Source organism: Scomber japonicus, chromosome 3, assembly GCF_027409825.1.
Source record: "Scomber japonicus isolate fScoJap1 chromosome 3, fScoJap1.pri, whole genome shotgun sequence".
Lineage (NCBI taxonomy): Eukaryota > Metazoa > Chordata > Actinopteri > Scombriformes > Scombridae > Scomber > Scomber japonicus.
In genome coordinates, this window is record NC_070580.1 from 30,702,116 (window position 1) to 30,774,204 (window position 72,089).

Sequence of the window (72,089 nt, forward strand, 5' to 3'; positions counted from 1 at the left end):
GACTGACTAAACACTGATGTGGTCTCCGTTTGAACAGGGAAACACAGAAGTTCTTTGAAAACGGTGCATGGATTTCAAAGTTGACATTGACAGACTCCACAGCATGAAATGGATGTTTAGGAATCCAGTTTTATTTATTTTTTATTTTTAAATAGTTTTTTTCATTTTCTCACCTTGTGGTATTTTAGCTCTGTTAAACCTGTATCTTAAGATCTGGCAGTATCTAAGTCAATGGCTCTGATATTTGGGTTATTTTGGGAGGGGGGACTCAATAAAAAGGAGTAGATATGTACTTTCCAAAATGAATCTTAAATCAAGATCTGCTTACTGGCTTTTTCCAGAGCTTTCATTGTTTTTTGATGCAGTAAACACTAAAAAAAAGCTAGTAAGTTGTCTATGAGTTAGGATTTTTTTTTTCTCAATAACTACGTAGTTATGTCATGGAATGTGGTTTTGTCCAAATGTCTTAACAAACTTTTATTTTATTCTTTTTAGGAGGAGGGGAATACACAGGTGTTTCTCACAGATGAAAACATGACAATGGATTCAGGTTGTTCCTTCACCACAGTAAAACCCTTTGGAAAGCACACAAAGCGATTTAGCATGCTCAACCCAACCTGCAGGGGGCAGCATCACTTTCAGTCCCCAAAGAGTAACGCACAGGAAGTCACTGCTTTTAAATACTCAAAAATCTCCCATCTGAAATAGAAGAGACCACATTCTTGTGCCAGTCATTTAATTCAGCACCAACATTGCAAAGTTAGCACCTGTATCAAAAAACCAATGTGGGGTTCACAGAGATTCAAACCAAATTTTAGAGATTATTTGAAATATTTTCTACAGGAAATAATATTAATGACTTTCATGTTCAGGATCAGGCAGCAATGAAGCACTGTAAAACTCTCAAAGTGCATTTTGTTTTAGTTTTAAGTTTGAACCACAAGTTTGATCACAGCTGAAGAATTCAAAAAACTAGTAAGTGGATTTTTTGGGGTGTTGCTCGCCATTAAATCAACAGAGCAGACCACAAATGAGTTCTGATGAGAGATAAAACTTTTTCTAATGCTGCAGTTTTTTCAAATGTAACAGGGGCAGGATACAGACAAGCTTGCAGCTCAAGTTCACACATTTCACCACAAACGTTTTTCTAAAATCAGCCAAACAAATGTCTTACATCAGGACTCCGACTGACGGATGGTTGCCTGTGAGAAAGAAATTGACTGAGCAAAAGTCAATCTTGAGCAGCAGCTGGTGGCCATTTCACAACTATAAATGCACATCCTGATGTTTCATATCTGATGTAAAACATTTCCAAACTTATGAAGGTTTGACGAGGGCTACTTCAATGGAAGAATTTGTTTAGAAAAAGCTGTAATTCTGAGAACAAACCCAAATATTAAATACCATTTGTAAAAACCAGAACTCTGAGATAAAGTTTAATTTTGAGAAAACCTTAAAGATTGATTTCAGAGTTCTTAAATCTTTGTAACAATTAAAATTTAGAGATTAATCTCAGAGGTCAAACTGTTTAAATGAGGCCAGATTTTCTCTTCTATGTCAGCAGTTTTCTGGTTCACTCAATGTAAGACATAAAATATTTCAAACAGTCAAAAATACTCTATGATCAGTCTGTCATCTCCATGTCTGGATAAACTAAACCAAAGGAACACTTTGTGAAGGACTGTAGTTCAGACACATCAGCCAGGTATCAATCTCTTTCTGTGTGGGCCGCGGGTTCGATTTCCCTGCTTTACTCGCTCCCAAAGCCTTGCTGATTTCCAGTGGAAACAACAAAAATACAAAAAAGGAAGACAAACTAAACTTTTTTTTTCCTATTTTTCCTCAGTTTGTTTAGTTTATTTGTTTTGCTGGAAACAACCAACCACCATATCTGCTCTTCTGAAGACTTTGAAAACCCACACTGCTCATTCGCCAGTTCATGTAGGCATCCAAAGAAACTATCTTGTCCCACCACTGACTTCATTTTCCTTTTCTTTCCAGTGGAAAACAGGGCATCGGAAGTGACAGCGCTGATTTGAAGCGCTACAAATAAGAAATACTTAAATTCTAACACAATTGTGCTACACTTGAACGAATTTTGACTGAGTTTGAATAAGTTACTCTCCCCAGCATCTCCCAAAGACAGCAGACAGAGCTGCGAGCTACGATACGGTGGAACTTTAACATGTTGAGCAAGAAAATTCAATTTTAACTTAAGAGTGGAAGCTGTGCTCCAAAATTCATCAGCAACACCAGCTAGCAGCCAGTCAACTCAAAGCAGAATGATGGTTGGTTGACATGTTTTGTGGTGTAAACTAATATACACAGGCCGACAGTCATTTCCCAGCCTGCTAGGAAAAGCATCACCTTACTTCAAATGCCTTTCAATTCAGACTGCCCCCATCAGGAACCAGAACTTCCAGAGGCAGACTCTACCTACTCGACCTCCAACACAGCAGGGAACACAAAAACCCATGTAAAAAGTCTGCTATGAACACTGGTAGCCAGGTAGAGCGAAATACTAACATCTGCTCAAGGAAAGGGTGTGTGTGTGTCTGTGTGTCTCTGTGTATGTGTGAACTGTCATTTATTCTGGTATCTGAAGTCTCTCAGCACATGGTTGAGAGGTTGGATCTGGATCACTGGAGACAGGTTGACCTGTAAGATCTTCTGCGCTTTTCTGCAGGCCTCATCCACTGAGCGAGAGTCATCAACCTTTATCACTTTACATCTAAAACTGTTCTTGTCCTTCCAGCCGTTTCTCTGCCAGGTTGGATTGTTCAGGTCCTTGGGGCCCCGACCATCCCGGTGGAGGCCGTTGCTCCTCCAGCCGTTGCTGGTCAGCTCTGTGTGAGTCTGGGGGAATGCCCGGCCATAGGCATAGAAAACCGGCGCAGAATCGCCGATGAGCGCGCCATCCAATCGGACGGGACATGACAGGCTCTTCTGGCTGAACAAGGCCACAGCTTTGGTGGGTGCCCCGCCACCATTCTGGGAAGGCTGCGAAGGTATTCCTGAAAGTGTTGGAGGCTGCTGCTGCTGTTGCTGCTGTGAAATGACAGCCAAGGGTGCCTCATGAGACAAGTCCAAGGTAGTTTGGATCTTGAGTTTTGCCGTGTGGCAGCCAGACAGGCCTTCAATGTTGGTAAGTCTGAGGCACGGCTGCACCTGCAGCTCTTGTGGCATCTCTACATTCCTGCTGGGTGTCCTGCTGCAGACGATTGCGTGATGGTCCATCAGCAGCTCTGGAGGGCGAACCCCTTGAATCCTGGGGCTGCTCTTTTCAGAGGTGTTCCAGGACGGGTGTACTTCTCTCTTCTTCATGGTCCTCCTTCCCCTCCTCTTGGCGGTGGGTCTGGTGGTCCTGTTGGGTGGCTTCAGCATGTCTTGAGTGAGGGGTTGGTTTGTGGAGGAGCGGTAGCGGTACACGTCCTTGCTACGCAGCACAGTGGGCTGGTGGCCCTCCTCGCTCAGCTCCTGCAGGAAGGTGACCAGCTCCTCAGTGCTTGAGAGGTCGCGGGACATTGGGCTGAGGATCTTTACAGCATCCAGAAGGACGTTGTGCCCCGCTGAGGAGATCCTCGACCAGGAGTGAACCGCCCTCCGCTCCTCATTGGCGAATACCAATGGCCGGCCGACCATGGGACCTCGCAGCCTGTCAGCCATGTTTCTAATCCTGCCGAGAAAAAACAGAAAACTTTTGGTTAAACAGAATCACAGAAAGAAACAACTCAGTAACTAATACCAATAAAACAGTGACAACTGCAGTCTAATAAATAAAGTTTGCAATCCTTTTTAATCCAAATGTGCAACCTTACATTGTTAGAACTACTTTTTTTGTCCCTTTTTGTTATATTTCTAGAGTGGTAGGATGAAGGTATTGATGGTAGTATTTGGAAGTCTGAACTAATTGTGGTATATTTTCCTGAGAATCAGAAAACAGTAAGATTACTACCTTAAAAACAAGAGACAAAAACTGTTGTACCTACATTCAAATTACATAATTATTAATTAATAATTAATAATTATTTCTTTTCAGTAATGAGCAACTAACAAGTAATGCCATTATCGGTTAATAGATTTGTTCTGTTTATAAATGTCAGAAAATAGTGAAAAATTCCTGTTATTTAATTCTTAGAGCCCATGGTGACATCTTCAGAGGGACTTGTTTAGTCATTATGAAGATCATTTCTGCTTATTCTGGGTACAGCAACCTTCTCACCCCTGCCCTCCATAACTGCTTGTTCAATGTATCAGTGATCCAGAAATGATCTCAGACGCCCAAATATAAAATGTTAACATGAAGGTGAACTGCTGTAGACACACAGGCTGGAGGTTTTTAATAGGTGGATCAATGCTCAGGGGAGAAACTGGTTTACTGTCAGTGGCAGTGTAACCAGACACCTCGCCACACCAGCATACAGTACCACAGCGAATACAGAGAAGCCGTAAAGCTCCACATCTGCCGAGAACGACCCCAGCTGGCTCGTTATGCCAAGCTGATGAGCAGGAGCCACAGTGACCTTCTGTCAGCGCTGCACCGACTCCACACCTTCATACAATTCATCTAATCGAGCCTTGTTAGCTGTCATGGCAACCAGGACCAGTGGAACAGGTTAAACGACATACTGAGATCCTTTTCCACCAAAAAAAAAGAAAAAGGCAGAGGATAAGTTAACCTGGTGGACACTTGCAGTAGGGAAAATACCAACATTATCTTTATGATTTTTATCATGGTAAGTTCAGAAAATTACATAATTTTACAGAAATGCAGCCTTTAAAAACCAGGAAAAGAAACACTAAAGGCTGATTTATGTTTCTGTGTCGGGCCGACGAGGTAGCTACGTGTAGCCCTCTGCGTCGACGCGGACCCCTACGCCGTAACCTGACATGCACTTCCAAAAAATCCTAACTACGTGTCACGGCAACGCGGACCGCAAGGGCTGTGATTGGTCCGGTCAAAGCGTCAGTTCCTCCAGCAGTTGCTTCATTTATTAATAATGAACAGAAGGTATGTGTTTTCTGTTATTAGTGCACATAGCACAATGCTACATGCTACTGTGACCGGAAGATAAACAAGGATACAGATAGAGTCCTCTGAAACCACACACACACACACACACACACACACACCCTAGCAACACGTTCCCTCGACGCAGAACCTCGAAAGGACAACGACGGCGCCGTCGCTCCAACACAGAAGCATAAGTCCACCTTTATTCTGTAACACGATATTACGATATTGAAATTCTGGGACGATATGTAATCTCATATCTATATAACGATATAATATGGATATATTGCTTAGCCCTAACCCAACAGTTAATTGGTTGATTGAGAGAACTGAAATTAAGACGTGTTTGTTTTCAGATATTTACAGAGGATTAACAGAAGTCAAGGAGACAATTTACTTGTGATGTGATAAAAACTAGAAAACTGTGAAGTAGGAAAACAAGGAAAACCTGGAATCTGGATGAAATGTCCCTTTAGAATACCAGTAAACCCTGAGATGCTAATTAACTGCCTGGTAGAAAAAGCGAAAGTCCTCAGCTTCATGACTGCAGGGTCTGGTGGCTGTTGGTAATTTTCCACCCCAGATGTGATCTAGTATTACAAGCCATGTTCTGTTTACCTTTCATCAAAACTGCAGACAAGGAATGAGATGGTTTCTCTATCAGGTAACCACTGCTCTATTTAACCCCCTACCAGAGTATATGAGTCATTCATAATTTATTAATGTTACTGTCTAAATGGTGCAGGAAACAGAGCAGTGCAAGAAAATCTGTGGCTACTCTGCAGTCGAACATGCACACTATCAGGCCCGCTGATCAGACGCAGCACAGACTGAGAGTTTAACTGCTGCCAGACAGACAGACAGCAGGTTCACATCAGTTCATCTGTAAACAGCAGCGGCCTCTCGTTCAGATCCCGTCTGCACCAGGAATCAACATGTGATCCGTATCTGGTGGCATCTGACCATGAGTCTTTTTCATTTACATCAGATATTAATAAGTAAATCTTGTTATCTCCATTCTGCCAACATGGTGAACAGATCTCATAATGTAAATTAGGTAGGCCGACCAGGTGGACTTTGTCAACTGTGTTAATTTAATCAACCAGAAAGAATAACAGAAAATAGTAGCTGACCTCTTTTCTACAATGGAAACCTGAAAAACACTGAATAAAAATAACTGCCAAAATTAGAGCTGGACAGTATATTATTATAATGACATTCTGCCTGTCGCAATAATTAAGTTTTTGACTAATCCTACAATAACGTAATTATCAGCATCATCATGTCTATATATCGACTTATCGTATGATATATGGACATGATCTTGATCATTTTTTAACCTCAGCATTGCCACACTTCACATTAGCAGCTAAGAATCAATTCATGTCACATTGGCTAAGTGAGTAGTTGCCTCCATTCCTCACTGTGTACGTCCTGAGTGGAGACTGCAGAAAGGAGCAGCGCCGCTTATATGGAATTAAAAGTAAATAACTCTATCCCGGCCCATAATGGCAGTCTGTGTTTTACACAGGCGGGGAGTTCTGGTCCTCTGAAATGAGGCCAACGCAGAAGTAACTTAGAACTGCATTCTATCAAAAGGCCACCAGGGGGCGACCGTTTTGGTGTCAAAAGGACTTCCGTCTCTATACAAGTCAATGGAGAATTCACCAACTTCTCACTTGATTTCTAACCTCAGTAAACGTTTTCAAAATGTGTTTATGGTCTCAATCGCTAGTTTAAAGCCTTCTTCAATGCAGTATGATGTTCATTTGTGACATTTTGGCCTCCCTGATTTTATATTTGACGATAAAGCAGGGTATGCATTAGGGCGTGACTACGTCCTGATTGACAGGTTGATTGCCCAATGTCATCGAGATCCAGCCCTCGCAACCTATCGCAACCTCCCCGCTCCACCCATGGCCCTACCTCATGCCCATATAAGTAGAATCCGTGTTTTCATTTTTCCCAGCATGCACCTGAAATTTTCAAGATGGCGGTGCCTAGATTCGGAACTATTGATTTCCGAGCAGCAGTCCACAAACCAATGGGTGACGTCACGGATGTTGCGTCCATTTCTTTTATACAGTCTGGTTTTACAGAGGTGTAGCACCGACTCTCCAATCCAAACCCCCTGAAATATTATCATTATATCAGTGGTATAAAATGATTTTCAAATGACAATATCGTTTATCGGAATTATTTCTTATGTCAATATGTCGTCCAACAATGAGACAGGCCTATTGATATTATGATATGAGACTAGAAATTGTCTTAGATATTGGATATCAAATATGAAGATATGGCATTAAGTGTTGTATTTTCCTGGTTTTAAAGGCTGCATTAAAGCAAAGTGATAAAACAGTCAGATAAATTCAGAAAATTAAGGTCATGGAAAAAATCCTTCAGCCGGACTAATAAAACTTGAGGTTTTTCCACAACAGAGAAAAGCACTCCAACAATCATGGAAACACTGAATCAGGCAGAGTTCAATGCAATCAGTTTTATTTTGTATCAAGTATAACCCAAGTAAACCGAAGCTGAAAGACTGAAAGCACAGTCAGTATACCCAATTCAGCTCCTCCCGTTGTGGAGCGTTTTTTTTAGTTCCTCCAACTTTACATTCTCCCATAATGATCTACTGCTAAAATAAAAATAAATGGCACATTAATGATTATTAGTCATGATTATCAACAACATGATCATCATACCATTACTGATTTAACCACGAGTATCATCTTTATTAGTTTATAACAGTCATAAGTGTTAACCTTTACACATTCATATTGATTGATTGTCACAGGATAGCTAAAAGAAAAAATATCCCACACTAGTTGTTCTATTATTTGATCTATTACTTTATCAAAAATTTGATGTAAATATTTCAAAAAAGCACCAATAGTCACCACCATATTATCACAAAATCACATTATCGATATTGAGGTATTTGGTAAAAAAATATAACAGATTTTGTCTATATCATCAAGCCCCAGCCAAAATGTATTTCATTTTTTCATCAATTAAATAAAAACTAAACAACAAAGTAGATGAATGAATACATACATTTCTTATTAGAAGAAGAAAGTAATGACTTATTGACTTAACTCATCTACAATCCCACTGAAAATTAGACAAGGAGAAACAACAAAACAGCTGGAACAAGACGGGCATTTATAAATAGATAAGTTACCGTCTAAAGTCATATTATCAAGGGCTGTGGATGTTACACTGTTACTTTCAGTCAACTGTCTTAAGTGTTGCCACCAGTATAGGATAGCATCAGCAGTCAATGCTTCCTTTAAATATTATTAGCTAAAATAATGACTGTTTATTTTATTGAATAATTATTTGGCAGGGACTGTACACATCAATCAACACAATAGTTTACACCGCAATGTAAATGTGACAGAGGTAGCCAAGAGGCTAGTTTTCATCCCTGTGTGGTGTTATCATTTTTGCAACTCTTTTCAATCTAAACCAGACAGATCAGTGAACAAATGAGTGAATCAGCTCCTAAATAAACAGGTAGTAGTTGAAATAATGCCAAGTGAGTGAGTAAGAAGGACAGAGGGAGCGGCTCAGTTTAGACAGCAGAGTGTGAACAATCACAGTCTGGATCAAGTAAACATCGCCTTATCCACTAATGCTGCAATGGGCCGTATTACCATGGTAACTGTAAACAATAAAGAAGACAACAGCTACAGTCTCAGCATATTTTGAAAGATATCAAAAAAGTTTAAAAATGCACCAATGATATTAAAATTCAACAATAGAACAAAGAGTTCCTGCGTCCAGGAAAGTGTCCATGGTGCCAATTTGTTTTATCCTAGGATGGTAAAGTCATGACTCTATTCTGCCTCAGACTGGCTAGTACTTGTTGGCTTCGTTGGTTGGCTTGGTTACGTTTACGCATGAAAAGTGAGATTGGTTAGAGTAAGAATATCAGGGTAAGCTGATCAGAGGCAGAGCAGGACAGGTTCATGGCATGTATACTTCTTCTGGCTAACAATCCCACAATGCATTGCACCACATTTTATACGCCTCTATGGTTGTTAATGATGAATAGGAATGAAAATGTTTAGCACTGTGTAGTTTCCTTAATTGGTAGTCGGCCACATTAACAATCAATAGTATGTTAATCATTGGGGATTTCTGAAATACATAATAAAACCCTTTATCTACTGACGTGATCTATGTTCACTCATGACTGAATTTAAATGTGCAGAGCTCTGACTCCTGTTATTCAACAAAATCCAACAAAGCAAAACAAAGCAAACAGCTACACAACTTACGACTTCACTAGAGGACATAAACAAGATCAGACTAAACATGTAGTGTGGCAGCAAAGTGATGTACCACATAACACAAAGTACATTTACTGATGTTACACTGCATGTCTCTCGTCTTCTGCACTTTTGGTTAATACAGTTTGAATTGATTTAATTATTAATTCATGAATTGATTTAATGTGTTTGGCTCATGTCCCATCCGCTAACATTGAGGGGGCCGGACTTGTGATGACTTATGACCTGTACTGCAGCCAGCCACCAGGGGACGGTAAAGGTATTTTGGCTTCAGTTTTGGGGAGCCATTATGTCATCCGTCTTCAATCATCTATTGAGTTTTTATTAAATAGGAGTAGTGTATGAATGGACAAAGGAAAGATTTCAGACAGAGCTCCATTTTTTTTGAGATGCAGTTTGAGATAGACAGAGTGACTGATTCCCCAAATTTCTGGCATACCTGGAACCTGATCTGCAACAATGTTGAAAACATAAATTAAGAGACTTATTTGAAAAGGTACATTTTCTATTGCTAGTCGAAGGTTGAAAAAAAAGAATAATGTGCAGAGAAAAGAAGAGTGGAAGAAGAAGGAGAGAGATTAAAAAGCAGAGAATGGAGGACAGGAAGAGAAGGAAGAGAAAAACAAGGATAGAGGAAGACAGAGAGGGCAAGCCAAACAGAGAGCCGCAGTCGGCTTCCCATGATTCACCATGACTGTACGATGCTCACAGGGAGTCTCTACATTAGCAGTTTCTTCGCTTTGAAGAACGGAGGGGGGAATGGGTGAAGGGTGAAGGCTGGTGGGTGTTCCTGATTGACAGCTCAATGACAGCCTGCCTGGATTAATTTCCGAGGCTATGGAGGTCATTATTGGTGCTGAACATTTTACGTGCACAGTGTCTTCTGTATTTACACACAGCAGGTAATCAGGCACAGTATTAAGCGTAGGTCACATGCTTTTTGGCAGCACTCAAAGCCAAAGTGCCACGTCACTGTAGCTACATGTGTAAAACGGAAGAGAACACACTTGAAACATAAAAATACATTTTGAGTCAAGCAGAGTAAAGCGCAAGTAGATATATGGACCGCTTTGTTGGCTGTAAAAAGGCAAAGCTAGGTCAGTTTTGTTTAATTTTACTTTGGATAGATCAACACCCATCAGCTCTTTCAATCCCTCACCCTCCTATGATTGGCAGCATATTGTTCTCAATCATTCAGCACACCAACTGGGTGATGGCCTAATAACAAGGTAACACCTATGTTGTTATTACAGATAAGACCTTAGGCTTAGCATGCAAGGCTAACAGTTAGCTGTGTGATTTTATCTTTCAGAAAGACAAACACTGTCACCTGCCCACCACAGTGCTGTTAATCCAGAGACCCTGCTGCTACATCTTATTTTATACAGTCTTTGGGTTACACACAATACAGCATGGCCATGCTAACAATGCTAGCCATGATAACTAGCTACCACCTATATTTTCTGTCAAAGTTGTACTTGATCAGAAGTACAATAGATTATTTAAAGTTTGATTAGATCAAAAGGCAGCTCTTGGTGTGTTTAAGCCTAACACATTTTGTAAATATACGAAAACTTAAATCAGCGACACAATTTCCATCCTGAATACGTCACCAAACCACAACAAAGAACATACTTCACACCACAAACAGCACTGACAAAACCCCCCACAAAACAACTCATTCTTCTCATTAAATGTAGGCATGTTTTACAGCACAATATTACTACAACTAGACCACAAATGAAACCAAATTATCAGCAACTCTTACTTCCCATTTCATTTCTCTACCAGGTTGCATTCAGAGTGAAAATGTATCTGCAGGCTGCAGCTGTGTGGTTACAGTGCAATTAATCAGAGCGAGCAGACACAAACGCTTGTGATTGGTTGCTTAACTGGTGAATAGGGAGCGCTTGATTTGATGCGCCAGAGCAGGCACTTAAGTTTACAAAAGCATGACATGTGACCAGCCAAATTCAGTCTTTGGAAATCAAAACTGTAAAAGTGACGTAATATCCAAGACTCCGTGGTTTATTTCGTATTCTTTCGTTGCCTCCAAGCTATGACAGCAGTTACCCTTCCAAGTGTAAAAAGCATAACAAGCTAATCATGGCCCCAGTTTGTGCCTCTGGTATGTAGCTGCTGGTGACATTAGCAAGTCTTCGGAAATGCCTGCGGAGAGTTTCCGGTTCCCATCAACAATGGTGTGTCTCTTCTGTGGCAGTACAGACAACACATGCTGTATTCTGGGTTTAACAAGATATTCAGGGCTGATGAAGAATAATGTAAACTTAAAAGGCTGGAAGCAGTGTCCAAAATGGACAATTTGGACTCACCTGCAAAAAAAATTCCACCAGTCAAAGCATATTTTTTACTGGCCGAAATAATACATTACCTTTTAGCGTCATATATCGTATTCATTTCGGTATATAATGTACTTCACTATATCAACCTTAATATCAAAGAAGTTGGCAGGAGAGTAAATAAAATTAGTTCGCCTCGCCATGTCTCAAGCTAGCAACAATTTTGCAGCACTGTTTAGACACGTGATAAAAACACATATGGTCTGCATGTTCACTGTATAGAGACAAACATGAGTAATTTCCACTGAGCTGTCATGCCAGATATTTTATTACATGACTATTCAGTTTAAAGCACCAAAGAGACAATGAAATATGATCCAGTGAGTCTGATTGGAGCGACAGATTGTTGTGTTTTAATTTTATCTGAAAAATACTGCACAGCAAATTGTAATATTCACAAAGTTATCACTGCAACCTCATTCACTAGTGTGCACACTAGTCTGCAGACCCTCTATTGGAGTGTATGTGGAACTGCATGCAAGTCCACAGCTGTATGCAAATGAAAGCAAATGAGCTCGCCTTTAGGGGGGACTGTGCACCATCTGTTCAGGGACTGCAGAAGAAAAATAGTCATTCTGGATAATTTTGGTGCATATGCCACAATGTATTAATAAGAATCATTACAGTGACAAATTAAACAAAAAATATGGCTACATACATAATCTCATGCTAAAAGACTGAGGCTAACACTAACTGGAAATCCATCTAGAAAATGTATATCCATTTAAACCACACCAACTCCGACCTGACAGGACCACATCCGGCTAAACTGCCTTCACCTGATAGCAGAAGTTTACCGGACAACAATAGTTGACAATAATCAACAATAGCTCCACGGAAGAGTGGAGCAACAGTGTTTGCATTTGTCAACTCTGTTTCATACCTGCCCCACCATAGCAGGGGAGGGGAATCTGCATGTACTGAAACAGGCAAGCTTACTTGAGACTGGGAGCCTTGATCGATCAATATTGATATGGTTGATAAGTTCAAAACATACAGTATAAAACAAAACTGAGTACACCCCTATGCAGTATCATTAAAATACTTAGGATTCAAAATTGTATTAAAATTACAAAGAAACAGGTTAGATTGACTAAATTGAAAATACAGACCTAAAAAAAAGTGAGTAAACCTGTGACCACTCATGATTACACTTGTGACTTCCAATTAAGACTAAGATGTTTTTACACCTGTAGTTCATTTGCTCTGGTACAAAACAGTTGGTGACTTGGTAAATTTAATAAATTTTCCCCTTTGGTTCAGTTTCTTTTGGCACAGAAAAATCCAGGAGAGTCCAAATGCAGAAACACAAACCACATGAAGCCACGTTCACTCATTGGTCAGATGTGTCTAGGGCAGGAGCAAGAACATAAACACAGGAAGGAGGTTCTGAAGGAGGTCCACTGCTCAAATACAAGGTAGTAAGTTCAGGTCTGACCTTGTTTCATTATCTAGTTAGTTGTTAGCAACTCTTAAATGTATTCGTCCACATCCAAGCATGCACAGCACACCTGACTACAGGAGCCATTTTGCTCAAACTTGCGGTGTACACCTAGCAGTTGGGTCAGATCGAGGTAGGATCATGTTCCCACCAATGATACAAAACTGCAAAAAATCAACTTTGCCAAAGTATGTGAAAAGAGGCCTGATGACTAGTGGCAGCACAATCTTTAATTAGGTGAAAGCAAAATAAACTTGTTTGGATCAGATGGGGTCCACCATGTTTGACATGGATTTGACCAGGACTACCACAGTGACTGCACAGTGCTGACCATGAAACATGGAGGTGGGACTGTGCTGATACGGGACAGCACGAATGCAAAAGGTGTAGGGAGATGACATTTATAGACAGCACTATGAATGCAAGTTTGTATACCCAAATAATGAATGAAAGGATGACTCCCACTCTGAGGGAGCTTGGCAGGAGGGGAATTTTCCAACATGACGATGACCCCAAACACACTGCGGAAGCCACACAAGAGTTGTTCAAGAAGAAAAAAGTGACAGCTATGACCTGGACAAGTTGGGTTTTTTTTAAAAAAGGTTTATTTTGGGGATTTTCTTTTCCTTTATTCAGTCAGTAGCTGGCATAGAGGCAGACAGGAAACAGGGAGAGAGAGGGTGAATGACCATGAGCATGGGTCCTTGGCTGAATTCGCACCAAGGACACTGCGAATATGTGGCATTCGTAGTAACCACCAGGGCGCTCCTGGACAATGATTTTTATTGCATTTTATGCTTATAGTGTAGTAGTTAATTGCATTATAGCAGGAGAATATTTCACAAGTGGAAAGAAGTACCAAAATTGGCACAAGTTCTCCTTTGGGATTGTTCTTTTGATTAAGCCCATTAGCCATGCAAAAATTAAGATGGCTGCCACTTTCTCAAGATGGCTACCATTTCACGCCCAGAAATACTATTCTGGGAACAATGTTATGTAGAATTGTCCAATATGAAATTATCTTTCTATCAAACCTTACATGTTTGACCACATCAAGGCCAGATTTATAACCCTGGTGAGACCAACAAGCTTCCTCCTACCATATTTAAGCCATTTTTAAAAAAAGCTCAGAGCTTTGGGGCAATTCATCTGCAGGATGTTTCTAAACCTTGAGCATATTCTAATTGTCTGCTATAGCATACTGTTCAACAAGATAGCCAATGCAGTTACAGTACCATCTACATGGTAAACAAACTGGAGCAAATGTTGCCACAAGGGGACACAGGAAGCTTTCAAATCACCACCAATAAATTATCCAAATACATAATGGCTATACCATGATTACCACGAATGTTCCTCTCTTTCAAGCCATCAATGAACCCCCAATAGTGCTTGACCCATATTACCCATTACTTGGGCACATTACTCACACTAGCGCAGCCAAACTGTCTTTCACACATAATGAGAAAGATAGAGCAAGATCCCCAAAATTCTTGAAGTCAATGGGCGGGAAAGACGTATCCACCTTGTCAGATCGATCAAGAAAAAACAAATTGACTATTTTCTGCCAGGAACAAGTCTCTGCTGGCTCTTTGAAGGAGAAGGTCATGAAGAAAGACTGTCAATTCGTCGACTCATCTCAACAGAACAGTACAGAGAACGTGATCTAAATTAATTTTTTGCCACTAGAACCATCTATTCCCTGCTGCCTTGGGTGGGTGATGGTGGAAAGCTCCATACCTGTCAGAAATCTTAAGACTCTTGTTAAGAGTCCTGATATATAATCAGAGGCTGACTGCATCATTATTGATTGTTCAGCATTGGACAACAGTGATTCTCACAGTATTTTGTGCAACTGTGGTGGATGGACCTCATAACTTACAGGTATATACCCTTTAATTTGTTTATTAAATAGCTGAGACCAAGACATTAATTTCTGGTGTGACTTTTTGTTTTTTCAGCTCAATTGCAATTCCCTTACAACGACAAGAATAACCTAGAAAGTAGTACAGCAAAATTCATCCTTTTGTCTTTGGGAAATGGGCTGTGTTAGAAGCTTGGTGATCTAACACTACTCGCATGCCTGGAACTACTATACCTGGGGCACTAACTGCTTACATGCTAGCCAGTCAGAAACATACTCGCACTGGTCAGTCAAAATGGCTCTTCAAGCTTCTTTCGGCTTTTTCTGTACTGTACGACATTTTGTTCTCAGGATCCTACATCATTTCAATCAATAAATTATTATTGAAGAGGGGAAAAGCATGCTTACTGAGTTAACTAGCTCACAAACCCTAATCCTCAGTTTTAGACTATCTGGCAGTTTGCTAACATTTCTCATAAACAGCGCAAATGTTCCAAGGATGGGACAACAACAACAAAAAGGATACACTGGCGCCAAATTTCAATACTTTTTTTTTTAAACAAAGGACTGCTTAGAACTTTAGCTTTGACTTGCCACTACACTCCACCTCCTCATATACCCCTTTTCCACCGAGCTGGAGCTGGTGCTGGTTTGGAGCCAGAGCCAGAGCCTGACTAAGTACCGGTTCTTTGCTTTTCCACCGCCAAAGCTCCAGCCCGGAGCCTCAGAACGGGTGCCAGACCAAGCACCAACTCTTTGCTGGTCTAAAGCAAGAACCGATTACGTCAGCGGACTGGGGGTGGGGTTAACATTTATTAGCCGACTAGTGGGGTTAACGTTTATTAGCTGGCTAGCGGGGCTAACGTTTATTAGCAGACTAGCAGGGTTAACGTTCATTAGCTGACCAGCGTGGCATTTACAGAGGGTTAAAGATTTGTTGATTAAAAGTACTATTTTTATTATTTTTTTGCCAGAGCTGTCGTCTTCTCGTTTCCGGCAGGCTAGATGCCTTGCGCCATTTTGCTGCCTCTCACTGATGAATCATGGAAGTGCTTCAAAGGCGCACGCTGGCTATGTTACACAGTGACGTAATCCCGTGGCTCCTTGCTGGTGGAAAAACAACAGGTTCGTAAGAGGTGCATGGATTAGGACCAACTGAGCACTGGCTCTAGCACTAGCTCCGAACCAGCACTGGCTCCAGCTCGGTGGAAAAGGGGTAATGGAAGTGCTGAACAGACTGTCAGATGAACAGTAATTGTAGATGACAACAAAGAAATGTAGCTATTCATTTATAAACACATGCGTTTATACAAGTTACAAAACTTTATCAATTTATTGCAGACACAGCTGGATTGCGCAGTGTTTGCCTGACTGCTGTTTACAGGATGTTATAGTTCATAAGTGTGGATGCTCACATTGTTATCTTTATAGTTATTATTGACCTTTAACCAGATCCAACCTCTCTCTGCATTTTACTGGTGCATATGACACAACAGTCTTTAAATGAAAAAAAATTGTATCAAAAAATGTGTCTTACATAACCGTTTTTACAGTACTTCTCTAAAAAGAAGCTTTCATTCTGGAACTAATGATGTCACACACACCCTCCGTCCAGTCATAGTCAGATCTGAACTTTTGACACCCTTATAACTGGGGAATTCCAGACTACACGTTAAAAAAAAGTTTTACTTCCTTTAGTTAATAAGTAATTATATATGTATTTAATTAAAGGCAGATCATAAGACAACAGAAAATTATCATTAAAACATTACGTAAGACTTTTAATTGATATTTGAGTTTTTAGGTTAATAAAGAGCATATTTAATACGGAGTACGTATACATCCAATGCAACACCTGCTGGAAACACAGAGAGTCTGCTGGAGCTTTGTCTCTAGAAGCACATTCATGGGCCTTTGTAAAAGTTTCTGTGTGGTACCTGTGTTGTAGCTGAGCAAGCACCTCTACTAGGTGAGGCTCACCAGTGTTTGTGTCTGTATACACTGTACACTATTTGACTATATCCTGCTCTTCAAAATAAAAAATGTTTTTTTCTTTTTTACTTACAGGTATCATTATACATTATGGATTATTTCTTTACAATATACTCTGTATGTAAAAAAATTGGGGTAGAAGTTAAGAATTCTCACTGTGTTTTTAAGCAAGAAACAGCTGGGCACTGAGAAACATGATTTAACAATTTACAGGGTGAGTCAATGAACTTTTAATTTAAATTTGAGTGAAATCAGCAACTACGGCATAATGTTTTGTTTACGAGTTCAGCAACAAAGCATGATGATTCGTACCCTGAGCCTCTTCTCCATAGCAACAACATTCACCATGCCAAAACATTATTTCTCAGAAACATAATAGAAACCGGTGGTTATACTATAAACCATTAGGATCGTTACATTATCAAGGAATGTCCCAAGTTTTTACATTTGGTAACACTGAGGAGATTGTTTAAAGATATGTTTGAAATGGGGAAAAATACTTCACATGGGAATCGGTGGGTCCCTCACACTTTGTAACACTATAATCATAGCAATTCAATTGAAGAATTATTTTCACAAATAAACCTTATAACTGTTCTCATACACCTTTCAATTATACTTTCAAATTACAGATAAAGACAAAACAAATATGTTTACGGAATTGATAGAATAATGAAACCTACCATGGGATTGCTACATTACAGTTTTGAGGTACTTGTACATGAGAATTTCTAATTTATGCTACTTTATTCTTGGGATGTGCATGAGCCCATTGTATATTATGGTCAGTTAACTGGTGGGTGTAGCCGACAATTAACCAAATTACCATTAAGTCCATTTCCTTCAGTAACCATCACAGCAGACAGCAGCTTTTTCAGATTTGTCTTTATGAAACCACGATAGCTCAACTCTGTCCCACATATTTCACACCTGACAAGATTATCTTTTACCTTACTGAAGTTTTTCCATGCTTGACTTTTGTGTGGCTTTGTCCCTCCAGTCAGCTGGCTAGCAGGCTAACTTACTACAGAACCAAAGTAGGCAAGGGCAGGAATAACAATTCACTTGCGTGTCAGGTTCTACTTCAACACAAGATCGACGTGATTCACAAAAACTTAGAGCTCCCCCTATGGGCTGAAATTGAAAATTGTTCACTAGTAGCTGTTAATCTCTTCATTCCTAGGAATCTGCTTTTTCCTACTCCCATAGTTAGTATCTTGGTGTCTATGTTAAGTTCAGCTAGAAATTGTTATTCTAACTTACTAGCCAAGCTTCTTCTAAACAAAAAAGTATGTCATGTGACCATTTTCTTCAGTGTCTAAATACTCTGTGATGCGTTTACTTTTGGAGTGACAGGCATGCACCTGCAGGCGAGGCAGGCTCTAGTGATGAACAAGTTAATGAACCCTTCATACTAAACTACACAGCTCAACTCTTGATTAAAGTTTTTCAATTAAAAAAAAAAAGATCACAGCAAAAAGGTTGAAGTTAGTCCATGCAAATAATTATTCAGTTTTAATGATCAGTCCCTACTTTATATTCAAACCCTACTACATTTCAGAGGGAAATATTGTACTTACTGCTCCGCAAACAGTTCCTGAACAGCTTTGGTTAGGCCCTCTGCACAAACGTACCAGGCTCAACAGCTCTTCGCACTTTTATTTTTCTTTGATATTATCATTATTCTAGTATACCATTTCATTTTAGAGGGCTCAGGATACTCAGAAACTCAACAAAATTGACACATGCATCAGAACTGGTGAAAACTGCCAAGTTCTGTAATTAACTCCATAGTGCCCCCAAATGCAGGTCCAACAGAAAGCCAGCCATTTTTTCACAAAGCCATTGAGGGGCATTGTGCTCTAACAAACTCCTCCTAGAAAATGTATCCAAATGACGTAACATTTGGTAAGTGACAACTAAAGATCTTTATGATGCTAGATTGCAAAACTTTTGAGTTTTCATGAAATGCCATAACGTGCTAGTCAATTTTGTCCTAAACATGAAACAGGAAGTTGTCGTAATTCCACTTAACATGGTCCAATCTGCCCTAAATTTCTCATTCATGATAAGAATCCAGGCCTGAACCATTTAAATGTCAATATTGGGTCATAGTCAAAGTGCCACTTGCTGACAAGAGAAAATCATCCAAATTACATGAAATTTACATGGCGGTGTTGTGTAATATACAGCAACATGATGTACAATTAATGAGTGTTCTCTAGCTCCACATAGTGGACACAAGAAGTGACAATTACCTCCAAATGCAACATTTGATATTCATGAAAATGCGTATGCATGTCAGGAGACCTCCACAAAATACATTGCTCCATTACTGACCCACTTGTAAAGCACCACCTACTGGCAACAGCCTCATCAGGAAATCGTCACCTGATTTACATGTAATTTAACATGGTGTGGTCAACACATACAGTAACATGACATAATTATTGAATGTTTTCTAGCACTACATAGTGTACAGAGGAAATGATAGTTATCACCCTACAAGCAATGTCCAATATGCATGAAATGATATGTCCATGTCAGTTCCCCTCCTCTAAGCATATTACTGTTACTTCACTTATTAAGTATTACCTATGAGTGACAGGAAGTGAAGCCTAAATGACACACAATTCTTCCAACATATACACAATTTCTAATGTCATCTCCAGTGGCACGTACTGAACACAAGAAATAATATATAACCTATCTACACAGTGTACGATAATCCTAAAAATTCAGCTGATCTCCAGTAGAGATACCATGGCTGCCGCTACCTCCAACATGCACAAGATGTGATGGCCTGTTCACCACTGCCTGCAGCTTTAATTATTATTTACTTTTCAGATTAACATTTTACTCAATGAATAATATACGATATATACATAATTTCCAATATGTCATCTCCAGCGCCACGTACTGCACACAGGAAATCATATATTGCCCAGAGTTGTGTCAGCCAACCTCCACAATGCGAGGGATTGTTCATCACTTCCTGCAGCTTTCAATGCTAGTTACCTTTCAGATTTAGATTTTACACATGAAACCTACTGTTGAGTAAAATGAAGATAAGTAGGTACTGATAATGGTTGTTGTATTTGCTAAATGTTAATCAAATGTCAAGGGATCATGATAAGTGATTGGAAATGTATGTTATTCCACACCAGCTGATTGAAGGTGCACTTATCAATTTAATTTACTGTACTGTAAACCCTATGGACGTAAAAAGAGAAATCAAATATAACGGGATGTATCAAGAAGGAAACGGTTTTAAAACAGAAAGCTAATTTTCTGAGGAAAATACCTTGTTGTAAAAAATAGTGCTGAGGAGATATGGAGATATTGGTGTTGGGATCAGCCTAATTCCAGAGAAAGGAGGAGGAAACCAAGGGAAAAATTACCTGTGTCTACAAACTTGAGGTATAGCCATTGGAAGAGTAAAGATGAGACCATGAGGCCATGGGAGGAGTTGGGTATTTCCACTCCCAGTTTTTGGGTATAAAAAAAAACACCTAATGCTTAATGTTATCTCATAGACTTACTCTATGTATTTGGTCTCAGGGTTTGCTGCCGGCCATAAAAGTCTACTGCACTCAGCTTTGAAGACTCCTGGTGAACAACCAAAGAACCAGACGTTGTTACATGACACTACAATGCAGTCGCTACGTTTCAATTTTGATACCAATATAGTCTACCATATAACCATTCAACTACGCTTTGAAATAACAGATACCAACAAAACAGGTCAATTGGTGTATTTACTAAATTGATATAACAATGGCATCTACAATGGGATCACTACATTTAAAAAAAAAAAATCAAAAATCAAAAAAGCTCAGAAACAGACTAGCCAGTAAGGGTTGACCTACAAAACGTGAGTAAACCTATGTCACGTTTTAAGCTCTCCAGCACCCCCTGCCTGAACGCACCGGTAAGACTCCTCTAAACCTTCAGATCGCAGCTATTAAAACAGCAGCCAAACACACAAATTCACGTAGTCACCGCTTAGAAGTTCATTTACAACTTTCAGTGGTTCGGTCAAACAATTTGAATATACTTGTACTTCACTCAAGCATTTCTATTTTAAATGTCTCTGAGTTGTTAATAGTACTACCAAATTGTGTTTTTATTTCAATGTGTTTTTAAAAAAAACGTTGGGATCCAGGATCCTTCAACTTCGCAACTCTATACACGTCGCCCTTCAGCTACGCTTCAAAATTACAGGTACAAACAAAACTAACAAAGAAAGTCAATTGGTGTGTACAAACTGATAAAAGAATGACACCAACAATGGGATCACTACATTAAAAAAAAAAAAATGAATCAGAAAAGCTCAGAAACAGACTAGCCAGTAAGAGTTGACCTACAAAACGTGCGTAAAGCTACGACGCGTAATAGCTCTCCAGCGCCCCCTGCCTGAACACGCCGGTAAGACTCCTCTAAACCTTCAGATCACAGCTTTTAAACTGCAGCCAAACACACACACACACACACATTCATATAGTCACCGCTTAGAAGCTCATCTACAACTTTTAGTGGTTTGGTGAAACAATTTGAATGTACTTGTACTTCACTCAAGCATTTCTATTTTAAATGTCTCCGAGTTGTTAATAGTACGACCAGATAGTGATTTTATTTAAGTAATGTGTTTTTAAAAAACTTCGGGATCCAGGATCCTTCAACTTCGCAACTAACAAAGAGAGTCGATTGGTGTGTACAAATTGATAGAAGAATGACACCAACAATGGGATCAGTACATTTAAAAAAAAACATAAATCAGAAAAATTCAGCCCACCGAGCTGGAGCCAGTGCTGGTTCGGAGCTAGTGCTAGAGCCAGTGCTCAGTTGGTGCTAATCCAAGCACCTCTTACGAACCTGTTGCTTATCCACCAGCAAGCAGCTACGCGATTACGTCACTGTATAACGTAGCCAGCGCACGCCTCTGAAGCACTTCCATGATTCACCAGTGAGAGGCAGCAACACGTCGCAAGGCATCTAGCCTGCCGGAAACGAAGAAGAAAAAGAAGACGACGACAGCTCTGGCAAAAAAAAAAAAGATAAAAATAGTACTTTTAATTAAGAAATCTTTAACCCTCTGTAAATGCAATGCTAGTCAGCTAATGAACGTTAGCCCCGTTAGCCGGCTAATAAATGTTAACCCTGCTAGCCGGCTAATAACCGATAGCCCCGCCCCCGTCCGCTGACGTAATCGGTTCTTGCTTTAGACCAGCAAAGAATTGGTGCTTGCTCTGGCACCTGTTCTGAGGCTCGGGGCTGGAGCCTTGGCGGTGGAAAAGCAAAGAACCGGTGCTTAGTCAGGCTCTGGCTCCGAACCAGCACCAGCTCCAAGGGTTGACCAACAAAACGTGCTTTAACCTACGACGCGTAATAGCTCTCTAGCGCCCCCTGCCTGAACATGCCAGTAAGACTCCGAAAACCTTCAGATCACAGATATTAAAACTGCGGTCAAACACACACACACACACACAAATTCACATAGTCACCGCTTAGAAGCTAATTTACAACCTTCAGTGGTTTGGTCAAACAATTTGAAGGTACTTGTACTTCACTCAAGCATTTCTATTTTAAATGTCTCCAAGTTGTTAATAGTACTACCAAATAGTGATTTTATTTCAATGTGTTTAAAAGAAACTTCAGGATCCAGGATCCTTCAACTTCGCAACTCTATACACGTAGCCCTTCAGCTACGCTTCAAAATTACAGATACAAACAAAACTAACAAAGAAAGTCAACTGGTGTGTACAAATTGATACACAGGGATCACTACATTTCCAAAAAACATTAATCAGAAAAGCTCAGAAACAGACTAGCCAGTAAGGGTTGACCAACAAAACGTGCGTTAACCTACGACGCGTAATAGCTCTCTAGCGCCCCCTACCTGAACGTGCCGGTAAGACTCCGAAAACCTTCAGATCACAGCGCCACCTGCCTGAATGCGGCGGTAAGACTACGAAAACCTTCAGATCACAGATATTAAAACTGCAGTCAAACACACACACACACACACACACACACACATTCACATAGTCACCGCTTAGAAGCTCATCAACAACTTTCAGTGGTTTGGTCAAACAATTTGAATGCAGTCTATTTTAAAGGTCTCTGAGTTGTTAATAGTACCACCAAATAGTGATTTTATTTCAGTAATGTGTCTTTAAAAACTTGGGGATCCAGGACGTCGCCCTTCAGCTACGCTTCAAAATTACAGATACAAACAAAACTAACAAAGAAAGTCAAATGGTGTGTACAAATTGATAGAAGAATGACACAAACAATGGGATCACTACATTTCCAAAAAACATTAATCAGAAAAGCTCAGAAACAGACTAGCCAGTAACGGTTGACCAACAAAACGTGCGTTAACCTACGACGCGTAATAACTTTCTAGCGCCCCCTGCCTGAACGTGCCGGTAAGACTCCTAAACTTTCAGATTACAGCGCCACCTGTCTGAAGGCGGCGGTAAGACTACGAAAACCTTCAGATCACAGATATTTAAACTGCAGTCAAACACACACACACACAAATTCACACAGTCACCGCTTAGAAGCTCATCAACAACTTTCAGTGGTTTGGTCAAACAATTTGAATGCAGTTGTACTTCACTCAAGCATTTCTATTTTAAAGGTCTCTGAGTTGTTAATAGTACCACCAAATAGTGATTTTATTTCAGTAATGTGTCTTTAAAAACTTGGGGATCCAGGACGTCGCCCTTCAGCTACGCTTCAAAATTACAGATACAAACAAAACTAACAAAGAAAGTCAAATGGTGTGTACAAATTGATAGAAGAATGACACAGGGACCACTACATTTTCAAAAAACATTAACCAGAAAAGCTCAGAAACAGACTAGCTAGTAAGGGTTGACCAACAAAACGTGCGTTAACCTACGACGCGTAATAGCTCTCGAGCGCCCCCTGCCTGAACGCGCCGGTAAGACTCCTCTAAACCTTCAGATCTCAGCTTTTAAACTGCAGCCAAACACACACACACACATTCACGTAGTCACCGCTTAGAAGCTCATTTACAACTTTCAGTGGTTTAGTGAAACACGACGCCATTTTTCACATGGACTTGTGAAGTGCCAGCGACCAGCTTCTGCTCGCCAAACACTCTCCCAGCAGTCTTTCCTCTGTCTGGAGCAGCTCACAGTTGTTCAGGCACCCTGAGCAGCTCCGGCCAGCCTCAGCCCCGGCCCTCAGCTCACCGGACATTACCCCCGACGTGTTTACGGAGTCGGAAACATGACGGGTCATACTGACGGGAACTGAGCTGCTCAACAACAACAGTAGAGGGAAAAAAGCGGGATTACCTTTCAGCGGTGCTCTCTCGGCATCCTCCGGTCGTCGCTGTACCGACGCTCTACGGTAAAATGGCTGCAACAACAGCGGTGTGGATGGCAGAGCAGAGAAGAGAGGCGGAGGCTGCCGGGGAGAGAGGCGAGGGGGCGGGCCCAGCCGAGCAGTGGGGGTGGGGGAGCAGGCATAAGCAGTGGCGGCGCTAGACCAGTTTTAACCCTTACATGCACGAGGGACTGGACCCTACACTCTTCCGGAAGTGGGTCAAAAATGACCCGCGTTAGAATAAATGTGTTTTTATGCCACTTTTTGTCATTTTGGTTAAGAATAATCATTTGTATTATGGTTTGGTCCTCACAAGAATGATTTGATGTTTGAAATATTCTTATTTTTCACTTTTTTAACATGTATACATAATCTGTGTGGTCCACAATATATATTTCTGACAGTCATAGTTGATAAGAAGCAAAGATTCCCATGAAATTCCATAGTAAATGAATGCGGGTCATTTTTGACCCACCTATGGAAGCTGGGGTAGTAATACAAAAACTAGAGTTTTGTAAAATGTATAAAAGGCAAGTTAAAAATGTAAATAGCATTATATCAATAACATGTTTTTCGAGGAATAGCTGGAATATGAAATAACTTTTCATTCCGAAGATATTGCAAGTAAACAACATCACTGGGTCATTTTTGACGATACCCAGGTCCCAGGTGCGCTCACCCCTGCATTCACCCTTCTTGCTGGTCATTTCGCAGCCAGATCCAGCTGCTACTTCGTTCTGCAACCTCTGACAGTGACCTGGCTGCTTGTTGGCCTGGTCTCTAACTTTCATCCTCTTCAGGAGCTAGCTTAGATGTTAAGGTGGCTATAAACCCTCTACAGCCAACCTCTACCCGGAGTACCTTGGTCCACCAGCCTCGTTGTTCTGCCTGTGCTGCTAGGTCAGCATATTTCAGTCTTCGCTCCCATGGCACAGTTAAGATTTATTGGGCAGGGAAAGAGCACATCAATCAACATTTTAGTTCACACTGCAATGTAAATGTGTCTGAGTTAGCCAAGAGGCTAGTTTTCATTCGCAGTCCCCAAACAGGTCAACAACTTGGCCAAGTATAAAAAAGAGACATATTACATCACGTTATAAACTGTAAATAACACATGATTAATACAAACAGTAAGTAAAGGCATTGTCCACAATAGAGCTTGATGGTGATATACACGGAAACTGTGGTTTTAGTTATGGCTGTAGCTCTGGTGTTGTTTGAGCCAGTGTTTTAGGGTTAACCTGTGCACGTTCTGTTTGACCCTTGTCCCAGCCTGTAGTTTTGGATAACAAGCAGAAATGGATAAAGAAAGTGTTTCAAACACCAGTCACTAGCCAAGCAGCTGATACAGAGGGACCTCCTCCTGCTCAACAAAGATGTGTGTGTGTGTGTGAGCGTGAGCACGTGAGCAAGGAAGAGAGAGACTGTGCGAACCGGTGAGTGAATGTAACTAGTTCCTAACTGATATCATAACTGACAGCAGATTTTTGGAGCATGCAGTATTTCATTGTTCTGGACTGTTTCAATAATAATAAACTACATTTGCATAAAGCAACCATATGTATCCACTCCCATGTTTTTTTAAATGTGTGATCAATTTGAGATAAATCACGAGTTAACTCATGACAATCATGTGATTAATCGATTGCCTAGTATTTTCATTTAATTCTACTCCACTACATTTTTTGACAGCTTTAGTTACTTTTCAGATGAAGATTTGACACAATAGATAATATAACAATGAATTAATATACACATTAAAATACTATAATATACAGATAATATAATCAACAACATTGATAAAGATGAAACCAGTAGTCTCCAACTTTTTTGGCTTTTGGCATCTTACAAATAGGGGTCACATTTCAGATGTCTATGAGTTGTTAACAGCTCCACCAAATAGGGAGTTTTCCCCCTAAACTTGTCACATGGTTTCATTTAAATAATGATTCAATATTTCATAAAAAAATCAAAGATCAGAGAAAAAACAGGGAACAGATGTATCAGAACTTCTTTCTTCTTTCTTCTCCCATTAATCATCACATGACCCCTGAGATTTATCTAGTGACCCTTTGAAGGGGCCCAACCCCTAGGATGGGAGTCACTGGACTAAACTAGTGAACTGTATATAAAGTAGTTCAAATAGCTCTAGCAGCTACAGCAGTAACGTGCTGCTTACACCATGGATGTACAAAGAGAACTCGATACAGGATCAGCACCGGTCTCTTAAGCAAATTTGACATAGAAGCCAAACCATGTAATTACAGCGTCATGTGATGCACACTGTATCAAAAAGACTTTTTTCCCATAGACTGAAATATATTGTGAAACAGACGCTTTGTAAATCTATAGGAGCCGTGTAGGTACATTTTTTTATCCCCATTCAACTTACAGTAGCTGGAGCGGTAAACCAGAAGTTAGCTGTCTCAGCCGGAAGTCTCTAGTGAGCACACAGCAGGGGCGACACATAGAGTGATTGTGTGCAGTATGTTTTCATCTGGTTAGTGTTTTTTGTTGTTTTTTTGGCTCTGTGCCCCCCCTCCAACGCTGTATCCAGTACATCCATGGCTTACTCACTGATGCTTTAGTATCAATCATCTAATGACTCAAATATGAGTCAGAGGGACCAAGCCACTACTTTACCACTACTTAATTACTTTTACTTGAGTAGGATTTTTCATACAGGACTTTTACTTGTAATGGACTATTTTTATATTGCAGCATTGGTGTTTTTATACCAGTATCTGAGTATTTCTTCCTCCACTGCATAGTTGGGTCACACATGATTAGAAAATATTGTTTTTACATGAGAGAAGTAGTACCCTGAAATAAAATTAACAAGTAAATGTTTTGTTTGATGTGTTAATCTTGGGTTTAGCTGGGCAAGTTGGCTCGCTAGCGCCCCCTAATAATTTTCAAAGTCAAAGCCCCAACCATTAAATTTGACATTAATGAATGAAAGTTGGTAGATGTCTCCAGACTTACAAAAAAACCTCTTGGAGTCGTACCCTAAGTCCAACTAGAACTCTCCCTTTTTGAATTTATTGTGCAATTTTTTGCCATTTATAGGCATTGAACTTTAACACAGTCCTCTCAGAGAATTAAATAGAGGGACTACACATTTTGTCTGAGACATCTAAAGACCTTTGCGATGTGCGATGCAAAGCTTCTGAGTTTTCGTAGAAAAGTGCTGATGCGCTGACACAGCAAATTTCAATGTTTCGCCATGATAGAGGAAGTTGTTGTAGCTCAAATGTACATCATCCAATCTGCTCCAAATGTATCACGCTTGATAAGAGTCCCAGCCTGAACAAACCTACCTGTCATTATTGAGTCATAGTCATAGCGTCACCTGCTGGCAACAGGAAGTAAGAGGTGCTGTACTTTCATGGCCTCTCTCTAGCAGGTGAATCAGATCCACCTCAAATTTGGTCAGAAAAGCCTTAAGACGTTGATGATGGTGCTGTATATTGTTAAGTTTGTGATTTATCGCTAAATGCCGTTTGCTGTGGCTACGAAGAGACTGTTGTTACTTGTTGACTCAATATCTTCAGGTCTTTCCTAAATTTTACATGTTTGATAAATATCCCAATCTGAAGACATTTCCAGGTCAACATTGAATAATAGTCTTACATTTACAAACTACTCCTAGCAGGTTAACCAGAGTTTTCATCAAATGCTGTTGCTATGGCTGTGCATAATTCGCTATGAATAGGATGCTGTTTGAGGTGCTAGCAAAATGTGGCGCACACATCAGAACCTGTGACCATTGCAAGAATATACAGCAATTGGGTTCATGAATGTCTAGTTGGCTCCAAAGCGCCCCCAATTCCTGGCAGGTCATAGTCGGGATTGTTGTAGACCTCAAACTATTGTGACACTAAATTGTAATGGGATAGTCAATACCTCAAACAATGATGTCATAGGTCATGTGACAACACCCCATTTTAGGAAATTTACAGTTATGAAACTTTTTAAAACTTCTCCTTAAGGATTAAAAAGGTCTGGTTAAAGAAATGTCATGACCTTACAGGATGCCAAATTGAGAAGCTGTTGAGTTTCCCATGAATGCTGTTGCCATGGCGATGCAGAAAATTTGCAAGTGAAAGAGGAAGTTGGTGCAACTTGAGTTTAAATTATCAATCTGTCCAGAATTTCACAAGCTGGAAAAGCATCCAGGCCTGAATACATTTACATGCCCATGTTGAGTCATAGTCACAGTGTCATCCACTGGCAAGCGGAAGTCAACCTTATATGACAAACATCATCCAACATGAAATTTAGATGGTGTAGTTGACACATGATATAGAGCAACGTGACATATAATTAATGGGTCATCTCTAGTGGAGATAGTGGGCACAGGAAGTGATAGTGTTAATGCAATATCCAATATTCATGATGGCATTGCATAAAAAGGAGAACCGCAAGAGGGTTTCCTTATGCTTTAGGTACTTGAGCATAGAGCTAAGATCACTGTGACTGAAATTTGATTGAATGCTTTGCTAACATAATTACTGTGATTTCTATAATGAATGAAATCTAGACTGTTCATTTTAAATCCATGAGAGATGAATGCTGCTGTTTATTGTTTAAGTTAAGATGTAAATAAATCTGTCTTCCATTCTGTGACATGTTAGTTGGTAAGGTTGAAACTTGAAGTTTTTTTTATATGATTAATTTTGTGTGACATTTCCACACAAATAAAAAGCTCAATTCATCATTGATACTGAATGTTGTTCTTCAAGATTTAAACCTTGATTATAAATTATAATGTACTATAATTAGGTTAAATGATGTTTGACCTTGTGTGGCCCTGTGAGCTATAACCCCTCCCCCCCCCCCGCTGATCTTTGCTTCTTTGTATTGTTCATATGTACAGAGCAATTGCTTTGGTTTATTAATGGCTGGCCCTCCCAGGTCATATTGGGTAGCTGAGGTTTGTCTTATGACAAACAATACACTTTCAAGGTCTCCTAGCGATGAGATAAGAGATGTCACCCTGACCCAGTTGTTCTGTGCTGCCTTTCTCTGTGTTAATAAAGCGCTCATGTCAGCCAGAGACTGGTTTGTGTGTTCACTGATCATCATCCGTAAGTATTTATTCATCAATCAGAAAATACTCTTCAGTTATTAAAGCCATTCCTGTTACACTGATAAATATGATCCACTATACCTAGAGAGCTTGTTGTTGCTGCAAACTATCATGATCAGCTATTACAAAAGAATCATTTCCTTAGTTAAAGTGTGTCGTTACAAGAGTCGAATAACAAAATGCCAAAAAAAGAACATGGTAAACCACTAATGATGAAAGAAGTTCGAGCAGTAATGTGGTCCTTATTTTTCAATCTTGCCAAATTGGAGAAAAGAAATCCTGGTAATGTCAAAAGAGAAACAAAGAGTTGTGGTAATTAAGGGAGGACATGGTTGACATTTTCTAGGTCAGAGACTCAGAGAATTGATCTGAGTTTGGAGACGGTGCATGTCACCATCTGCTCCTCAGCCCCTCTCTATAGCAACACTCTTATCTCTCCAGTCCACCTGAGACCCTCCACCTTTCCTCCCTGTTATGGTGACAGTGGTCTGCGTTGGAGGCTGATTTGAGTTGTATCTTTAAAAGACTGTCTGGCATGGTATTATTTAAGTTGTCTTTATGAGTTAGTCAGCTAATACTTTGGTTTTCTGTTTATTACAGATAAGAGAGACTTTAGTGTTGCTTGTGTAGTTGAGTTGTATTCATGTGTATTCTGTGGCGTTATTATATAGGTCGGTTTATTATTTAGAGGATTGTTTTGATGGGTTTTTGGTTTTCCGTGGCTTTTCCTCTCACGTTCCTTTGCTCCTCCCCAGCCTGATTTTCCTTTTCTCTGCCCGTCGACACACCTGCGTTGTATGTCTCATCAGCCCTGCCCTTCTCCGTCTGTTTACCCAGCCAATAAACTCTCCTGTTTCATCACCTCACTCTCCTCACCTGAGCTTCTCCACCCACTTCCACCTCATCTCATCATTGGTTTAGTTAGTATGCTAGTCCTCTGTTTCAGTTCAGTCTTGTTGGATCTTCTGTTTTGTTCTGTTTGTTTTTTTGCCTAGCTGCACTTCTGTATCCTGTTCCTGAGTCTCGAATAAAGATTTACTCTTTGAGTTCCTGTTGCCTGCAGCGTCTTGCATCTGGGTCTCCTGCGACTCTTCCTAACAGTGCAGCGCTGATTGAAACTTGATTTAATGGCCTTATTTATTTGCCAAATTGAATTGCATATGGTTTTATAAAAGATCATAATGTGTCCAGATGAGGAGAAAGCTGCAAGGTTAAATGCTGTGATCCAAATAATATGAGATTTATGCTTAATGAGCTGGAGAAAATTTGCAGCCATCCAGGATCTTCTGTTTTATTGAGGTCAGTTAGCTTGTTGTAGTTATTAGGCTCTGGGTAGCATTAAAGTGAAAAGAAAGGCTGTGTTGTTTGATAATGTGACAAAGTGAGTACATATATTGAGAAAAGCATTGAACCATGTATAGAGCCTTGGGGAACCCCACAGGAAAGGGAAGTTGCACGTGTTTCATTACTACATTAAGTTTGTAGCATGCATATAGTTATTATAACAGGCATAATAATATGCTAAGACTTCAGTCATCAGTTTTCTGTCATTAACTAAGTGGACAAGTGAAGGTTTTGGGCAGCTGGTGGTGCTAGATGAGAGGTCAGAAGGTTGCCAAAGACTCATCCTCTGGAGAACATGAATGTCTGTACCACATTTCAATGGTTGATTGTTATTCAGAACCACAGATATGAACCTACAGATTGAAAGACGAACAAAGCCTACTGTCCTTATAGAGCCACATGTACTGCTAGCACTGATAGCATGTTTTATTAATATTTTCTTTGAACAATAGCTACAATTATTTAAAAATAGATTCAAGCCCTTTCCTGTCTGCACCCACAGGAAGTTTTTCTGAACTGATATTTCAGCCTCTATCTTATCAGTTACACAGATATGATGAATAATGGCTTGGTATCCTACAGTGCTGCATGCGTTGTGTTACCATCATCGTCATTTTGGATACCAAGACCATCGGAAAGTGTGAGGTAGTCTTTTGTAGAAAAAAAAAGATTATTCTCTGGGTAAGCAACACAAAGATGAGATTTATACTTTATCAGAGGTGTTTTCAAACAGTATTTTCAGGTTTAAGAAAGGATGAAGACTAACTGGCTGGTCTGTTAAATATATTTCTGATCAACTTCCCTGGCTCTAATAAAGAACAGTGCACGGCCACTTCCCCAACATTTTCTATGGCAACCATCCAGGACTTTCTTTGTACAGTAGATAAGTCAGTTCCCAAACAAGGCTACAGAACTTCCACTATATTTCACCTGCTTTCTTCTCTAATTGTGTCTTGTCTGCAGTTTGGTGCTGGGCAGGAAGTGTACCGTGGGTTTATCAGACCCTGTTTACTGAAAATAAAAACAGCTATCTGCTTCTGCTAGAGACACTGAGATGCTAAATAACTCAGCAGAGCTGCAGAGTTGGTGAGAGCTTTCTGTGTGCCAAAGAACAACTAATAAAGTGGGTAAAAAAAATCACCTGACATTATATTTCAGATTGCTCTAGTTGCAATTAATATTGAGGTCTAGTCATTAAACTGATTTCTGAAAATACTTAAACTATAGACCAGATATGCAAGTTCCATACACTATGTTGCCAAAAGTATGCAGACAACCAAACTTTCAAGTCATATGTGATGTTTGAACATGTGATTCCAGTACAATGGGCATTAATCTGCTACCAAAACAGCCTCCGCTCTTCTGGTTTTAGGATTTCCACCAGATGTAGGAATCTAGCGGCAGGGATTTGCCCCTGTTCAGCCACAAGAGCATTAAATAGGTTGGCCTGTGATGTTGGGTGATAATAAGGCCTGGCTCAAAGTCGGCTTTTCCAGTTGCAGTCAGGACTCCGTTCAGGCAAGTCAAGTCCTTCCAGACCAAACAGGAAAACCATTGCCTGAAACAGGAAAGGGCCTTATCCATTTTACAATATGCTGTTGGAAGATTTCTCTTCATTGGCACCAAAATGAGTCAACCAACTCCCAGTAGCCAAATGGTTACTGTGCATGCTGCATAACTATAACGCCTCTGATTTAATTCCAGCCAGGGACCCTTGTTGCATGTTATACCCCTCTCTCTCTCACCCTTTGCTTCCTGTCTGCCTCTTTGCTGCCAACTGTCCAATGAAGGTCAAAATGCCAAAAAAGAACAGTTAAGTCCATGGGGGTTGACCATGTACCTTTGTTCATATAGTTCATGTAATAAAGCCAAAGTAATATATATATATATATTAAAGCAGGGGGGTCAAACCTATTTTCAGTCAAGGGCCACATACAGCCCAATATGATCTCATTTGGGCCGGACCATTACAAAAAAATAGATGGAAGTAAGGAAGGAGAGACAATGGAAGGAAGGAAGGAATAAAGGCAGGAAGGCAGGAAGGAAGGGGAGACAATGGAAGGAAGGCAGGAAGGCAGGAAGGAAAGACGGAAAAGAAGACGGGAGACTTGTGCTTTATCTCTAGCCTGCAGGAATGTTTCAAACACACATCATACGAGACATTAGCACGTTATAAACAAAACACCAACAAGTCTTTCTGCCTCTGTGCAGACACCCTGATAACATCTTCCGTCTGTCAGTAACAGAATTTATCTGTGTGCTCGTCAGCAGAACGTTCAGTGGTGTTCGACTGTGCTCTCATTGGCTCGTTCGCTCATGTGGTGAACACGTGTGTTAAGTATCCTGAGACAATGGAAGACAATGACACAGACAAACCGAGACGTCACATGTACGCATATTCAACTCTTGCTGTCAGCCATGACTTGAAAAAACTGCGATGTCAGACAGATAACACATTCATGGTGACCAATCTATTTTGGACATGAAAAGACCTCAGATTTTATTTGTTGCACACATGCCACACATGTGCACATAATGACACATCTGCCTTTATGTTTTTAATGTTCCCCACAAGCCAATATACTACAAACATCACAAGTTAACCATCAGATAGGTGATCTAAACATGTCTCTATACACATGTTGATGACGTTGAAGATAAAATAAAATAAAAGTCACGCATGGCTTTGTAGATAAAGTCTAGATAAAGAGATAAACGCCGACTTCCTGTTGGTGGTGACATACCACCACCTGGTAGTCTCTGGTGTCCATTGAGTCATGTGACTATTTATATAAAATGTGCTTTATTATTCTCTTATATGTGTTATTAATGATAGTATTGTTCTATGTACCATGCTGTTTTTTAAATGTTCAAACATATATTATTAATATCTGTTATCATGTAACAGTATTTTTAATTAAGTATGGGAATATTTTCAGTTAAAAGAATTACAACTTTAAAAATATACAACTTTAAATTACATTAAAGTTCTCCTCTACACAGAATGAATCAGTTATGATGTGATTTAATTAAATTGTAAAGTAATAGTTAAAGGTCACATGAAGGCAAAAACAGCAGTAATGAGAGAGTAAAAATGTGTAGTTATTCTGAGCTTTCTGACTCCATGGATGTACACGAGAGAACAAACAGGAGGATCTGGAGGAAAATAAGATAATAATACATCTGATCGTGTCTTTTTATCACAGAATAATCTGCTACGATGTCGATATGACCTGAACCCCAGTGAATCCCACTGACCTTGGTGGTGATGGTGAGCTGGGTGATGATCACTGCGACAGGGTTGGAGTACTTCACCACCTCCTCGTACGTACAGGTGGGATAGGGCAGATGGGGTTAGGGGTCTTACAGGCACTGGATCAGGGGCTCAATCTGATAGAACTGGTTGAGAGAGAAAGTTGTGGCGTGTAATTCATGTTAAATGTTATACGTTGGGGAAAATGAGTTGTATGAATGTTTTGATATGTATGTGCTACGCTTATGTGTTTGTATTTGTGTTAGTGTTATGTGTGGGAGAGTGAGTTGTGGGAATGTATGGATTATATGGGTGCACTTTGGGGAGGTGGAGAGACAATTAATTTTGGGGTAGACATGCTATTTCCTTTTTTTGTTTTGTTTTGTTTTGATTGAATGTGAAAAATGTCCTGGGATGAGCATGTGATCTCTGAAATCGATATAAAAGCAAATAAAAACAATTATATATATACAAAAAAAAAAAGAAGTCAGCCTCCTTCCTGAGCAGCTCGGTCTCCTTGAAGTCGCAAGGCAGTGTCAGCTCTGACGTGAGCAGGAAGTTGAGGATGTAGCTGAAACAGCAGAAACTGAGACAGGATCAGACCAGACTGCTGAGCAGATGATTCTGAAAAACTCTGAGCTACCAAGTTAAACTGAGGACAGGAAGAGAGCGAGGTGCCATACATCCATACTGCTACCAATTAGACCAGAGTGAGAAAAGTTTGTTTCACTTTTTTCTGACCTTTGAGTTTTTTTATCTTGAAATTTGACTCTGTTCTCTCTTAAAGGAAAAAGTGCTTGTGTATATTAAAGATATAATATGTAACAATCTGGTGGCTGTTAATTGAGCTACAATCAGCATCCTGTTGCTCACACCTTTAAAAACTACAATATCACAATATGTGTACATGGTTTGCAGCAATGCTAGCTTATCTATCCAATAGGAAGGAAGCCAGTTCAGGGTCAGACATTAGCAGTCTCCATTACTACGCTGTTAGCTAGTGTTGGCACTGTAGGAGGACAGAAGAGAGGCAAGGCACTCGGAAACGTATGTATGTCAAATCCCTTTTTTTTCCCCCCAGCAAAACCATTCATAGTCCTTTACATAGAAAGTCCACTGGCTGTTATAGAAAAGTGAGAAGTGAAGGTCTCATTTTATTATTTCTTCACATTCTGCTGATAATTTTAGTCAGTTTTCAAATACATCATTTTTATATATTGCACCTTTAATGTCAACAAATCCCATGAATGACCAAAACCAATAAGGTGTTGATCCATCTCTCAGTACTTTCTGAGGCTCTTGGAAACTCTGTGGCACTCAGCCCCAAGCCTAATGGTTTCTACTGAAGACGTAACTCACTAAAAAACTGATTATGTTGGATCATTTCTGAAAAAAGGCTGAGTCATTTCCTTAAACAGCTGGAAGACAAACAGGAGGAAGCAGAGCATGAGCATTTCTTGGACTATTTTCGGTGGTAGATTAATACACATTTGGTGCTCTAGTGAGTATTTCTGGCTGCAGGAAGGTGTGTGTGTGTGTGTGTGTGTGTGTGTGTGTGTGTGTGTGTGTGTGTGTTTAACTCAAAATAAACTAGTGTGTGTGTGTTTGTGTGTGTGTGTGTGTGTGTGTGTGTGTGTGTGTGTGTGTGTGTGTTTACATTAATGATAGAACATATTAGTGCAACAGTGTGGTTCAATAATGTGTTTTTAAAACACTACAGCAGCCCCTGCTATGGTCTCCAGTGGTAAACTGGTCCCAAACAAGCAGCCAGACCAAGAGTAACTTAATCAGAAGATCATATGTGAAAAAAGCCACATCTGAAGCACCTCCTGGAAACAGACTGGAAGCAGGAAAGCACCTGGTGTCTGGTGGTTGTTGTCTGTAGGGAGGCTGGTTTGGACATCTCAGACCCAACTTGTCAAGCTCAGCTCCACATTGTCTGACTTGTCAGTCTGAGCTGTACTTTGTTTTTGAAGTTTAAAGTGGAGATATCATGCACACTTCCAGGTCTATATCGATTATTTGGGGCTCAACTGGAATATCTTTGCATCACTTACAGTTCAAAAAACTCTAACTTATACAGACCTTATAAACAGCCCATCAGTTCAGCCTCTGTCTCAAACAGGCAGTCTTAGCCGCTGTCCCCCCCCCCCCCCCCCCCCCGTTCTGATTGGTCAGTTTCACATGTTGACGCGCTAATGCTGATAAGCATCAGAGAAAAGGGTTTATCTTTTGTATAGTGGCAATTTTATGACATCTCAGTTTGTCAGACTCCGCTCTTCACTGTCAGACTTGGCTCGTCTTTCATCAGTGTATGATACAACCCTAACCAAACACACCGTATACACACATATGTTGGTTACAGATTTCACTACAAGGTCAATGTTATGGTAAAAGCTAGCTGTTCATCTGTAACATTTACCTTGTAACATTGCAATAGTTTCCATGTGCATCTCTGACGGTGGGGAGGTCTCCTCTGAAAATGGCTCCCAGAATGGAGTCTGGGTAGAGATGTGCTCCCCCACCTGGACCGAGCAGGAAACAACAACACAGTACACCATGAACAAATTGGTGGTCTGAACACAACTCTGCTGATTTCACTTAAGCATTCTTAAAGGGCCAGTGTGGAAGATTTACTAGCATCTAGCAGTGTGATTGCAGATTACAACTAATTTAATACTGGCCCCCCTCCCTTTCCAAGCAGGTAGGAGAACCTGCTGTGGCTGCAAACCCTAACCTCTCTCGAGCCAGTGTTTGGTTTGTCCATTCTGGGCTGCTGTAGAAACATGGCGGTGCAACACGGCAGGCTCCATGGAAGGGGACCCACTCCCTATGTAGATATAAAGGGCTCATTCTAAGGTAACAAAAACATGTTCTTATTTTCAGGTGATAATACATTAATTACCATTTCTGCCGAATGTGTTCACAGCATCCTGGACCTTATGTTGCCTTACATAAAAAGAATGACATATAAAAATAGTCTGAGTTGGTATTTGGATAGAAAAACTCTTTGGTGTATTCTTGAACTGAACCTAAATTAAATCATAAATGTAACCCTAAAACAGCTTTTTGAAGGTCCAGCCAAAGGCTAGGACGATCCAACTGACAGACAGATGTAGAGGAGTACACGAATACAGAGCAGCATGAAAAAGGCCCATCATTCAGATGTCAGACATGGTCAGCTGGCCAGAGGCTGAACCGACACAAAGTTCAGATTAAAAAAATGTCACACACACACACACACACCCCATGTGTCCTAGGTCTCTATTCTCCATCTGCGGCCCTGAGCTGACCATCGGTGTTATTTTCTCTTCAGGTCAGACTGTTAAGAAGATCATTTTTCAGTTCCCACCAACACCTGCAACGAGAGGACGAACAGCTTGTGAGATGGTTGCCATGGAGATAAGCAGGCAGCTGATGAAGCAGCGTTGCCATGGCCCAGACATCATCTGGCTGATTAGTCTTGCGTCCCTGATGTGTCCGCACACTGCCTGCCAATGAGAAACAGGAGGAGGAGCTCTGGACCTGGTACCTAATCCTTCATCGAATCTTCTATGAAACACAAATTTCAAAACATGACGAATTAACCTCACTGCGAATAATTAATCAAACACAGCAACGAGCTGTGATTAAATCATGGATCACAAATCAGACTCAGCTGTGGATATAAATAAGCCTCTGAGTATTCACAGTTCAAGTTTAATTTTAATTCAACATGCTGCCGATTGTCTACAAAACTTCTCGACTGACTAAAGAACAATCAAAGAGAGAAAAATCATTTATATTGTGATGAAATAATAAATTTACTTCCATTTGAGCTGCAACGATTAGTGGATTAATCAACAGACAGAAAGTGAACAGCAACTATACTCATAATATATCATGAGAAAATACATAATACATAATATATAGTAAGTAAATAAGAGTAAACTGACTTTAGACTGTTGTTTGAATATGTCACCTTTAACTCTGGACGGTAACACCCCCCTCGCATTTTAACCTTCCTGTCGTCCTCCTGGGTCAAATTGACCCTGTCTGTTTCGACTGTTCCTTCTTTCTTTCCTTCCTTCCTTCCTTCCTTCCTCCATTCCTTACTTCCTCTGTCCTTCTTCCCTCCTACCTTGCATCCTTCTTTCCACTGTCCTTCCTTCTTTCCTTTCTTTCTTCCTTCCTCCCTCCTTTCCTTCCTTCCTTCTTTCCTTCCTTCTCCCTCCCTCCCTTCCTCCCTCCCTCATTTCCTTCCTTCTGCCTCCCTTCGTTCCTCCTTTCCTTCTGTCTTCCTTCCTTCCTTCCTTCATTCCTTCCTTCCTTCCTCCTTTCCTTCCTTCTTCCTCCCTTGACTTGAGGACAACAGGAGGGTTAAAGGAAACATATCATAAACATTTCCAGGTCTGTATTTTTACTCTACTGGAATACGTTTGTATGATTTACAGTTTCAAAATCTTCTTATTTATCCTATAATGTCTCTGAATCAGGGCATCTTAGCTGCTGTCTCTTTAAGCCCCCCCCCCCGATGAATGGGAGGCTATATAAACAAGCAAACTGCTTGGCCAGCGACTGGTATTTCAGACTCGACGTAAATAACTTTGGTCTTGTGGATAGAACATCTGGCAGGGCTTTGGAGCTGCATTTGCCGTTCATAAGACACGTTTCTTTATCCATTCCTGCTTGTTATCCAAAACATGCTGCATCGCTTCCTTATTTCCAAACTACAGGCTGGGACTAGGGTCAAACTCAACATGTGAGCGTTAATTGCTGTTAAAATGAATTTGCGTTAACAGCCCTGGTAAATATATAATATAATGCATAATATAAAATGAGTAAATGAGAGTAAACTGACTTTAGACCTTTTCGACTGTTGGTTAGCTAAAAAAAGACATCACATTGGGCTCTGGGAGATTGCGATTGGCTTTTTTCATTGTTAATATAACAATTTATCTACAGAATAATTGAAAATAAATGGGACAGCTGTACTGCTGTTGCAGCTCTAATTACTTTCAGGGCTCCTGAAGCATTTTCTCTGTGGAGGCTTTGACACAGACTCAAGGACTCTACGTTTGGTGGAGAGTTTTTTCTGCAACGCCGGGTGGGAGTTTCACATTATTCATGTGACCCAATATTTTCTCTTTGCATGACACAGCTTTCTTACTGTATGGCTCTCATAAGACTCTCCCCTCAGCTACAGTATGAACTGTGTCCATGCTGAGGATGTAGGTCAGAGTTTGTTAACAACATGCTCTACTGCCCTGCAGGCAGTCTGTCTGCATTAGCTTAATGATACACATGATTGGTGCATTCATTATTGTTTGAGATTTATGTTTGAGGGTTAAATTGGTTCAATCTTATATGACCTTTATAGAATAAAACAGTTTGCTGCTTTGCTATTGGCTTTTCTGTTAATCATTAAAGATGTTATAATTCGTATTTTATGTTCAAAATTGATACCAAATGGGATCAAAGATGGTAGCTCATAGCGATGAATCCACTGACTATCATCGCCAGATTTTAGAGAGTGTTGTCACTGGAAGAGTCATCATCTCACACAAGAATCAAAACCCGCCATTTTTAAATATTGGCAACAATAGTTATAGAGAGTTTTAGGCACGTTAGTTACAGCGAGTTTCACGCAAGTTAACATGTGCAAAACTACACTGTGCACCGAGTCGAGCCGAGTAATGCTAGAACTGTATAATGGAAAAGTGTCATTAGTTACTTACATCAACGCTATTTTCTGTGTAATTTATATATTAATACTAACCAGGGGCGTTTCTACAATCAGACCATTAGAGGGACTGAGCTCCTCATGAGAATGTGACAGACAATCACCTGCAAGTGTTCAAACCCTCTGCTAAACTACTAATTTCACTGGATAACATAAAGAAGAAATATGAATACGTAGTAGAGTGGTCTACTAGTTATTAATAATAATAATGGTTCAGAATAAACAGTCACAGATTTCCACAGAGAGAACTCTAAGATAGTTAACCCTCCTGTTGTCCTCGAGTCAAGGAAGGAGGGGAGGAAGGAAGGAAGGAAAGGAGGGAGGAAGTAAGGGAGGATAGGAAAGAAGGAAGGTAGGAAGAAGGAAGGAAGGGAGGGACTAAGAAGGAAGGAAAGGAGGGAGGAAGGAAGGAAGGAAGGAAGGAAGGAAGGAAGGAAGGAAGGAAGGAAGGAAGGAAGGAAGGAAGGAAAGGAGGGAGGGAGGAAGGAAAGGAAAGAAGGAAGGGAGGGAGTAAGAAGGAAGGAAAGGAGGGAAGGAGGGAGGAAAGGAAAGAAGGAAGGAAGGAAGGAAGGAAGGAAAGGGGGGGAGGAAAGGAAAGAAGGAAGGGAGGGAGTAAGAAGGAAGGAAAGGAGGGGAGAAAGGAAGGAAGGAAGGAAGGAAAGGAGGGACGGAGGGAGGAAGGAAAGGAAAGGAAAGAAGGAAGGGAGGAAGAAGTAAGGAAGGGAGGGAGTAAGAAGGAAAGAAGGAAGGGAGGGAGGAAAGAAATAGAGAAGGAGGGAGGAAGGAGGGAGGGAAGGAAAGAAGGAAGGAAGGAAGGAAAGAAAGAGAGAAGGAGGGAGGAAAGAAGGAACAGTCAAAACAGACGGGGTCAACTTGACCCGGGAAGATGACACGAAGGTTAATGAACCCTGAGAGATCATTGCCATGTGTGTTATTAGTAGCTTTTTTTGTCATTATACTGAGGGTCAGATATCGAAATGTAGCTAGCACTCCCTGAGCCATAAGAACATTTAAGATAATTAAAAACAATTTAAGACATAAACAAAACATTGATAATCTATAAGTTAAAGTGCAATATGCAATATAAAAAGGTGCAAGCACAGCAAACAGTAGCTTGTTGTAACATTAGGTCGCACTCCAGTGAGCGTGTGTGTGGGTGGGATGAGGGGATCAGGCTGTGTTCATTAGTTTAACAGCTTGGGGGAAGAAGCTGTTTTAGTGTGTGACTGAACTGTCCTGCAACGCCTGCCAGAGGGAAGTAGTTGAAAGTGGAGGTGGCCAGGATGATGAGATTATCGGCCCATATATTGATATTGGATTTTTTTTTTTACTCTCTAATATCTGCATACATTAAAGCTTCAGCTCCAAATATTCCAGTATCGGTCGGGCCATAATATTACTTGTTGTAAAGAAGTATATACAGGGTTCCCACGGTCCAGGCCTGGAAATGATTTGGGGTTAGGTGAATGTTTTGGAAAAGTTTTGAATTAGGGATGACCTGCTCTGATATAAAAAATAACAGATATAAGGCAGGCTGCATGTACTTGGACCCCCCCGACACACACTTTTACCATGTCAAAAATAAGTAGATTAATTTAATATGAATACACTAATCATCAACTTCTATACTTTTAGCTTTTTAATATCTTCCAATATGTGATCTGGGGCCAAACACTTGCTCTGGATGTAATTATAAAATGTACCCATCAATTAGTGAGATCAAAGTGTCTAAACACCTGTTAAAAGGCACCAGAATACAGGAAATGACATCTACTCTAACTTTTCTGGGGGAGGACCCTTTGTTAAAGTACTTAAATTAAGTAATGGAAAATATAAGAAATAGTTATGGAAAAGTTTTGAAATTTCATTGATAAAAATGTGTGGGAACCTTGTGTAGTAGTTCAACATTTCTCAGTGAAGTCTATAGAGACGTGCAGTACCTGCCTCCAGCCACCTGGGGGCGCCACAGTCTCTCTCTCAGCTCACTGCACGGAAACTGTGTTGTTTATTAGTGTCTACATCCTGTCCTCACAGTTCCTCTGTGTCCATCTGCTCGGAGCTTCCTGCATCAAACTCTCTTTATGTGTCTCCGTGTTGCTGTTTAATATTCAGCAGACTGAGGAGACTTTTACTTTGAAACTTCTCTCTTCGGGTTCCGGGCTCGGTTCTGTCTGCCGGTCCCGGTCTCGGTTCTGGCGGGTTGCGGGTGTTAGCTCGCCCCTTTTAGCCGCCAAGTGAACCGCGATGACCGCTGGCTCGGTTCTGCTTTCTGTGTGTTTGTGTTGACCCAAACCGGGAGACCCTCCGTTCATCATGGCGACTGTAAACACCGCGAGCAACCCGGGGAACGACGAGGACACCGGTTCTCCATCCGAGCCGAACGAGCACGACTATGCTCACACAGCTGCTGGTACCTTCCCCTGCACGGAACCGGGTTTCTGCTCCGGTGCAGCGGCCGGTGACAGCTGTGTCCCCCCGCAGCAAAGCTTCACAACACCGGCAGACACCGGGCACAGCGCGCCGGGGCAGCACCTCGTCTCCCCGTCGGTAGAGCTACCGGAGCCCGCTGTGGGTGCAGAGGTGGACTGTCCCGGTGGAAACGAAGTAGAAGACCCTTTAAAAACCGGAGCCTCTGAACTCACCGGTGTAGGGCCCCCCTCGGGGTCACGGAGCAGCCGTCGGCGTCCCAAGAGAGCCGAGGACAAAAACTGTTCCTGCTGCAAGTCTGAGTTTGAGCGGCAGGGTCGCAGCTTCAACCGGAGGGCGGTTTACACGTTCACCACACCGGACACCGTGCACTGGGCTTTCCCGGACACGGTGGTGCAGGACAAGTCCTTCCTGTGTGAGACCTGCGCGCAGCACATCAGGAGCAAGTGCAAACGTAAACAGACCGGGAAGAGGTCCATGTGGCTGAAACCCCCGGTCCCCACCAAACAGGTGTGTGTGTGTGTGTGTGTGTGTGAGTGTCTGTGTGTGTGTGTGTGTGTGTGAGTGTCTGTGTGTGTGTGTCTGTGTGTGTGTGTCTGTGTGTGTGTGTGTGTGTGTGTGTGTGTGTGTTGAAAGTACAGTCAGGAGTCCAAATGAGAATTGAAACATGTTTTTCTTGCTGTGATCATTCCTCCTGTTCATACCAGAGTTATAGTTAAATAAAACTAAAACTAAAACTGGCAGTGAAAAAATAATTTAATTAATTGAAATAAAAATAAAAAGAGAGTTTTGAAATTAAGGGGGGAAGGAAGGGAGAGAGGAAGGAAGTACAAATAGATAGAAGAGAAGACAGGAAGGAAGGAAGGAAGGAAGGAAAGTGGGACAAATAGATGGAAGAGTAGACAGGAAGGGAGGGAGGAAGGAAGAGAAGACAGGAAGGAAAGGAAGGAAGGAGGGATAAATGGATGGAAGAGAAGACAGGAAGGAAAGGGAGGGAGGAAGAGAAGACAGGAAGGGAGGGAAGATGGAAGGACAAATAGAAGGAAAGGAAGGAAGGAAGGACAAATAGAAGGAAGAGAAGACAGGGAGGGAGGGAGGAAGGAAGGAAGGAAGGAGGGACAAATAGATGGAAAAGAAGACAGGAAGGAAAGAAGGAAGGACAAATAGAAAGAAAGGAAGGAAAGAAGGAAGGACAAATAGATGGAAGAGAAGACAGGAAGGGAGGGAGGAAGGAAGGAAAGACAAATAGAGAAGACAGGAAGGAAAGATGGAAGGTAGAAAGGGAGGAAGGAAGAGAAGACAGGAAGGAAAGGGAGGGAGGAAGGAAGGAAGGAAGGAAGGACGGGAGGACAAACAGGAAGGAAAGGGAGGAAGGAAGGAAGGAAGAGAAGATAACGATAATGTTCATAGAGCAGCGTGTTGTTGTGATCTGTAGATAACGATCATGTTTCATACATCTGAGACACGTGAAGAAGTCTTAAATGACTGTTCTCTGTTTGTGTCCTCGGTGTCGGCATGGCGACCACAGGCAGATGCGAAAGACAAGAAGAAGAAAGGCCGCAGGATGGGGAAGAAGAGCAAAGCGGCGCTGCTGGTGAGCAAGTCCTGCTACAAGGCGGCTTTCAAAATGCTCTGGTCTGCAAAGGGGGCCAGGAAACCCATGATGGAGTTCTGGAGCAAACAGCTGAAAGAGGAGGTGAGAGAACGAGCTCATTAAACACTTCCTGCTTTTAAAGGTACATGCATCATTTAAAAAAAAACATCTGTCTTAACCCTTTATAGGACACTCATTGAAAGGAAGGGAGGAAAGGAAAGGAAGGATGGAAGGAAGGAAGGGAAGGAAGGAAGGACGGAGGAAAGAAGGAAGGTAGGGGAGAGGAAAGAATGAGAGAAGGAGGGAGGGAGGGAGGGAGGAAGGGAAGAAAGAAGGAAGGAAGGAAGAAGAAAGGGGGATGGAGGAAGGAAAGGAAGTAAGGATGGAGGAAAGAAGGAAGGAAGGAAGGTTGGGGGGAGGAAAGAAAGAGAGAAGGAGGGAGGGAGGGAAGGAAGAAGAAAGGGGGATGGAGGAAGGAAAGAAGGAAGGGAGGAGAGAAGGAGGGAGGGAGGAAGGACAGATGGAAGGAAGGAAAGGAAGGAAGGACGGAGGAAATAAGGAACGAGGGAGGGAGAAAGGAAAAGAGGAAGGGAAGAAAGAAGGCAGGGAGGAAGGAAAGGAAAGGAAGGTAGTATTTTAAAGTGTATTCTCTGACAGACAGGAACGATCCACTTCCTTGGTCTTAGTGAGGAATCGAGCTGCAGCCGTCTGATAGACTTTTTAGGGAGACCTGTGAAGACATCGTGACAGTAGTCGTGTGTAGTGAAGATAAATGCACGGACAAGTTTTTATAAATCCTGCTGAGACATAAATCATTGTGCACTCCTCCTTTTTAAATCTACCACTTTTGTATTTTCGTGTAATCCTGACGTTCTGTGTTTCCCGGCGGTGTTGCAGATGAAGATGCTGTCGCGGCAGGCAGACAGTCCTTTCCATCAGAAGGTGTCGAACAGGAAGCCGCTGTCGTCCTTCCCTTGGGGACGATGTCTGAACTGGGCCCAAGAGAAAGCTCCGCTCGTCACCACCTGCCTCCGCTCGCTGTTCCCCGACATCAACGCCCTCGCCAAGAGCAGCCAGTAAGTCTGAGTCAGCTCACACCGAGCACAGAGCTTCAACATTAATCGTTAGCTTAAAAAAAAAAAAAAAAAAGAGCAGATGGTTCATTTCAGTTATTAAATTATGTATTTAAACGTAATCATCGGTCTGTGGATCTGGATCTGATCAGTCGGGGGGTCTGACGAGCATCTGTGGTTTGTCTGTTTGTGTTTGCGGCAGCCAGCTGTCGGAGGAGCAGGCCCAGATGCTGCTGGAGCGCCGGACCGTGGTGACGCTCTCCGTCCCGCTCTTCACCAGAAACATATGGAAGAACAACTTCCTGCAGGCCGCTCTGGGGGCGGAGCTACGGCTGCAAGGCTGCGCCGGCTCGTCCCTCGACACCCTGAACACCATGGGACTGTGTCAGAACAAAGACACGGTCCGGTTACTGCTGCACCGGCTCCGAAGCAGCAAGAAGACGGTGAGTGTCGCTGAGATCAGTGGCGCTAAACACACAGCGGTGGCACTCAGACATTCGTTTGCACGATTCAAACATCTGAATAAAGATACGAGCAGGAGAAGAACGAAGGAAGGAAGGTTTAGAAAACACTGTTCAATAACATCATGTAGACCAGGGGTGTCAAACATGCGGCCCGTGGGCCAGAACCGGCCCGCCGAGGGGTCCAATTCGGCCCACTTTCCTTCCTGTCTTTTTTCCTTCCTTCCTTCTGTCCTTCCTCCCATCCTTCCATCTTTCCTTCCTTTCACTTGTCCTTCCTTCCTCCTCCTTTTCCTTCCTTCCTTCCTTCCTTCCTTCCTTCCTTCCATCTTTCCTTCTTTAATTCCTTCCTCCCTTCCTTCCTTCCTTCCTTCTTTCCTTTCTATGGTCCGGCCCACATTTACATCAGAGGTGTCAAACTCATTTTCATTCAAGGGCCACAAACCCCCCAATTTGATGTAGACAAAACAACAGCTCGAAGAAACATGAAAGTGCTCTATACATAAAGTTTATTATTATTATTATAAAAGAAAGTGAAGTGTACCTCTTCAGTAAGTCAGAGCCTTGATCAGGGAAGAAAAAGATAACGGTTAACAGATATTGTTTCAGACAGAGGTGAACTGAGAGGCAGTAGAAGATAAATAAGGAGCTTTATGAAGTGTGAATATATTCCAGTAGAGCCTCAGCATATAAATATAGACCTGGAAATGTCTAGATTTATAAATAGACATTTCTGTCGGCCTCATCTTAGCGGTAAGTTCAGTTCAGCCTGTTGAAGTCTGACAACCTTAAAATGGCACAGAGGGTAAACCCTTTAGATTTAGGTAACAAACACAACTCTTCTTCCTCAGGTATAAACTTTACATTTATCTCTCCGCTGTAATAATAAAACATAAAGAGATAAATGATCGATTTGTTCCCAGTCTTTAAAAATGCAGATCACAGTTTCTGTCCCACAAGTGACAAAGATCTGAGAGGAGTTGAGTCTTTAATTTTTTTCTTTCTTTACACATAATTTAATGAACTGTGGTGTAATGATTGTTTCGACCACACGAGGGCGCCAGAGCAGCCGCTCACTACAGTTTACATGGAGTCTGTAGTTTAGTCTCAAGTCTAACCAAGGTTATTATAGTTTTTTTTCTTTTTCTTTTTATTTAGTTTTTCAGTTTGATTTTTTATTTCAGTTTAGTTTTAGTTAGTTCAACAAGTGATTTAGTAGTTTTAGTTTAGTTTTTATTTTGAAGGAATTGACTAGTTTTCAGTTTAGTTTTTATTTAGTTTTAGTCTTAGTTTTAGCTTTTCAGATATTAAGAGAAGGCCTTGCCAAATATGGTTTATCATCAAGTCCTTTTTAATTTCATTCTTTAACCACGAAGCATAGCGGCTGCTGCAGGACAGGAAGTAATGAAGGGAGAAAACAATTCTGCAATTCAGTTTAGTTTTAGTTAGTTTTACATTGTTAATTGTAGTTTTTATTTCGTTTTTGTTTTAATTGTAGTTTTTATTTTACTTTCAGTTTACTAAATTATTTTTTCATTGCTAGTTTTAGTTTTCGTTAACTATAATAACCCTGATTCTAACTTTGTTTTCTGCTCCTGTCAGTCGACACAGAACGGACGACAGAGGCTGAAACAGGAGCAGATGAAAGGAGAACAGATGGCGGACATGGACGTAGACATGGACGATGAAGAGGAGGAGGAGGAAGAAGAAGAAGAAGAAGAAGAGGAGGAAGAAGAAGACGATGATGATGATGAGGAAGAAGAAGATGACGACGATAAAGAAGAGGAGGAGGAGGAAGAGGAAGAAATGGGATTAGCGGTAGAGGAGGAGGAAGTGGAAGAGGAGGAAGTGCAGGATGGACTGCAAGAGGAAGATGACGATGAGGAAGAGGAGGATAATCGGGCGGCGGAGGAAAAAGCCGAGATGGAAAAGAAGAGGAGGAAGAAGGCGAAGAAGCAGAGGAAGGAGGAGAAGAGGAAGGAGAGAGGGAAACGAAAGGCGAAGGAGCGACAGCAGCAGCAGGAGGATGATGATGATGATGACGACGATGAAGAGTCGGAGCAGAAGAAGAGGCGGGTGGTGGTGGTGAGGCTCGGCTTGCTGAAGGGACACTCGGAGGTCGGACGATCCGACCTATCAGCTCCCTGAGACTCAGGAAAGGGGCGGGTCAGGCCTCCAATCAGAGAGCAGGACAGAGACACCGCCCTCTTGAGTTGAAAGGCATTCTGGGAATTGTAGGAGGTTAGTAACTGTGGCGGGAAACGGATCAGTTTAACGCAACATTTGAACATTTTCATTTTTTTGGTGACATTTGATTAAAAATAATAATAATAATGAGTTTGAGCCCAGAAAGCGACTGAAACAGGAAACCGCTGCACAATAAATAAAAAAAGACCCTCAGCTGATCGATCACCTGATTACCTGCATCATTTTTTAACCCCTGATAGTTACACATCTCAGGTTTGCTGGATCTATTTTCTGTTACGCTTCTCAAACTTATCGCCTAGCAACCAACTTCCTGTGTGGTTTCACCTCCTCATAAATGAGAGGAGCAGCTTCCAAAGTTTCTTCTACTGCTACCATAGTTTCTTAATAAATAAAAAAAAGGGTATTTTGTTACATAAAGTAGTGTTGTAATCTCACAATATAACAATTCAGAAGAATAAAGTCGTAACTTAGCAACTAAAAAGTCAAAATTATGAGAATGAAGTTTCATCTGTGAAAAATTGGTGCTCTGAGAATTTGTTTCTATTACAGGGCGATTAGGTGAGAAGGTTTTTTTTTTTGGTAAATTTGATACTGAAATGCAAAATAATCAAATATTATGTACTTTATAGGCTGGGTTGAACTTATCTAATATGATGTGTTTTGACCTGCCGTGAACTTTTCTTTTGATCTCCAGCTGCCGTATGTCTGGTCATTCAGCTCACGTCTCTAATTGGCTTCATTTAATTTTTTCTTAATCTAAAAAAAATCTGTTTACTGGTGAAACGTAACTTCAGGTCATCCACAAGTCACCTCTTCACTACCGTGTGTTTATAAATGTCAAAAAAATGTTCCTGTAATATGACAATTTGAAATATTACAAATTATTCTTATAAAATTACGACTTTTTTTCTTCATAATACTACAACTTTTTAGATTTATGATCTTTTTGTAAACTTCATTCTCATAAAATTAACTTTTTCCTTATTGGATTACAACTTTATCTCCCATTAACATTCATTTTTTCTCTCTGTTTTCTCTTTATATTATGACTCTTTTTATCTAAATCAAAAGAGCATAACTTCATCCTCAAACTAAAAAGAAAATTTAATTCTAATTAATTTGTTCTTTTCACTGAGCAGATCAGCTAAAATGTATCTTCCTGTTTGGTTGTAAATTGAAAGTAAAGAAACATTCAACCTACATTGATATCAGGAGTTCAATTTCCAATAATAAATGAACGTTTACTTGAGTTTAAAGGTGCAGTGTGAAGAGTTTTGAGAGTTTTGTGGCATCTAGCCGAACAGGCTCAGGCTCTGTTGGTTGCAATCTGCAGCCTCGCCACTAGATGGCACTAAATCCAACACACTGGTCCTTTAAATGAGTCTTCCCATTCATCATGATTTCATCAGTTTTGTATTGTTAGTAAACTCCACTTCTCTGTTATTCATTGTTTTCTGGTTCTTTTCTTACTCAGATTATTTCCTGATTGTACCATTTTTTTAATTTTAATTTTATTTTTTTACATAAGACTTTGACCTTTTGGTCTTCAGGATTGAAAAATACAACACCACTTAGGGTGACTAGAACATGGAGAAAGTTTAAGTAGAGGAAAAAGGAGGCCAGTCGACCCTCAAACATGCCTTTAAAAAAAAAAAAAAGAAAAGAAAAAGCCATCAGGTCACAGATCAGGTCAGAGGTTACAGAGAAGTGTGATCTGCCCTAAATGTTCGTCCAGCTGCTGACTGATGAACGTTTATCAGGAGGTGAAAAGCGTTTTATTTTCTAATCCTGATTTAGAGTTTAAATTTCTTTATTAAAAGTGACCTCGTCTCCTCCAGGTCAGAGTGTGGCTCGTCTGCAGGACTCTGTCTGGACTGTGTGGCTAGATTTTTTATTTTTTAAAACACTGTGGATGTCTCAAACTGTCGAGGCTGTTTCTGTTTATAGACTAACGCTGTGCATTAACGGTTCCGGAGAGATGAACGGCCGCACAGCTGGACTTTATTTGCTTTGTTTTTTTAAATTTTTTGTTGTTTTTCTTTGTTGTTGTTTTTTTAAGCCGCAGTGGACCCACAGGAACAGAATCGAGGCTTCAGTGTGCTTGTTTGAAGTGTGATGAGACCTTCATGTTGTGTTCACGTCGCGTCGGACAGATGCTGAGAGAGAATTACATGTTTCTGATGTTCAAAGATTCACATTATCTGACCACTAAAGACGGCTGTATGACTGCAGTCGGTCATGTGAGGGTAAAAACTGCATATTGACAGTAAAGCACTATGCCCAACAGAAATGACCAACTATTAAATTAATCACCAATCATTCTTATAATTGTCATTTTTAAAGCAGAAATTCTCTGATTTCAGCTTCTCAGATGTAAATATTGTCATTTTGTGCCTCGGTAAAACAATGATCAACAATGTTTCTTCAATTTCTGACATTTATGACCAAAACTAATTAATTGAGAGAATCATGAACAGATTAATGGATAAAAGAAAGAATCATTAGCTGCAGTCCATGTTTGTTTTAAGCACTTAGTTGATCATATCAGAGCTTCCCAAAAAATACATTTTCTGGTTAAAAGTATGACTTTAATGTTGCCATGAGTCATGAACACGTTATAAGATTCATTCATAAACTGAGGAGAAAAACTGTAAAAAAAAACTGTTAAATTAAATCATCAAAACTCTGAATATTATTTTCCTTTTAAATTGAAATCTACCAAATTCACACATATTTACTTTAAGGTCTGTCATTTCTAAACAGTTTCCTCAAAGAAAGGACTGTTAATGAGTGATTACTCTGGAAATACAGGCGGCATTCATATTAGTCATTATTATCCTTAGTTAAATATTACATTCTTCTTTCCTTTTGGGAAATGAATCCATAAAATAAAATGTGAGATTCATTTCTGTGGTGTTCACTAAAAGCTTCCACTGTTTGTAAGAACTCGGCTGAACTTTTTTTTTTCTTTTCTCTCCTGCTCAGAAAGTTTAATGAAAGTTTGTGAATCAGGAGTCACTGTAAGATACTTTGATTTGTAACGAGAAATTGGTTCATTTAGGAGTTTTGTTTGTATTTTTTTATGTTTTTGCTTTTGGGGAGAAAACTGATGTGTTTTCTGACTGTGCGGATGCAGAACGTCCCTGCTGGTTATTGTAAAAATTTGCTAATAAAAAAAAACAAAAAACTACTTAAAAGCTTTAATTTGTCTTTTCTTTTTTTAATTTGAGCGGTTTTTTCCCCCCAGGCAGTGCTACTTGAATTTCTCCGTAAACGGGTAAATAAACATTACCGTACCGTCCTCTTCCGCTCATCCGGGGTCGGGTCGCGGGGGCAGCAGCCTAAGTACGGAAGCCCAGACTTCCCTCTCCCCAGCCACTTCGTCCAGCTCTTCCCGGGGGGGTCCCGAGGTCGGTGTTCCCAGGCCAGCCGAGATACTTAGTGGGGTAGAATAGTCTCTCCAGCGTGTCCTGGGTCTTCCCCGGGGTCTCCTATCGGTGGGACGTGCCCTGAACACCTCACCAGGGAGGCGTCCGGGAGGCATCCTGATTAGATGCCCGAGCCACCTCACCTGGCTCCTCTCGATGCGGAGGAGCAGCGGGTCTATTCCGAGCTCCCTCCGGATGACTGAGCTTTTCACCCTATCTCTAAGGGAGAGCCCAGCCATCCTACGGAGGAAGCTCATTTCGGCCGCTTGTGCCCGCGATCTTGTTCTTCCGGTCACTTCCCAAAGCTCATGACCATCTGAGCCGAAAGGCGAAGCTCTCGATTTACCAGTCGATCTTCGTCCCTACCCTCACTTCCGGTCATGATGAGCTACATAAACCTTCAGGTGTGGAAAGAATGAAGCGAAGCGGCATGAAGGATCGAAAGGTTTTTATTTCTGTAACAGAGTCATTTACAGCAACAAAAACATCCACAGAGCTGCTGCAGCTACAATAAATATTCCTGACCACACTCCACCACCTCCTCCAGCTGGTTCATCGTTTTTCACTGCTGCTGTCAGAGATGAATTCAGTCAGTCGGAGAACTTACACAAAGTTAAAGACTTGAGTACAGTATTTTATTTATTTTTTTTTAAACTGGTGGTTAGAATTGAGTGGGAGTGTTTTAACAACAAAACTACTGAGTGAGGAGAAAGTTTGAATCAGTCCGTCTAAATTTGAGAGCATATTAAGTGCTTGAGTACTTTAGAGGAATATTAACATGTTTTAATCCCTTTTTGTTTCCATTTGGCAAAATAAAAGTCTTAAGTTTAAAGAGCTTTTCTCATTTAAATTTATCTGATAAATAATTTCAAATATGTTTAATTTTGTTCACTTTATAAAACTGACAACTTTAAAGAAACAGAGATACACCGATACTGATATCAGTCTAATACTCCAACAGCTGCGTCAGGTGTCAGTGACAAAGAGTCAGACTGGTATTTGGATACCGTTATTTAATAAATAACATTTTAGTAAGTTTAAGAAACATTTAATTTAAGCCTGATTTTTGTCTTACATATATAAATGAATGATCCCAGTCTCTTGCACACATTACACGCTTATCAATTAAATACTGGTATCTGATTAGTTCTCGGTACGTCCCGACAAAAGGAAGCTTTAAATCTACACATTTCCTTTGAAGGGTTTAAAAATCAAAATGTACAGTTCAGTGATTATTATTATTACGGCTCAAACCTGCAGACTGATCAAAACGTGACTTATTTTTTTCCCTTGGCTCTCGCAGCAGTTTTGTTATTAGTGAACTTCCAGAGAAGCACAAAGAGCTACAGGATATAGCAACTTTATTTTGAAGGGGAGGAAGTGGACAGAGCAGCCAGAGCGACACACACACAGTCCGGCCGTGTTTGTAACCGACGTGGCAACTCGACCGAACCCCGCGCGTCTACAGCTCTGGGTGCAGATAAACAGTTGTGCGTTTCATGTAACCAACATCTGGTTGGAAACTTTACAATCTGGAGTATTTTTAAAAGGAAAGTTTGGCTGTATTTATTTACACGTGGGTCAGATATTTTACCAGACGACGTTTCTACCGCCTGTGTGTCTTGTGTTTGTGTGTCTCAGACGTTGAGGGTCTTTTTGATAGAGAAGATGATGTCTTTAATCTGCGGCACGCTGTGGTCCTCCAGGATCTTGGCGTACGGCATGGGGATGTCGACGCCCGTCACCCTGGTAACCGGAGCATCCAGGTAGTTAAACGCAGGACCTATGAACACAAACAGGAAGTTGAAAGTTAAAGACATTCCTGAGTAGAGATGTGTGCTGTTATATTGTTTAACTTGATTTGATAAATTGTTAGTTTGAAGTTAATTACTGAGAACTTAAAGAGGATATAAGAATAATCGGATAAGAAAATTAAAATCATTAAATCATTACCTTCCATGATCCTGGCGCAGATCTCAGCTCCGACTCCAAACTGAGGCCAGCCGCCCTCCACTGTCACCAGGTAGTTGGTCTTCATCACGCTGGTCTCAAGGGTCTCCACATCCAAAGGACGGATAGTCCGCAGGTTGATCACCTAACACACACACACACACACACACACACACACACACACACACACACACACACACACACACACACACACACACACACACACACACACACACACACACACACACACACACACACACACACACACACACACACACACACACACACACACAGGAAGTAGTTAACAGGCTGCTGAGCACACATCATCTATGTCAGGTATCAACAGGAGCGACGATCCTTCCTCTCCTCACCTCACACTCGATTCCCTCCTTGGCGAGGACGGCGGCAGCATCCAGGCAATGACCTACGTACCGTGAGTGAGAGACCACGGTGACGCTAGTTCCTGAAAGACACAAGTTGAAGAAGAAGTTGTTATGGGATATTAGTGACACAGACAGCTCAGACTGACAGATATCCAACATTCAGGTCACCTTTATCTCATCACCCCCCCCCCCCCCCCCCATCTCTCCTGAATATCATCATAATCATCTTAATGTTTTATAAATGTTTTTAAGGCAAACTATCAAACATTTTTATATTAAAACACTTAACTAAGGCTGTTGTACCCACAGACTAATAAAATAATGTAGCCACTGTGACGTCACACATCGGTTTGTGGAATTTGAAGCTTTGACTTTGGGATTTTGACCGTTGCCATCTTTGTTTTTTGAAGCCATAAATGATGTGAAATGACCAAATTAGTAAAGAGGGTCTTCTTTAGTTTAACAGTTTAGAGGCCACAGAGAGCTGCACACACATCAGCATCCTGTGTGTGTGTGTGTGTGTGTGTGTGTGTGTGTGTGTGTGTGTGTGTGTGTGTGTGGTTCAGCCTCACCTGGTCTCTCGACCTTGGCCTTGCCGATGGGAATGGTGAAGTCTTTGGAGAGCGTCTCCTCCGACATCTCGAAGGGAACGCCGTACATCAGCTCGTTCTCCAGGAACACCACTGCAACACACAAAGAAACACACACACAACACAACTCAGTGAAAATAGTGACACAGATTTAGACGGAGATGTACTTAATGTCTCTCTCTTTGTTTTGAAAATAAAGCATGTGATGTATATTTGATAAATTATGTATATGACTTCAGTAAGTCTTCCCCCACGCCTGAATCTAAAGCAAAACTCTTTGGTATTAAATGTCTGTTGAGGTGCAGACCCGCTGACGGACTCGCACCAACATCACTGCATCTAAATAGTAATTTAAAGCATCGCAAGACATTTCAAGCTTCTTTCTAAAAAGGAAAAAGAAAATGTTTCTGCAGTTTTGTTCACGGCCAAAATGAAACTCAGCGCTAACCAACGACATCAGTGAGGAGAAGGGAGACCATGACAAGCTTCTCACAGAACTGGACGATACATTTCTGAATACAGGTATTTAGTTTTAACTTTTTTTTTTGGTTTCTAAAACCTTCAGTCTATTGTTGACCTTTGACCTGCTGCAGTGTGGTGTCTCACCGGGGTTGTCGTCTCTGATGGCTGCTTTCAGGAGACCTTTGGCATCTTCTGCGTTCCAGGGACTCACCACCTTCAGACCTGGACAGTGAGCGTACCTGCAGACAAAAAACCACCGTCACAGACTGTTACCTCAACTACTGCTACGAAAGGTGAAGTTTATTTCCTTTATAGAGCTGCAACGATTAGTCAATTAATAGAAAAATTAACTGCCAGCTCTTTTGATAATCAATTAATCATTTTGAGTCATTTTCTAGAATATATTAACATTTGACGAGCATTAATAAGAGAGCTGCAACAATTAGTCAATTAATTGTCGACTATTAAGATAATTGATTAATCATTTTGAGTCATTTTTTAAGACCAGAAAATCTTAAATATTTAATGACATTTTATTATTTAAGACGTATGAATGAGAGAATGATCACTTGTTTCTTAAAAAAAAAAAAGATCAATTGACTAATCTTTGCAGTTCTGGATATTTATGTATAATATATCTAACTAATATAAATGTACTACACTAGTGAGTTGTACTAAAGCTGCTATAAGACGTCTCTGCACACAGTAACAGTAGTATTAGTATTAGCAGTAACAGAGTCAGGTGTAAGTGAACGCACCATGCAGCAAAGCACTGTGAGTGCTGAGCAGCGACGCCCGCCGACGCTCCGTTGGGTCCTCTGAAGACAATGGGAACCGACTGCAGACCGGCTGACATGTAGTAGGTCTTTGCCGCTGAGTTGATGACCTGGTCGATGGCTTGCATGGAGAAGTTAAAGGTCATGAACTCACAGATGGGTCTCAAGCCAGCCTGAAAGGGGAGGGGGGGGGGCAGATTAATTAATATTAGTGACCGCTGCTGGGGGAAAAAAGCTGTGCTCACATAATTATGTAGATTTGAATCCAAAGAGTTTCTAAAGAGTAGCAGGTGTGTAGTCATACAGGCTCATTATCCAAATAAATCTAAATGGATTCTATCAGCTCTTCATCATAAATGTCTCTTAAATGCAGCAATTGAGCTAGCTAATTTATCTACTCCTTTTTTTGTACAGTTTATCTAATTTATTTGGGTCCTAGCTATCTTTGCTGTTTTCTACACTGATGATGCTCATGTTTATTTATTTATTTCTAACTTATTTTAGTATGTTGAATTTTACTTGATTTTATATATTGTTCTATTTTTAGCTACTTAAAATTGTTGTTATTTTTATTTTCCATCTTTTATTACATTAATGTTTTTTTCTTCCCTCTTTCTTTTTTAGTATTTTTTAACATTGCTCTACACTCCTTTAATGTCCCCTTTATAAGAAACTAATGTAATTTATTTTATCGTAAAGCACTTTGAGCTGCAATTATTGTATTAAAAGGTGCTGTACAAATAACGTTTATTGTTATTATTAATTAAGTTCCAAAAAGTCAATTACAGAATACATCCTGTGTTATAATCTCATTGTACTGTTGTTGTATCATGCGGCTGATGAAAAGGGACTCACCATGGCGGCTCCCACTGCAATGCCGGTGAAGCCCATCTGCACGAGAGAGGGAGGGGGAGAGAGACAGAGAGAGAGAGGGCGAGAAGGAGAGATGGAGAGAGAGAGACAGAGAGAAAACGTTAAGCATCAGAGGAAGGTTTCCTGCTTTGATCACACAGCTAACACTGACGGAAAACTCTCAAAGAGCTCATTCAGTTTTACGTACGACAGAGAACATTCATGAAGGGCGAAGGTTAAATCGTCTCACCTCTGAGATCGGAGTGTCGATGATGCGTTTGTCTCCGTACTTCTTCCACAGACCCCTGCTAACCTACACACAGACACACACAAGACATTATAATGAATCCAATTATATAACATCACCGGATCAGACACATGTTGGTTTTTGAGGGGGGAAGATATGCAGCATTTAATTAATTTTCTTCGGGACTAATCAAGTATTTATCTTATGTTTTATCTATTGTCTTAGCTACAGTGTTATCATTACTTACAGAATGATGGAAAAAAAGGAAAAAAGACCCACTCGGCTGATACGACCAAAACACACCAATCACAAACCCATCTAAAAGAAAGCTGAAGTGCTGAAATACACCAAAATGTCTCATCATGAACCTCATCCGCTGTTTTCTACTGACCTTGTAGGCTCCATCGTATTGGGCCACTTCCTCACCCAGCAGGAACACCCGGTCGTCCCTCTCCAGCTCCTCGTCCATCGCCTGAGTCAAAGCATCGCGGACCGTCACCTGAAAAACAACAGCAGCATCATCACAGTCAGTAGAGACCAACGACTGTCACCCAGAGGACAGAGTTCATCCTTTAATCAAACCGGCTCACTCGGACTAAACTATATGTGGGGGAAAAACACTTTCTAATCTAAAGTAATTAAAGCAGTATGTCTCCTAAGATGGTCTACATTATTCACCTCTGTGCTCCTCTTTGCCTTGTTTGGTTTCATTTCCTTTTATTACTTTACTTTATAACACGTACTATAAACAAAGGTTTTTATTATTATTACTACATTATCTGTTTATTATCTTTCAGAAGCCTAACCCTAAACCTCCCCACAAGATAAATATTTGTCTTTTGAGATTTTTACTATTTATTATTTGTACATTTTACTCCTAGATTAAGAAATATGTTGTTTGTGCTGTTTTAATATTTGTATTTGTCATATGTATGTAAATACACTAATTACTCTAAATTGAATCTTTGTACTTGCTACTTGGAGAATAAATCTTTTTAACCCTTACATACTGTTCAGGCTCAAATTGGACTCTTTTTAATATGCATTTATTTATACATTTGAGAGCTGTAAAAACCTCCCATATCCATTTCTTTTAGCCAGACTTTACCTAATGTGACCCTAAATAGACAAAAATGGAAATACAATGCTTTCCCCCCATTTTTGTGTAGCTGATACACTTTTTTATATATGCAAATGTACAAATTTGATTTCAAAAATCAGCATTAAACATGTTGTATTCATCATATTGTATAACATGTTTTTTTCTGGACAATAAAATAGTGATTGTGAATGTCCTTATCTTCAATAAGATTAATCAAACATGTATTAATGACTAATGGGGGAATTTATAAATGTGAATTGGTGTAGAGACTAATTCAATCATAATATTATATTTTGGAAATCTTACATAATCAATGTGCTGCATGTACTAACACTAAATTTATCTGGAAAGTGTTTCTCAACAATGTGAACAGTTAACAAACATCTGGCCAGTGGACTTTGTGTCTGTATTACAAAAGCAACATTATTTTCTAACATCAAAACCTGGAGATGACCTGAATACAGGAGGAACACAGCATCTGTGCTTATAAGGGTTTAATATAATTGTAACTTGAGTATTTCTGCAATTTTAACAGACAAAACAAGACATTAAACTGCATGACCTTGGATGTACTTGGGCGGTGTCTGTTTCTGTATTTTCGTAGTTTTATAGACAAACTGATTGGACCAATAATTTAAAAAATGACCCATAGATTAACTGACCATTAAAATAGCTTGATGTAGATAAAGCATTACAGTTAAAGTACTGCAGTATTATGAGTGATGTAGTATGCAGTATTGCAGTAAAAGTAGTGGTTTGGTCCCTCTAACTGATATATTATTATATATGACATCATTAGATTATTAATAGTGAAGCATCAGTGTTAGAGCAGCATGTTACTGTTGTAGCTGGTGGAGGTGGAGCTAGTTTATACTACTTTATATACAGTTAGCTAGTTTAGTCCAGTGGTTCCCAACATAGGGGTGGGGCCCTTGCAAAGGGATCATCAGATAAATGTGAGGGGTGGTGAGATGATTAATGGGAGAAGAAAGAAGAAAAAACAAAGTTCTGATACACAAATGTTTTCAGCTTTTGGGCTTTTTCTGTAATCTTTGATTTTTGGTGAAATTTGAATATTTATTTAAATGAAACAATGTGATAAGTTTAGAGGGGGGGGGGGGGGGGGGGGGGGGGGAATCACAATTTGGTGGAGCTGTTAACAACTCATAGACATCTGAAATATAACCCTGACTACACACTGCTTTTTGTAAGTAGTCCACTGGTTTCATCTCTATCAATGTGCTGTATTTTAAAAGCTTGTTATATTATCCACTGTGTCAAATCTTCATCTGAAAAGTCACTAAAACTGTCAAATACATGTAGTGGAGTAGAAAGTACAATATGTCCCTCTGAGATGTCGTCGAGTGGAGGTATAAAGTTGAATCAAATGGAAATATTAAAGTACAGTACAAATACTTTAAACTTGTACTGTCCTGCAGGAGGAAAGTCACCAGTTCATCAAACACCAATGATGTTGACATGATGTGACAGAAGAGCAGCTCAATGACTTGAGAAACCACAGCAGCTAACCTTTTAAACCTTAAAGAAGCAGGTAACCCATAGCCCGACATGGTAACTACTAAACATGGCTGCTGTGCTTTGTTATTACAAGATTAAAACAACAATAAAACCATAAAGTGGAGTGTTTAGCTGCGGCTAGGTTAAGCTGCTAGTTGCTAGCTGCTAGCTGCTAACACTGACCTGCACAGCGGCCGGGACACTCCTGTGAAACTCCCTCCTCCCGAGGGTTGACACAGCACTCTGGGGGAAAAAACAGATAGATAACATTACTGACATTATCCATTAACAAAAGAAAAGTGGTGGTGCAAAGGAATAACTCGATTTCGTACCTTTCCGGAGCGGATAATACACCTAAGGGACGCGGCCATCTTCACCCTGTCCTCTGCCTGAGATGTAAGAAACAGCCGTTGAGTATGTCAGGAGGTTTCAGCCAATCAGTGCTGCAATAGCTACACGTTTGTCTATACATGTCATCACGTAGAGCCAATCACGGTAGAGCATTTGAGAGGGAGGCGGGACAAACTTCCAGAGTGGAGGAGAGTAGTCCAAGGGCACTGCAGCTGTATGGAAGACAAACACTGACAAAAAATACTGCCAAGAGGAAAAATAGATTCATTATTCAGATTAATAAACCAGTTACAATTATCTAGAAAAGGAGGCTAATAAAACCTCAAACTCTGCCCGCATTTAAAAATGTGATAATTTTAAAAATGGTTTATAAATAGTTTTTGATTAATTTGTTGTTAAAGCTGCAGTTGGTAACTTTGAGGAGAGAGAGGACTTAGCATCAAATTTGAAGAGGTACAACTTTCACATCCCTCCCCCTCCCTCTCCGCTGCACTCCTGCCCTGCCTCCAAAGTCTCTCCCCCAGAGGGGGCTGACGTGCACGCAACGCGATGGCACGCGACCACGTGCACACAGTGGTTGTTGCTGCGTCATTACTTTCTTTACACTCCTAAAGCTGCTCTCGGAGATATGAGTTTGACCGAGCTGAGGAGGAAGGGGGAGGGGCCTGTGTGCGTGAGCAGTGGTTGACAGCTGTCAGACACTCCGTCAGACACAATCTTGGCTCTGATTGGTTCTTTTTGTCTGGTCGCGGTGGATTGTGGCAATTTGCAGTAGGAGCAGTAGGCGGGACTAAATGAGCCTGTTTTTGTTTTTTGTTTTTTTTACAGATTACTAGTTTCATGTAATGCTGTCTTTACATAGTGACAGTCAGAACAAATATGACAAAAAGTTACTTTTATAAGACTTACCAACTGCAGCTTTAATGTGTACACTTCCTGTGAAAAGATTCAATATTCAAGGAAGCTTTATTGTCATTGCCACAGCATGTGCTAGACATGTGTATTCAAGTTATCATGTTTATTATTCTATTGATGTTTTTATCTGCACTGGGGTCACTGATTGAGAATCAGAATTTCATTCTCTTGTGTATGCAAAGGCACAGTGAAAATGACAATAAACTTGAACTTGAACTTGACATGGAGGGAAAACGAAATACCTTTTACACTACACTCCCACCTAAAAACATATAGAAACATATAAGAAACATATAAGACATATTACACTACATTACTTTTTTTAAAGGACATATTAAAAGTGCATACTATATACAGTAAGCTGGATCTTTATGTAAATCTGCAATATATAAATGTGCAATATGCAGAAGTTTCTGAGATTATATGTAAATAATTACAGCTCTGCTTTAGAGAAAGATACGAATATGATACAATAAAAGAACAGCAAATAAACACATTTTAAAAATTAGACAATTTGTAAAAAAAATTATTGGCTACTACTAGTAGTCAGTGGAGATTGTGGAGGATTATAAATATCTGGGAACATTCTTCGACATTCTTCAAACTTGCTGAGGTTTTCTTCTAACAGAAAGGAAATCCTAAAGTGCCATCAGAGACAGTAGCTACTCAGGGAGTTGAAATCATTTGGGATCAACAAGGACATTCTCACCACATTCTACTATTCTGTCACCTGCTGGCTCCACTCATCACCCTGCAAAACAAGAGCCGCCTGCTGAATGCGGTTAAGTTATGCTCAAAGGTATGCTCAGACTGTAAAATCAGCACGCAGGATTCTACAGGACCCCTCCCATATTCTGTTTCCTGAGTTTGAGTGACTCCCCTCAGGACGCAGACTTCACTGTCCAGGCTGCAGGACACAGAGGAGGAAGGCATATTTTCTATCTCATGTCTTAATTTTTAGTCAGAATGATGAAATAATAAGTCAAACTTGCTCAGTGTATCTCATATAGTTCTCACACAACCAGGAGGTTTATTAATAGCACAAATTATTGCCTTAAGGTAATCAACATAACTCTTCTTATGTGCTCTTTCATCACACCGGCGGCCCGGGGGCATCCACGTTCAGAGCTCCTGACTGCTGTCACCACTCCTTTTATTTTCTATGTTGACAGATTGTTTGTCACTCTGCCTCTTTCCCTCTTCTCCCTCTCTTCTTTATTTCTCCTTTTTCCCTCTCTTCTTTATTTCTCCTTTCTCCCTGAACCCCAGCTGGTCAATTCAGATGGCCGCCCACCTAGAGCCTGTTTTTTCCAGTTAAAGGGAAGTTTTTCCTTTGCTGCTGTCAAAAGTGATGCTGTTGTGGGAATTTTGCATCTCTATAAATTATATTAAAGAGTACGGTTTAGACCAGCTCTGTGTGAAAAGTGCCTTGAGCTGACTTTTGTTGTGATTTGGTTCTATATAAATAAAGATTGATTGATTGATTGATTGATTGATTGATTGACATTACACATGGTAAGGCATTCAGACATATACTGTAATAATCAATGGGGGAAGTTGTTCACATATCAAACGTTAATACACATTTTCAGTCGAATAGTTATAACAGTATCTGCAGGGGTCTACATCGTTATATAAAAAAGTGCAATATGTACAGCAGCCTTGTAAAAGAGAAGTAAGTAAACACTGGACATCAGACGAGGAGCTGCTCATAAAACAGTGGAAACCTGAATCCAGAGGACAAAATGACATAAAGACCACTAGATTATAATCATCAGGCTATTTTAAACATCACCACCTCTATGCTTTGATCTTACTAGATACAAGTGACCTGATTTCTGTATTATTTTTCAGTGTGATAGTCCATAAAATGTGTGTCAGACTGTAGCCCACATTACATTTGAATATATATTTATTAAGCTTTAGCAGCAATTGTTTAGTTATTTGCATTTGAAAATGTTCAAATACAGCAGATTTTAAAATATTTAGACATTTATTTTGTATCTCGGCTCATCAGTATTCATTGACGCTGCTCCATCCTGCTCACTCAGAAATACTAACATATAATCTCTAATACTATACTGGATCAGTGCAACCAATCACATCATGAGTGACAGAGATCATTATTAATTGATCCTTTCATACAGACCTTTTTAGATTTTAAACTGAGATTTCAGCTCTAATAAACTGACAGCTGAGTCACAGTGTTATAACAGAAGGACATGTAGGGTAACTGTAGATTGTCCTGAGTAACAAACTAATATCAAACCAGGATTCACATTCACAGACAGTAATCCTTTGTGAGTTAATGTGGTTTGATAAACTCTGTGACACAGACTGGAGACAGAGGAAAACCACAGAGAGAGTCAGAGTTTCCCACATGTCAGGTTTAACAAACACTAATCCTAATTTCTGGATTACCTCCAAGGAGTCTGGATTTTGTTGACTTGCATGGGAATGATTGGTTGGAGTAGATTGGCATGGACTGATAATTTAATTTTGTGTTAGTTATTACTTTGTTTTTATTCTGTAAGACTTGAAGACCTTTCATGACCAGCAGTAGTCTTTCTTTTATATCACCCACTGTTTGTTTGTTCTCTTGTTTATGGATTAAAAAAAACCCCAACATAATAAATCTTTGTACAGGACAAATCTCATTAGTTCGATAAGAAATCATTAGGTGGATTAAATCTGGTGCACTTTTATTCGATTATGAGACTCATTTTTTCTTTTCTTTGCACAGATTAAACGATTCTGGATTATACAATTAAGTAATTAATAGGAATGAATAAACTGAATGTTTAACAATTATTTCTAAATGTCATACATTCATAAATACATATGATTGATGCTTTTGGTCTCCTGACAAACGAGTTTAACCATATGGCTTTTACCCTGTAGGTATTAAACACGTCACCTTAGATATAACACAATGCCATTTGGAGATGTTCCCACTACTCCTCCTTTAACACTTAAAGTATTTCTGGTTCGGTTACATTCAAACATTAGTCAATTCCCACTTTGCATATAACCACGTACAAGTATTTCTGTGCACTCTGTACTTACTACATTGTTTGAAACAGAAATTCAGCCAAAAAACTCACACAACTGGTTTGTACGTCTGCAATTTGCCGACAGTTCAAAATGTCAAATCCAGTCGCTATGTGTTTGTTGTAAAGAAGAGTCTTCTCAACAGCAAGTGCATCATGGGAAATCAGATCCAGCAGTGCTTAAAGCTAAATATACTTTGCCACTGTAGTGATTTTTTAATGCTGTTTAAAGATGCAGTAAGAAGACAATACTCAAAAATATTATAGAAAACGTTGCTTTTGCCACCTGTGGACAGAACTACAGGATTCTCTGCTGTATGCATTCATATTTATTTATTTTAATGTACAGCTGACATAATAATTAGTTGATTTATTGATTAGCCAATCCACAGAAGAAACTATTAATTGTTTAAGTAAAGGAAAAATGCCAACTTGTACAGGTTCCAGCTTCTCAAAGGTTTTCTTGGTCTTCCACGACAGTAAACTGAATATCTTTAAGTTTTGGTTTTAGACTGTTGGTCGGACAAATCGAGACATTTAAAGACGTCGCTTTGATCTTTGAGAAATTATGATGGCCATTTTTTCCTCTAGTTTCTGAAATATTATTGACCAAGCAGTTAATTGTTTTAAGACAATCATATAGATTTATTCATTAGTTGCAGACAGTCTGTTTATAAGAGAAAGTTTAACAAACGTTGGCCTTTAAATTCACAATACAAATAATCTTAATTGATTGATGATTAATACGTTTAAATGTTGTTTTTCTAACCCTAACTCTGTGCTGAATACACGTGACTCAGTCAATTAGGAAAGATCAAATATTTTTGTCATCAGTCAGTCTCACAGGACACGCACACAGAGAGGGGGGGGCAGAGAGAGAGAGAGAGAGAGAGAGACAGAGAGAGAGAGAGAGAGAGAGAGAGACAGAGAGAGAGAGAGAGAGAGAGAGACAGAGAGAGAGAGAGAGAGAGAGAGAGAGAGAGAGAGGAAGAGAGAGAGACAGAGAGAGAGGGAGCAGATTCCTCCACACCCAGAGATAACAACAACACAAATCTTTGCAAGAGGTGCAGAATCATCAATAACGAGCTTCATCTCCTGAGGGTAAGACATGGTCTCGTTCTTTTATTCTTCTTTCTGTGATACATCTGATGTGTTCTTCACACAGCAGGAAAGTTTGAAACAGAGCTTGTAAGAGAGAAAGCACATGTTAAATTGTGAGTTTGGTCAGTCAGCAGCAAACACTGCAGACACAAAGCAAAGTTAGTGAAGTGAGCACAGAAATAAGGAAACACTTCAAATAACTCTTTAAAGGTGAACCAGTCTGACAGATTGAGTTTGATTTCCTGGTCATGGGGAAAACTTATCTCTCTGGAAATGTTTCTACAATTCACTCAAATTAATTAGAACAAGTCTTAACCACAGTCAATGTTATAGTCAACTATATGGCATCTGCTGTGTGAAAGTAATGCTCCTCTTCATCCTCCTTGCTCTTTGACTGAATACTTGTTCTTTGATCTTTACTGTTAGGTGCTATCAATTTAATGTTTTACAAGCAAAATGTTTAAAATGTTGTGCTGTATAATGTACATAAGGCTTAATCATGTACATTGAATGTTTGTATTGAATGATGTATACCTCTGTAGTTTAACTTTAGAGATTTGTAAACATACTGTGATTTTTGCAATTTTAAAGAGCAAGGTTTTGCATCTGGTTTTAATATGTATGAACAACAGCAAAGTACAGCTGGTCGACTCCAATTGGTGCTTAAGAGACACATTTTTGCATAACCCTTAACACTGCCTGAGGGAAGAGCACATAACCTAAAACACTGTTCCAGAGCAGTTGCTCGTCTTTCTTATCTGTGCCTCACAAGTCACCAAACTTCATGAAAAATCAGAAATAAATCACCAGAGTATCATCACCGCTTTGGGTGAGAGCTAAATGTAGTATTTTTATTATTTTATGTGTCACATATAGTTGTTAAAGGGGACATAGCATGCATATTTCCAGGTCTATAATTAATATGAATTATCTATAGAGCTATTTGTATTGTCTGACTATCTCTGCAGCTACGTACAGTATTCCATATGCTCTATATGTGGGGGGTGGGGAGTGGCTTGGATAATTATTTAGAGCACAGTAGTTGCCTGACGTACAGGTACAGTATATAAATGACAGGTATATAAGACACAGGTGTTTGTGATGACGCAGAGGATTCTCTGAAGAGCGCCCCTGAAGTAGAGAGCTATAGTCGCTTCATTTAAATAACAATGGTTGTAATATAACCATTGTTATTTAAATGGTTTTTCGTGGGCTTGCGTGACGAGCAGACATCAGTTTGTTGGTAGAAGTAGAAAAAAACATTGTAAAGGAAGCATTCAGAGCAGGTTGAAGCTAGCATTTCTACATATGTTCACTTTGAGTGTGGGAGTTTTGACCATGTTTAGCAAAGATATCCAACATCATTGCAGTACATACATTACAGAAAACCATGTCCCCTGTATATTATAATTAGTAGAAGACTCAAATCTTTTATTTAAAGCTGGAGTATGGGATTTTGTCTCCCTCGTCTGGCATTGAGAGTAACAAAAACACTTTAAACACAGGCTTAACATCATAGGAGCAGCCTCAGTCATCCTCCACTGCAACATTTTACAGTGTTACTGTACGGCTCTAAAATGGTAGATAGATTATTTTTTCAGGGTCACAAAATGGAAATGATTTGTTTCACTGTCAAATTTTGGTGTGAATAATCAAACTGATATTGTAACATATATGTAAAAGTGACTAAGGAGTTCATTCAAACATGTAAAACTACCAGAATATCAATATAAAGTAGAGTATATCATATATGAGAGACTCCAGATTTACCCTGAAGATCAGAGGTGTCAAACTCATCTTCATTCAAGGGCCACATACAGTCCAATCTGATCTGATGTGGGCCGGATCATTAAAAAGATGGATGGAAGGAAGGAAGGAAGGAAGGAAGGAAGGAAGGAAGGAAAGATGGAAGGAAGAAAGGAAGGAAGGAAGGAGTGAGGAAAGAAGGAAGGTAGGGAGGAAGGAAGGAAGGAAGGAGTGAGGAAAGGAAGGACGGAAGGAAAAGGAGGAGGAGAAGGAAAGATGGAAGGAAGACAGGACAGGTGGAAGGAAGGAAGGAAGGAAGGAAGGAAGGAAGGAAGGAAAAGAAGACAGAAAGGAAGGAAGGAAGGAAAATAAGACAGAAAGGAAAGATGGAAGGAAGAAAGGAAGGAAGTAAAGAGAAGAAGGAAGAAAAGATGGAGGGAAGACAGGAAGAAAAGGAGGAAGGAAAGATGGAAGAAAGGAATTAAGTAACAAAGAATGAAAAGAAGGAAGGAAAAGAAGACAGGAAGTGGGCCGGGGCAGACCCCTTCGCGGGCCGGTTCTGGCCCACGGGCCGCATGTTTGACACCCCTGCTGTAGATGTATATTCTGCATTTCTTCTCAGTGTGTAACGACATGGACTCTTAATTGACAACAGGAGTCAATATTCTTGAATAACACTACACTGAGTTAATTAACTTTGTGATGGTTTTGATACTGTGTCTTTTCCAGCTGTTTGAATGACCTCATCCAACATGCTCCGCTTACTGCTCTGCGTGACTGCGGTCGTCCATTTTACCACCGGTGCTGATCTGCCAGCGTGCCAAGGAGAGAACAAGTAAATATGTCTGCTGTTTATTATAGGGCTGGGTATTGTCAATGATTTCCTGAATCGATTTAATTCCGATTCACAGGGTCCCGATTTGATCTGATTCTCGATTCGATTCAATATCGATTCAATTTTATGTTTCCAGATTTTTCTTTTTGTAAGTCAGGCAATATTTTTAACACGCAATCATGTGTGGACACCAAATTCTTCAAGAGTAAAGTTAAATCATGAGTCTGATCCAATACTGGGATCTAGCATGATAGCATCTATGTGTATTTACCCTTAAGACCAGTGGCATTTTAAATCATGTCATTTTGAATTATGTTGTCATCATGTAACCAATGATTTTCAAAAAATGCACATAAAAAATCAATTCACAGAATTTTTAATCGATATCGAATTTTTAAATAGAAAATCGATATTAATTGACGGATCGTTTTTTTGGACACACTCCTAGTATATTAGATGATATTATTATGTGAAAAGGTTTAGGTAACTGAAGTAAGTGAAATATTATGATATCATTATAAATCTGTTGCTCCCCACCTTCCGCAGGTGCTTCTTGTGCACTGTGACGGGCCCCACTGTGATTGATATCAACGGCCAAGTGAACTCTGCCAAGGACCGGTGTGGGTACACTCTGATGAAGACAACATCAATCCCTGGTATAAAAGTACACGTGACCTTCAAGGAACGACGCCGTGTAGATGTTAGCTTTTTGGACAGTGTGATCCTGCAACTGGAGGACGCAGGTGTCAAGATTTATCTGAAACAAGGCGGAAAGGTTATGGTAAGTTCTTGTGCTGAGCCATGCAGGATTGTTGGGAGGGTTGTTCTGTTTTTAACGCCACTGAAAACAGGTCAATAATTATGTGGACTGTATATAGGTTAATATCTGGTCTCTGTTCTACTTTTGCAGTCTGACAGATAGAAAGACTGTCTCCTTCATTGCGAAGAACTGAAGGCATCAGTAAGCTTGTAACAAAGTGCTTTTCAGAGAGTGATGGGTTAGACTCCCATTCTGATGGCATATTTGGGCGGCTCAATCCAAAAGTCTTGGAAACAATTGTCAACCACATTATGCAGTTCCGATGCTTTTTGGCCCATCACAACAGGGAGAAAAACACTTTGACTTTAGACATGTTCAGCCAACATGTTGTAAATACTGAAACCTTCTGTCTGCAAGGAAGAGATCAGGCAAGCCATTCATTGTTGTGTCATTCTCTCAGATAATCTAAATTAATGACGGATTTAGTGGCGGTTGTGAAAGGCAACACGTTTTTGAAGAAAATGTAAAACTGAAAGACAGTACTTCATAGAACACCACAACCAGCATTGACTGTGAGACCCGTGTAAAAGACAGTGGTAGCTGAATCTTAATCAACTTGCGTACTGTTTGGCTATGGTGGGGTTTGAACTTTAGACCTATTGGTTTGGAGGCAGCTTTTCTAACTGCAGTATTTGTTAAACAGTTAAACACCATACACTTGTGTGACCTGCTTGTGAAAGAACAAAGTTGTGCCGAAGCAACCAACTGTCTTGATAACTGTATTAGTACAGTGTATTATCAAGAGCTGATCTTGGTTGTACACAGGGACATTGGTCTAGTGATGACTGAACAGGCACCTAAAGGCCTGGACACACCAGAAAGTGAGACAGGGAATTGCTCTATTAATTATTATAAAAAACTGGTGTTAGAGGTTGAGTTAGTGACTTGCAGGGCTAGTTGCCTGCTGCAGCTGTTGAGCTAACATGCTAACATACTTTAATTAGCCATTGCTAATAACTCACAATGCTCTCTGAGGTAGCTTTCATGCTAACTGGACAATTGGTTAACATCGTTTCTTTAAAAAGATTTATACTGCTGCGCTTTTGGGCAGTGGCACCATTGTGTCAAAGTTCACCAAAATTTAACTTGACGCTGAAGATTTGTGTCGCCATTTTAAATCAGTGTGAAGCCAATGTGGAAGTACATTAAAGGCTCCAACTGACTCCCATTTAAAAAGCATCAACTTCTCTCTTGGAAATATAAAGTCAGAATATTTTTTTCATTTTGGTCTCAAATGCTAAATTCAAGCCCTCTGAGAAATGTGCAGGTGGTCATTTTGTAAACTATTGCTTTGTTAAGAAGATTTGACTCATAGTAGCTTTAATATCTGTCGTTTGATTGACAGCTGGCTCATCTGTTGCTCTCCTCGACTTTGTGACTCTCACTGAGTTGGACTATAGTTTTATTGTCTCGTGTTGTATTAGACTAAATTTTACTTACTAGGTCAAGTGTACAGTTGTTCCCAGTAAGCTAGCGTTTGTTTCGTCTAAGGTAGCTGAGCTTGTTTCCAGAGTGTGAAAGGCACCCCCCCCCCTACTCTTTATGGTCCTTAAGGCCTTGGCTCCAAACAGAGATGCGCTGACAATAAGCTATGGGCTCAAACCAACTCACTGCATCCTTCTTTAAATACAGTCAGTGTGAAATACTTCAAACATGACACCCAGGAAAACTGATCGGCATAAGCAGACATTTTCCCAATGAGAAGTCTAATTTAGCCAAACTTACTGTATGAGGGCTTGAAAGGCAGCAGGTGTAGTATAACTCTCTATTATCCCTCTGCTGTGATGCAGGTGGGCGATGCGGAGAAGAAACTCAGCACCACGGCTGAGACGGTTAACGGTGTGGCACTCTCCAAAGATACGACTGGAGTGATGTCCAAGATGTCCAAGGGGAACTACATGATGACCGTCTTCTTTGATGGTTCCACTGCACAGATACACATTAAAGGTACAAAGAGTCAAATCCTTGAGGGGTCCATGAAGGAACAGACTGTGTGAGAAAATATGTTTTAAATACAGCATTGAACTATTTAAAGAAAAAGTTCAACATTTTGGGAAAAACAGTCATTTGCTTTAAAGGTCCAGTGTGTAAGATTTAGTGGCATCTAGCAGATTATCATTATGGATGTAGTTTGTGTTAGTAAGCTGCTCTTCCACAATGAGCCTCCAGAACAGATTCAGTGCTGCTTGTCATGGACTCTCCACCTCCGTAGACTCTCTGCTTGAGGGACGAACATCAATCAACCAGTCAGTTTGTGTTTTGATGATGGTGGTGAAGAACAATAACTTGTCAGTCCAAATTCTTCCATTGTAGAGTAGAGTGTACTATGTCTTGTTATTTTCTTATATGTCCTTGTTTTTCTTGGGCGGCTGTGGCTCAGGAGGTAGAACCAGTCCACATGTCGATGTGTCCTTGGGCAAGACACTTAAGACCCCAAATTGCTCCCATTGCTGCGCCAACGGTGTATGAATGAGAATGAATGGTTAAACTCCCCCTGATGAGCAGGTTGGTACCCTGTGTGGTAGCTCCTGCCATCAGTGTATGAATGTGTGTGAATGGGTGAATGAGATGTCATGTAAAGCGCTTTGAGTGGTCGTAAAGACTAGAAAGGCGCTATATAAGTACAGTCCATTGACCATTTATTTAAAAAACACGTGCACCAGCCGCAATGACATAATCGTGGTCGTCTTTGTGCCACATGCGACAACAAATGGAGCATCTTGTCTCCTCAGGGACTGAAGTTACGCTTTCATTAGCATCACCTCCTTTCATTGATGTTTAAAATACAGTAGACTTGACTCTTTATATCAAACTTGATATTTTTATATTCACCTGCTTCATTCATGTTTAAAATGTAGTCTCTCCACTACCATCATCAAAACACCACAGAGTTTCTTTTGGAGGAATGATGTTCATCTCTCCAGTAGAGGTCTACAGACTTGGACAATCTATGACAATAAGCTTTGAAGGTGTTGTGAAACTTAAGTGCTCTCTGTGGAAGAACGACATCTTACCAAAGCAGAGTTTTATGTAAATGTTTCTTTCTTTTCCGTTCCTTTCATCTGTGTCTCATTAGGTTGAGATTTGGCGACTGCACAGCCTGTGGCGATTCACATAATTTCCATACTCATTTACCATTCAGGGAGCTGTTTCTGTCCTGAATCTGCCTGACTCATTTATCCAGGCTTTCTTTTTAATTCATCCCAACTTCTCGGCCTATCGGACATGTTAAAGCTTTATTTACCTTTACAAATATTGACTGAGCTGTCTGGTCCCATCTAAATCTACATGGTTTGGTCACTTACAGGTTAGCCTCACCTGATATCACTAATCAATCACTCATTTTATTTTTCTCCAAAGGGTAATTAGTTGTAATATAAAAACACAATACAAAGGAAATACAAATTATTAATGGTTAAAAGTGAATACTACTTGGTGAAGAAATGGACCAAATGGTTATACAGTTTGATTTGATAGAAAAGGCTTTGCTCTTTCAATCAGCACTCAAATAATCTACAGTAATTGCATTAGATTGCATAGGTGTTCCTAATAAAGTGCATGGTCCATATATATTGCCTCCACTGCCTCACTCAAGAGACGAGCCAATGTTACTGTAAGGCAATTTTATAAAGACAGCAAACAGACAATTTAATCATTTGTGGTGTCAAATCCAAATTGCTCCCACACATTACTTTTGGTGTTTTGGTGTTATGATAATCTGTTCAGCATGGCTTGTTAGGTAGCTGGTTTCCTCCTTTTAGTTTTACTGAAGAGAGCCAAAATAGCTGAAGGCAACAACAAGGTATCAGACAAACCTGCTCCATCATTGTTACAGACACTGTTCAAAAAGCTGCAAAAGAGAAGAAAGATGGTTTGATAAGAGACAGATACTACCAGACTTACTAATTTCTCCTCAATTATATCTTCAAAGGCTGACTGCTGTGATTAATCTACTAACAACTGCTTTCCTTTGTGATGCCATATTATTGATCTGACTCTTCTCTGCTCACTCTCTCCTGAAACTGGCCAGCACCAAAAGCAAGTCCTCCCACTGTGGAGGGTTTATGTGGAAACTCCATGAAGTTCAGTGATGAGAAGGCGACTGACCACAGCCCCAAAGAGTAAGACCTTCATCTTAACATGAAAGTCCTGTTGACTGCTGGTTGATGAATTTCAGTAACTTTGGGATTCTTGTACAGAGCAGTTGGGTGTTTAGGTGCTCTGGGTGTTGGTTTATGGTCTTGACCCTCTGCTGTTTTCACTCACTAGGTGTGACAAGGAACACAAGGACGACTCTAAGACTGGGATCGAATGCGCCAAAATGACTAAACGGTGAGCAGAGATACAACTGAACACAAATAAAACACTAATTTGATCCATAAAAAAATATTTGCGATGCAGGTGAAAGCTCAACACATCTAAATTCAGATAATATTCAAACTTTTTATTTGGGTA

At 40.3% G+C, this 72,089-nt stretch overlaps 3 protein-coding genes across 3 annotated transcripts in view; 1 reads left to right on the plus strand and 2 right to left on the minus strand.

The window, feature by feature from the left end:
* Positions 1-667: 667 nt before the first annotated feature.
* ccdc71 (coiled-coil domain containing 71) lies at positions 668-24,421 on the minus strand. The gene is made up of 2 exons (XM_053316543.1): positions 24,304-24,421; positions 668-3,676 (listed from the first exon to the last, which is right to left on the minus strand). Exon 2 carries the CDS (start codon positions 3,664-3,666, stop codon positions 2,584-2,586), a length of 1,083 nt encoding a protein of 360 aa, XP_053172518.1. The 5' UTR covers positions 3,667-3,676; positions 24,304-24,421; the 3' UTR covers positions 668-2,583.
* Positions 24,422-51,369: 26,948 nt separating this feature from the next.
* Positions 51,370-59,205, minus strand: pdhb (pyruvate dehydrogenase E1 subunit beta). Its single transcript, XM_053316282.1, has 11 exons — positions 59,149-59,205; positions 59,000-59,059; positions 56,588-56,695; positions 56,200-56,262; positions 55,953-55,988; positions 55,080-55,270; positions 54,466-54,560; positions 53,842-53,952; positions 53,258-53,349; positions 52,890-53,031; positions 51,370-52,719 (listed from the first exon to the last, which is right to left on the minus strand). The coding sequence occupies exons 1-11, from the start codon at positions 59,185-59,187 to the stop codon at positions 52,574-52,576; spliced, it is 1,083 nt and encodes a 360-aa protein (XP_053172257.1). The 5' UTR covers positions 59,188-59,205; the 3' UTR covers positions 51,370-52,573.
* A 7,526-nt stretch (positions 59,206-66,731) lies between these two features.
* LOC128355334 (alpha-tectorin-like) overlaps positions 66,732-72,089 on the plus strand; it is a 13,530-nt gene continuing 8,172 nt past the window's right edge. Inside the window, exons 1-5 of the mRNA XM_053315579.1 lie at positions 66,732-66,814; positions 67,361-67,595; positions 69,425-69,581; positions 71,665-71,755; positions 71,904-71,966. Of these exons, the coding sequence (XP_053171554.1) occupies positions 66,732-66,814; positions 67,361-67,595; positions 69,425-69,581; positions 71,665-71,755; positions 71,904-71,966 (629 nt within the window). The remainder of the gene's footprint in view (positions 66,815-67,360; positions 67,596-69,424; positions 69,582-71,664; positions 71,756-71,903; positions 71,967-72,089) is intronic.

Bases quoted from the DNA above. Each gene is read 5' to 3' on its own strand.
- pdhb (XM_053316282.1), bottom strand. From the start codon at position 59,187: ATGGCCGCGTCCCTTAGGTGTATTATCCGCTCCGGAAAG. The intron at 54,561-55,079 runs GTGCGTTCACTT...TTTTGTCTGCAG, and splicing joins TCACAGTGCTTTGCTGCATG to GTACGCTCACTGTCCAGGTC. The intron at 53,953-54,465 runs GTGAGACACCAC...TGTGTGTTGCAG, and splicing joins CATCAGAGACGACAACCCCG to TGGTGTTCCTGGAGAACGAG.
- ccdc71 (XM_053316543.1), bottom strand. From the start codon at position 3,666: ATGGCTGACAGGCTGCGAGGTCCCATGGTCGGCCGGCCATTGGTATTC.